Source organism: Diabrotica undecimpunctata, chromosome 3 (assembly GCF_040954645.1).
Source record: "Diabrotica undecimpunctata isolate CICGRU chromosome 3, icDiaUnde3, whole genome shotgun sequence".
Taxonomy (NCBI): domain Eukaryota; kingdom Metazoa; phylum Arthropoda; class Insecta; order Coleoptera; family Chrysomelidae; genus Diabrotica; species Diabrotica undecimpunctata.
Window position 1 is genome coordinate 14,853,154 of NC_092805.1, and position 72,089 is coordinate 14,925,242.

General features: G+C 33.1%; 2 protein-coding genes and 1 long non-coding RNA gene across 3 annotated transcripts; 1 reads left to right on the forward strand and 2 right to left on the reverse strand.

Moving 5' to 3' along the window:
• The first annotated feature begins 1,997 nt into the window (after positions 1–1,997).
• On the forward strand, positions 1,998–6,625 carry LOC140436476 (uncharacterized). Its single transcript, XM_072525328.1, has 2 exons — positions 1,998–2,410; positions 3,663–6,625. The coding sequence occupies exons 1-2, from the start codon at positions 2,182–2,184 to the stop codon at positions 5,576–5,578; spliced, it is 2,145 nt and encodes a 714-aa protein (XP_072381429.1). The 5' UTR covers positions 1,998–2,181; the 3' UTR covers positions 5,579–6,625.
• Positions 6,626–10,315: 3,690 nt separating this feature from the next.
• Positions 10,316–13,311, reverse strand: LOC140436478 (uncharacterized). The gene is made up of 2 exons (XR_011950286.1): positions 12,689–13,311; positions 10,316–12,309 (listed from the first exon to the last, which is right to left on the reverse strand). It is a non-coding gene; the product is annotated as an uncharacterized lncRNA (long non-coding RNA).
• Positions 13,312–20,318: 7,007 nt separating this feature from the next.
• On the reverse strand, positions 20,319–57,619 carry LOC140436480 (rab-like protein 6). Its single transcript, XM_072525333.1, has 8 exons — positions 57,239–57,619; positions 55,027–55,322; positions 44,743–44,915; positions 40,880–41,229; positions 40,444–40,717; positions 34,128–34,435; positions 32,050–32,264; positions 20,319–31,559 (listed from the first exon to the last, which is right to left on the reverse strand). The coding sequence occupies exons 1-8, from the start codon at positions 57,372–57,374 to the stop codon at positions 31,383–31,385; spliced, it is 1,929 nt and encodes a 642-aa protein (XP_072381434.1). The 5' UTR covers positions 57,375–57,619; the 3' UTR covers positions 20,319–31,382.
• Positions 57,620–72,089: the final 14,470 nt, after the last annotated feature.

Genomic DNA, 72,089 nt, shown 5'->3' on the forward strand with positions numbered 1-72,089 from the left:
ATTTCACTTGCTTTCATTTGCAAATAAATAAGTTTGTATAGGTGTGAACAAAGAGATTTCAACTAGAAGGTTCTTGATATTTTGTATAAAGTACTAGTTAATAATTAATCACTAAAATGAAGTTTCAGTCAGGTTATAAAAAAATTTTGGTGTATGTTGAACCGAAAAATAAATTTAGTGGAACTGCTTTCCTTTAGAAGATTTAAATATTTTAAAATGCAATCCCACCGATCACATTAATATCACTTCCAGAGAATATAAATTGAGTAATAGTTGTGATACTGATGTGTCAGTAGATATAATTTATCATGATCACAGCTATATCAATCCTTTCTCTCAATACTCTAAAAGCATAACTACATACATTGCTGGTTATGTTGTGTTTTACTTACAAAAAAGATTAGTCTGTAGTGAATGTTTAAGCGCCTTAGTAAGTGTCACTCGGAACAACTTTTTATTTTCATTTATTGATAAAAAAAAATAAAAAAGGATTGCAATATCCATCTGAAAGTGTAATTGATATATGCTTTATGGCTGAGACAATTTTAAAAGAAATCCATTCTTTAACTTGTATGAGTACCAACGATTTAGTTACAAAAGTTTTACGGAGGTACATAAACAAAGACATCTTTTTAAATTTACTTAGTCATAGCATTGATCAACAATTCTCAGATAATCACAGAATACTCCTAATAAAGGCTGTAGCAAGCCGGTATATTGATATTATGATGTTCTATATGTGCAAGAGTAAGACTGACAAATCTCTCAGTATGAGACCTCTTATTAATAAAGTGGTATTATTTAGTGGACACTTTAGTGGAATTCAAATTGTTTAAAAAAAAATAAAATAAAAATATTGTTTAAAAATTCTTGTAAACATTGTTAACATCAATATAATAAAGCTCTTTCATTTTTCTAATTTTTATTCGAGGGCTCGATATACCATCATATTGTGAGCTAGTTTTTGTACCAGCTTTATACATAGGATGAGTGTCTCAAACTTTATATGTTACGGAAAATAAACGAAAAGCCGGTGAATATCGACAATCGCCTGTTGAGTCAGTTATTGTTGACAGTTGCAACAGCTAAAAAGTAGTATTTTCAACCGTTTAAAATATCTCGCGACTTTGACACTAGCTATAATATCCCTTACCATAGGCTCGCATTACTGGAAAAGGGATCTTTGTATGCAGATACATATAACAATTCCATAGAAACCACAATAAGTTAAAAAAGGATAAAGAACACGGCATGTCTTTGATACAATTCTTTAACTACCTACCTATACACAATAACTAATTTTTATATTTTTTATATAAATATATAAGATAATTATATATAAATATATAATTTATATTAATAGTACATGGAACTAACATATCTAAATGTATATAAACTTATGTAAGTGCACTTGCTAATTGTTGTTTTTTACTTGTATGTAAATGTTATAATTTTAAAACCATATCATTGACTGGTTTTGTACATTTTTTTAAACTTTATGTATGTAATAAATTTTATAATTATTATTAAAGTGTACCTGAAGAGTACTAAAAATGAAAGTAATTTTATTCCAAATAACTATTGCTAATATCTAATCTGCTAATATCTAATATGCTAGTCTAACTCAATGCTTATTCCCAAACTAAACAGTAAATCGTAAATACAGTTTGAATTAATTTGAATCCGGACCTGCCCGTCGCCATATTGGAGAGTACATCTTGTCAAATTAAGTGGTCCCATTTAGTAGATACAGAAATATCGTTTGTGTCATATCCCCTCTCTTACACATTTACCCAAATAATGATTATAGATTTTTTTAAGATTGTAGCAAATTCTACTAAAATCACAACTTAAATTTACAATAATCTATTTCTATTGAATTTTGAGTATCCACTGAAAAAAAAATGGTGGTAGTCAGCACCATGGTACAATGTGTATTCATTGTACCATGGTCAGCACAATCCAAGTAGTCAGTTAGTGAGTGTGAGTGGCAACATTGTAATCACAGATCACCTAACTATTACCATAGAAAAACCGAACACAGTGTGTTGGGTTGTTCTCTGCTATTACTAAGACCACTTTATTAGTGGTCTGTGATTGTAATCCACGCCTTTGCTTGGGGTTTTTGTTTGTCTTGTGTTTAAAATTATTATTGGGATACATAAAATCAAGTGTAACAAAATGGAAGGAAAGCAAGAAATTAGCGAGGAAACGTGTAAAGTAGAAATAGAGTCTAAAGAATTGGATGAGGCTCTGTTGGATGGCTTTAAATTTGAAATTCAGGAGGAATCAAATAGGCAAAGTACACATGACACATATTTAGACTTAAAGAAATGTCCCATAGATACTGAAATAGAACAACATGGATATAAACCTAACTCATTTGAAGAAAGTCAAAAAACTGAAAAAGGTTAGTAACAATAACCGTTTCATTAAATTTTAATGCTTCTCATAAATGTCTCTTTTGAGTCTGTTCAGTAACAGAAATCTCATGGTAATTTCTAAGTAATGTGATGAATCTGGTCAAGGTGTCAATAGCAACTTTACTATTTCCAATGTCTAACAACTGGCTCAACAATCTGACAATAGAATCATGGCTCCATCAAAAATGTTTTGATTGTTAGAATATCTTTCAAAGTTCGGTCCAGTGCCTGTAATGACAACTTGTGGGCCATGATCTATTGCTGAAAAAACTAAGATTATATGGTATAAATGGAGTAGCTCATAGCTCATAATTGGTTCAAATCATTCTTGTTAAGAAGATCCCAAACGATAATATGAATATTAAATCTGAAATTAAACCTATAAAATTAGGCATTCCTCAAGTCAGCATAATTGGACCCATAATTTTCATTTGATACAGACATGATATGCCATACTCTGTTAATAGTGACAATTGTAGTTTATGATTATGCTGATAATACAAATCTAATAACCGCAAATCATTTGGAGATTCTATTAAATGAAACTATCATATTTATAGAGAAATGTTAAAGTGGTTCTCCAGTAAAGGATTAATTATAAATAAACAAAAGATGAATTGTTTAATGTTTAAAACAACCAGATCAAATATAGAATGTCAAAGTAATGTTTTGTTAGTTGATACAAACAATGAAATTGGCACTAAAATTACATTTTTAGATGTGACAATGGATGTAACATTGACATGGGAAAGTCACATACAGCAACTTAATAAAAGGTTGAATTCAGTATGCTATACTTTAAGAGTGTTATCACAATATTTAGATCAAGACAATTAACCTAAAGACAATTTATTTTTAAAACTTTGAATCATTGGTGCATTATAGGGCAATTTTTTCTAGTGAGAGCAATGAACTTGATAAAATATTTTTCTGTTAGAAACAAGAGGTCAGAATTATAAAAAAATTAAATAAGGGCATCTTGCAGAGTAGTCTTCAAAATTAACAATATCTTAACAGTACCTGCAATATATATTGAGGAATGTCTTCAATTCCTCTTTAGAAACAAACATCGGTTTGTGAATCTACCTACACATAGTTATAATAACAGGGAGATTAAGAATATTTAGTAAATGATTGACTTTTTCTGCTGTCTTAAATTTTATTATGCTGTAATTTGGTTATTGAATTCATTTTCGCTTATACTCAAATATTTATGTTATAGTTGATTTGTATTTTTAGGTTATTTCCTGGACCTAAATGAACACAAACTGGAAATTATGGAGAAACTAACTGATGATTCATCTTATGAAGAAAATTATACTAGTCAACATTGTGAAGGAAAAACATTAAATAAAAATGTGGAAGTTGTGACTGAACAAAAATCTTACAAGTGTGAAGTTTGTTTTAAACAATTTAGTCTTGCAAGTAATTTGACAACACATTTGAGAGTTCACCCTGGAGAAAAATTTTATAAGTGTGAAATTTGTTTTAAGAAGTTTAGTTATGCAAGAAGTTTGAAAGTACATTCGAGGGTGCATACTGAAGAGAAATCTTACAAGTGTGAAATTTGTCTTAAGCTATTTAGTAGTGCATGTTATTTGAAAGAACATCTGAAAGTGCACACTGGAGAAAAATCTTACAAGTGTGAAATTTGTTTTAAGGAATTTAGTCAGGCAAGTAATTTGAAAACACATTTGAGAGTGCACACTGGCGAAAAACCTTACAAGTGTGAAATTTGTTTCAAGCAATTTAGTCATGCATATTATTTGAAAATACATTTCAGAGTGCACACTGGAGAAAAATCTTATAAGTGTGAAATTTGTTTTAAGAAGTTTAGCCATCCAAGTAATTTGAAAACACATTTGAGAGTGCATACTGGAGAGAAATCTTACAAGTGTGAAATTTGTTTTAAGCAATTTACTCATGAATGTTATTTGAAAGCACATTTGAGAGTCCACACTGGAGAAAAATCTTACAAGTGTGAAATTTGTTTTAAGAAGTTTAGTTATGCAAGAAGTTTGAAAGTACATTCGAGGGTGCATACTGAAGAGAAATCTTACAAGTGTGAAATTTGTCTTAAGCTATTTAGTCGTGCATGTTATTTGAAACAACATCTGAAAGTGCACACTGGAGAAAAATCTTACAAGTGTGAAATTTGTTTTAAGGAATTTAGTCAGGCAAGTAATTTGAAAACACATTTGAGAGTGCACACTGGCGAAAAACCTTACAAGTGTGAAATTTGTTTTAAGGAGTTTAGTTATGCAAGAAGTTTGAAAGCACATTCGACGGTGCATACTGGAGAGAAATCTTACAAGTGTGAAATTTGTCTTAAGCAATTTAGTGTGGCAAAGTATTTGAAACAACATTTGACAGTTCACACTGGAGAAAAATCTTACAAGTGTGAAATTTGTTTTAAGCAATTTAGTCATGCATATTATTTGAAAAAACATTTCAGAGTGCACACTAGAGAAAAATCTTACAAGTGTGAAATTTGTTTTAAGGAATTTAGTCAGGCAGGTAATTTGAAAACACATTTGAGAGTGCATACTGGAGAGAAATCTTACAAGTGTGAAATTTGTTTTAAGCAATTTACTCATGAATGTTATTTGAAAGCACATTTCAGAGTGCACACTGGAGAAAAATCTTACAAGTGTGAAATTTGTTTTAAGGAATTTAGTCAGGCAGGTAATTTGAAAACACATTCGACGGTGCATACTGGAGAGAAATCTTACAAGTGTGAAATTTGTCTTAAGCAATTTAGTGCGGCAAAGTATTTGAAACAACATTTGAGAGTTCACACTGGAGAAAAATCTTACAAGTGTGAAATTTGTTTTAAGCAATTTAGTCATGCATTTTATTTGAAAATACATTTCAGAGTGCACACTGGAGAAAAACCTTACAAGTGTGACATTTGTTTTAAGAAGTTTAGCCATCCAAGTAATTTGAAAACACATTTGAGAGTGCACACTGGAGAAAAATCTTACAAGTGTGAAATTTGTTTTAAGGAATTTAGTCAGGCAGGTAATTTGAAAACACATTCGACGGTGCATACTGGAGAGAAATCTTACAAGTGTGAAATTTGTCTTAAGCAATTTAGTGCGGCAAAGTATTTGAAACAACATTTGAGAGTTCACACTGGAGAAAAATCTTACTAGTGTGAAATTTGTTTTAAGCAATTTAGTCATGCATTTTATTTGAAAATACATTTCAGAGTGCACACTGGAGAAAAACCTTACAAGTGTGACATTTGTTTTAAGAAGTTTAGCCATCCAAGTAATTTGAAAACACATTTGAGAGTACATATTGGAGAAAAATCTTGAAAGTGTGAAATTTGTTTTAAGCAATTTAGTCAAGTTTTAATAAAAAAAACCAGTGTGGCAGTCCAGTGGGACTGCCGGTAGAAGTTACACTTCTATACACGCGTTCGCCGTTAAAAATTTATATAGGAGTTAATCTGCACAATCATTACATATGTAATGCTATAGGTAACAGAGAGCAGAAAGAAAAAAGAATTAGTTATATAGGTATATGGTGCATCGTTTGCTGTATATAAACATTTGACCTGTAATAGGCGTATAGTAAATGAAAGATTGTATCAATACTTTAATGAAAATACATATTTTAATTTTTATATTTTTATATATGTATAAAAGGAGTTGAATGCAAAAAAAATTAAACATACTCTGCAGTAAAATTCATTGTTTATTTTGTTATTAATATAAAAATTACAATACAATAAATACACTGCAACATAATTCAATATAATAATACAATATAAAAATTAAAATGTAATACTCATAAGTATTTTAAACATATAACTTACTTTACGAAGATAAAAATGAAAAACCAACAACTCTGAATATGTTGTAAATTTTCAGTTTATTTTAAAATTTATGTTTTTTGCGCATATTGCATATATTTAATAAGATTAACGTGAAGTTTTTAAATATTTCAAAAATAGAAAAGGAAATTCATAATTGGGATTCGAACTCACAACCACCAGCGTATGAACCAAACACGTAAAGGATTTACCAATTAGACATGACACTAACGTATTTCAAAATTGACAGTTTTCGGTAAAACAGTGATTATTTTGAAATACAAAAGCCTAAAATAATTATAAACGTTTAATTTTAAATAATACAAAACATATCACATAAATAATAATATTAATACATATTATATTATATATATTATATATATATATATATATATATATATATATATATATATATATATATATATATATATATATATATATATATATACAATATTATATAATATTAAATATATATACAAAAGGAATATTTTTATTCTCGAGAGAGGAAGAGAGAGAAAATATATCTTCTGTCTCTCTCTTACTCATTATCTTACATATGTAATGGTTTCACAGATTCACTCTCATACAAATTTCCAACGCCGACCGTGCGTATAGAAGTATAACTTCAAAAACAACCCAATGTATGAAACAACATAATAAAATTAAGAATGAAGTATATATATAGCTAATATATATTATATCAACCTAATATATTATGTATCTTAGAATAGTTTGATAATTTTTCAATATTTTTACTTGTTGAACTGTTCTCATTGAAATAAACTTTTTTTAATGTGCAATGTACATTGCTTTTGACTCATACATAAAATTCCCACACTTTCACCTATCATATGATATCTATACATGCATTTGTTGTTACGATAAATATGACTCATACCCTAAGCTGTAAACATATTTTTCTAACTATTTTATTATTTCTAAGTATTTTTTAGTAGGGTCTCCTCCACTAAAACCTGTGTGGCGTCCATGGCATTCGAGAAGATTCAGCAACTTTTTTATTGTAAAGAGAGAGACTTTTTTATTGTAAACACTCTAAAAAGAATAATTGTATCGGGTTGAGCTTGAATTGGAACGCGAAAAATACGTGTAGTAAATAAATTATATAAATTAGAATAGTGTCAGTGGAAAATAAATTAGTGTAAGATTATATATAAATTAAGTAAATAAAGACTAATAAACTAAGTGTTAGAACATTTTATAATAAATAAAGTTAATAAATTAGATTTATAAAAATAGGTCAGTGGTGTCAGAGTGGAATATAATTTAAATAAATTGTGAAAATGACTACGATTTATGAGCTCACAGTTACGAATTTAAGAATACATCTCGAGGACAGAGAATTAGCTTCTACCGGAAAAAAGGCTGATTTAGTCCAACGACTAAAGAACGCTTTGGAGGGAGAGGGTTTGGACCCGGAAACATATATTTGAAAATAAACATGCTGCTGTCATCTCGTAGATTTCTAAATTAGAGAACAAAGTTTCCGGCGACATCGCTTCTTTAGAAAACAAAGTTTTTAACGAGATTTCTTCTCTGGAGACAAAGTTTCTGCTAACATCTTTAAAGTCACTTCTGAGATGTCTGCCCTCGACGATAGAATATCTTCGTTAAAAACCCAAGTTGCTGCCGATATGTTGGCCTTCGAAGTAAAGATGAAAGAGATGAAAAGGAAGATAGAGAGAGGAAACAATCCAATTACAGTAGGGACAAAAGAAGACGAGGCGAAATGTAAGTTGGAAACACGGCCGAAATTTGAAGGAAGTGGAGGTTCTGTTCATGTTAAAGTCCCAACTTTCGACGGAAAATCGTCATGGACTAACTGCATGAAACAGTTCGAATCAGCTGCAAGAGCGAATGGATGGTCTGAAAAAGAAAAGGCTGTAAACCTGACTATCGCTATTCGAGGCGATGCCTTAGATGTGCTTCAGATCATAGCCGTAGAGGAGACGGATGATTTCAAACAACTTAAATATGCGATTTTGGCACGAACATTTGGAGCATGTATATCAGTCACAGCTTAAAAATCGAAAACAAAAGAGCTTAAGAGATGCCTTAAATGGCATTCAATCATCAAATGGCATCAAAAATTTAAAATAAAATTTGCTTGTCACCTAAAATATGCAAACACAATATCACTTCGTAAAAAATCGTGAACTTTGATCAACTTCCTATCATAACAATAACATAAATAGAGGAATTCATGTTTAGGACACTTTTCAAAACCTTCACTGAGTCTTTGGCCTGTACCATAATACTCCCTGTCTGATATTTTGGTGTATACTACATTTTTGGACAAAGTGAATATATTTTTCGGCATAGAATAAGTTTTCATTTCTTAGTTTATGACTATATTTTCTATTAAAAGCATACTTTTTGAATTTTGCCGCCTAAAATTCAGAGCATATTTTTTGAATTTGTCGCCTAAAATTCAGAACCTACGTTTTAAATTATTTAATTTCTCATTTACCGCCAAATGAGATTAGTTTCGGTCCGTCCACATTTGACACTAAACGTCTTTCCCAAACCTTTCTATGAGACTTACCTTACTAGAGGGCTATGTACTCACTAATGTCTAGAACAGTGTTGTTAACTCCGCAACTGAATATTTCCGTAGAGGGCGCTTCAAAAATCCGTAGAAATCCGTAGAACAGAAACATAGCAATTTGTGCGACTTTATCTGACTCCTCTCCCTCTTGGTACAGTGTTGCCAGATGGATATTTTCAACAATAGGAGAAAAGGGCAATACAAAACAGGAGATTTCCTTTCAAAAACAGTAGATTTATTTTTATTTTATATATTATATAATACATACATAAAATTTAACGTATATCTAATTCAACGTATACAGCGAGGATGTTTACAGTGATTACTGGCATGGCAATCACTGTTCAAAAGTTAAAGACCGTAAATAATTAATTTGAAGCTATTATTCCAATCCGTAATTCAAATTTTATGGGACCAAAGACTCACATCAGAATTTAGGACATAATATTTACCATATTTACATTAAAATTTAAGAGTGGATGAATGATTTATTGTTACCAATACGTGCCGATACCGAATTATGTTAATTGTTATGGTTTAGGTATCAAATTACAATTACGAATTTCCGGGATTTCCCATTCTTTGCATGTAATTTTTAAACAATACAGGGAATTATCAAATAAATTTTAATACAAACGTATTAAAAATACTAACAATGTTTTTTTGATGATAACACATTTAAACTGTATATTTCCGAATAGCTCGTATTTATAATGTTAGGGCGGGGAGTCCCCAAGGTAAATCTTAGCATTCCATCTGAGATCACTGTTATTCCCCTAAGCGCCGGTAATTCATCTGTTACGAAAATTGAAATTCAGAGAACTAGATGTCAATTAATTATTTGAAAAATATTTCTATTTCTATAAAAAGCTAAGTCTAAGAGTAAAAATTCTATTTTTATAAAAAGCTAAGGGTAAAAATCCCAATTTTATTCTTGATTGCTGCAGCTGAAAAATCCGTAGAAATGTGATCGATATCCGAAAATCCTAAATAATTTCGAAAATCCGTAGATCTACAGATAAATCCGTAGAGTTAACAACACTGGTCTAGAACCATAGTATATACCCCCCCTAGTAAGGTAAGTGTCTGAGAAAAAGTGGGGAGAGAGTTTCTAGCGCCAAATAAGTTCGGAATCGGGAACTAAAAATTTAGCGGCAAATTCAAAATGTAGGTTCTGAATTTAAGGCGGGAAATTCAAAAAGGATATACTGAATTTTAGGCGGGAAATTCAAAAAATAAATTTCTGAATTTTAGGCGGGAAATTCAAAATGTTCCGAATATTATATAGAAAACAAATATAGTCATAAAATAATAAATAAAAACTTATTCTATGCCAAAATATATTCTCTGTCCAAAAATGTAGTATACACTTATGCAATTTTGTATACCATAAATGTATAACATATCAGATAGAGACATATGTTTTGGCACAGGAAAAGTTTTTATTTATTATTTTGTGACTATATCTGTTTTCCATTACATTAAAACATCAACATAAAAAACAGATATTCTTAAAAATTTATTTATTTCTGTAATTTATAAAATTTGAGGAATCACAGAGATATAATAAATTATAAAGATCGTCATCACTGCCATTGTGGTGGTCTTCACCTGTATCCACGAAACTAGGCTCCATTCTGAACTTAACCATCTATTCACTGCAACCTGCAAAATGATATATGGAATTACACACAAGCAGCAACCGAAATAAGTAAGCCCTACCTGCGGAGACTTGCATACCCATATGGACATTCAGGCATACAATTCATTGAGGTGAGAAAGATTGGTCCTAGTAAATTAGGGACCACTCCTTCGAGCCCCAATGCTTCCCAGGCTTTCCTCGCCCTCCCCCCCATACCACGCTGATGTGCTATGGGAGGCTAGTTTCATCTATATATTTACTGAATAGTGCAGAGCAGCATGAGGCTCTTTAGTCTTGCTATGCTATTTGTATGTTTGTATATATATATATATATATATATATATATATATATATATATACACATATATATATATATATATATATATATATATATATATATATATATATATGTGTGTGTGTGTGTGTGTGTGTGTATATGTTAGAGATTTATTATGTATCTAATGTATTTTACACACAAACATATATAAATAAAAAATAAACTATGTTTATGAGTAAAATATGTGCCCATGTATAATTAAAGTAAAATATGTACCTATGTACTACAATGGCGAGTGAAATATCTCATTCATTTACAATTAAAATGTTTTGAAAACCTTTGTAAACAAAGAGTAAGTAACATTCTTTCCAGAACTTACATCAAAGGAGAATTTTTAAATACACAGTGTTCACAAATTATATGCAATTTCTTTGAATTTCATGAATTTGTAACTAAGTATAATTAAAGTAAAATATGTAACTATGTATAATAAAAGGAAAATATGTGATTATGTATAATTAAAGTAAAATATGTAACTATGTACTACAATGGGGAGCGAGACAAGGACATAGCATTTCTCCCAAACTGTTCACCCTTGTTCTATAAGACAAGGTAGATACAGATGAAAGCAATTGTGAAAGACCTAGATTCAGGAGCAGATGGAAAATGTTTGATGATGAAGATATATGTAAAACAATAAAAAGAATTTTAAAGATTCCATATGAGTCCAGTAAATAGAAAACACAATTTTATTTGTTTACAACAAAATGGAAATATGAAACTGTAAACAAGAATGAATAACATACAAATTGTACAGTTTTATACTGGAAATAATTTAATTACACTTATGACCTGTACTTACAAAATTGTTTTCTCCTACTTTCATATTTTCTGTGAGCTACTAATTTCATAGGATCTATCATAGTGTAGTCTGGTTTATTTTTAAGTAAGTTAATAAACTTCTGGTCTCTGCCATTTACAATTGCATTTACACTTTTACACCACGTATACAGAGAAAGTCTAACAATAAATTTACATATATTTATACCTGTATTTGAATGGATTTTACAGTTGAATGGTGAAAAATTTAAACAATTCAATTTCAATGAAATCTGTATCCTCTTTCTTTACTCTAAATAACATATTATATTTACATTGCTCACAGGAAACCTTCAATACTTTCTTTGCTACATATCCTGCAACATAGGTTACAGTACACCTTCCCACCTGAGTTCTCATAACATTTGAAACTGAAAGAGGAAGTGAAACATTCACTTCAGGTGCCAAAGGTTTACAACCTGGTAATACCTCACCTGTTAAAAAAAACCTAATGCATCTAATGCTCCCTCACTAACATCATTTTCACAATTGCTTTCAGGTGAATGAAAAGATATAAAATTATTTATAAGCAAAGCTTTGAAAGTGGTTATAGCATCTGGCACACTTACTGAATGAAAAATGTAAAGACATATTTTTATAATATATTACCAAAGAATATAGAATATTTGATATTACCATGTACGTCAATAAACCTTATAGTTTGAGTTTCTTCTTCTTCAATATCTGCTGCATTCTGAGAGCCTGAAATTTAAATACAATATTTTAACAGAACATAACCAATAAATAAATCTGTTGGACTAATAAATAAACAAGTACTAGATATCTTGATCTTTATCATCATCAGAAATGAACCCAAATAATATGTTGCCCAGAAGGCCCATCAAAATTTATAATAATTAACTACAATTAATATTCATAATACTTATATTAAAAATCAAAGTCATATTTGCGGAATACAATTAAGTACAATTAGATTTATAAGTTTTGATGATTTTAAAATATATAAGTAAGATTCATATGATAGGATTAACATTAATTTAAACAATAACAGTTTAAACATACAAAATATTATTTAATTTAAGTTTGCTAACAAACATTTGCTATGAGGTACAGTGCTTACCTATTGCTGGTAAAAATCCACTTTATCTTCGTCTGTAAAATGTCTAGAGCAAACACGAAATTTATTGTAAACAGTAAGAGGTGTATAATTGTTTAATACTCCTCTCTTAATTACTTTCAACCATTCCAACGTGTCCATTTCATTTTTCGGATTTGGAAAACGAAATCTACTGCTTGTGTGGTCCTTACAACCAGGAACACAACATGGTTGGCTTTTTCTTTTCTTTTATTTTGTTCCATTTTAACGATCAACAATCATCAACAATCAATAAGATGATTACAACAAAGACAAAACAAAACAAAATTCAACTTGCAATATTTCAATGGCGTACAATACAAATAATACAATACCAACAGACCAATACAACACCACCCTTCATTCTTCAACTTCAATTCTTCCACGGCAGTACGGCACATGCGTCTCATACCCCCACCTAGAGTGACTGTAGCGCCGCCGCCATTACGTACGACTGGAATCGTCCAAACAAACTTCCCCGCTGCCCTATCTCTCTTGCACTACTATTTCTTTTTATGTACTATGGTCTAGAACCTGACCCAATGACGTATAATATATTATACGTCATTGGCCTGACCCACGGTTCGTAGATACTACGAACCGTGAGACTGACCCACTACCACTACTCTGAACCGCGTAATGTAGGTGTCTATTATGAATTTGACTCGGGGAAATTACTGACAGACTTACACATGACGTCCGACATCGGAAGATCATTTTTTACTAAAATAGATGTTATAATTATTTTTCTTGCAAAAACGAATTGTCATTAGAACAGGCAATTTTAGTTCTATCATATAATGATGTAATGACTCCCTTTTTAACATTTATGTAATATAATATATAAAAGCCAGATCTCTCTAGGAACTAACCATCTTTTAATAAACTGTGCTGAATAGTGTATTTCGAAACGGGGAAATTATTCATTTATAGATATTACAAAGAAAAGGTCTCTAAAACGTTTTTGAGCAAGCCAAAAAAAATCACATTACAAGTTATGAATGAATCAAATACACAATATGTAGATGATGTGTTGGACACATTTCTGATTAATATAACTAAAAGGTAAAAGGAGGAGTCAATAAAACTTACAATGGAAAAGAAATAAAATAAATCGTTGCCTTTTCTGGATTTTTTAATCTTAAAGGAAAATAGTGGATATGGGACTCATGTGTATACAAAAAACCAACACATATGAACATATATCTAAATTATCTACAAATCACAACATAAATGTTAAAAACTAAAATTGCCTGTTCTAATGACAATTAGTTTTGGAAGAAAAATAATTATTAACATCTACATAGTTTAATCAAAAAGGATTATCCGATGTCGGACGTCATCTGTCAGTAATTTCCTCGATTCAAATTCATAATAGGCAACCCACATTACGCGGCTCAGGCTCTAGACATTAGTTATGTATTCTGGTTGCATCGAGGACCCATAGAGATACTTTCTCTTGGGATATGTTCTTTAACATTGGTCAACATTTCATATGTTTGCTTTAATTAACCCTTAAGTGGTGACCATGCGTCTCACAGACTCCGCACGTTTATTAACGCGTCTGCGTTTCTCGTCACAAATACGTAGCAACCTGTAATTCGGTGTACCTTCTTAGCTTTTAGAGTATATTCGAACGTGTTAATGAGAGGTACCTCGCTCGTCCCGTTTTCGAAATATTTACGTCGCGGAGTCTACTAGACGCAAGGTCACCAATAGTGTTATTTTAATATGGATAGTTCTTGTAAAGTTGTAAGAGTATTAGACGATGATTTCGAAGAAGTGTGCACGTACTCCCATTGTTGTACTCCCATCAATCCGTTCAAAAGTAGAAAAGTCAACGAGTCCCGTTTATTATTTTAATAAATTGTTTTCACCAGATATGTATAGTCTTGTTGTCAAGAGAACTAACGAAAAAATCACCACTTTTCGGCCAAAATATCAACAATATAAAAAATAAAAATCCGAGTTGGCTGATACTGATGAAATAGAATTGAGAGCTTTTTTGGAACTGCTTCTTTATAAAAATTTTTATGTAAAAATCCTTTATAAAAGGTATATAAATTAAAAAAACCCAAACGGGCTATGTCATTAAGACAAAACGTTTTCGGAATCCATGTTCCATCATCAGTGTCCTAAAAAGTATATAACCACTTTAATTAAAAAGAACATGAAGTTAAAATATTGACCAAGGTTAATACTTACTAGGTGTACATGTTTTGAGCCACTAAATATCAGGGTAAAACCCGTTAAAAGTTATATGTTGTGTGTGTGTGTGTGTAGAGGGAAGGGATGGCCTTAGGCATAGTCTATTAGCCACAGGATACATTTTTATTCATACACATAAAGATACATATTAGGTGCTTATAAGGTTTAATATCGATTTTAGCTTCTTTATACGATGCTAGAATATGCTTTTAAGAATTTGGATTGGATGACAAAGGGAATAAAAATAGATGGAGAATATCTAAACAACTTACGTTTCGCCGATGATATACTTATAATAGCTGAAGATCTAGGTATGGCAAGAGAGATGGTACAGGAACTCGTTGTGGCTACAGAAAATGTAGGTTTAAATATAAATATCTCGAAAACAAAAATCATGACCAATTTGGTACCCAACCAGAACATCAGTATTGGTGAGAAAGAGAAAGGTATTTGATCAGTGCGTCCTCCCAGTCTTGACGTACGGAGCAGAAACACTTACCTTAACAAAAGCAGCAACTACCAAACTGAGAGTCACGCAGAGAAGAATGGAGCGGTCCATGTTAGGAATAACTCTGCGAGACAGAATAACCAACGAAGACATCAGGAGAAGAACCGGAGTGTCTGACATCATCGAGAAGATAGCCAGACTAAAATGGAGATGGGCAGGACACCTAGCCAGAATGACAGATGGGCGTGGACAAAGAGGTTATTGGAATGGAGGCCAAGGGAAGCGTCGGTCGACCACCGACAAGATGGACTGACGATTTAAGAAGACTCAATAAAAACTGGATAAGACTCAATAAAAACTGGATTAATAGCTTTTTTAAGGTTATTAAGTCGGTATAGGGCATTATAAGGAACCAAATAGATTATGTGACAATTAATAAAAGGTACAGGAATGCTATTACTAAGGTATCTGCATTACCTGGAGCAGACATAGGATCCGACCACAATCACTTAGTAGCAAATATCAAACTGAGGCTCGCTACAGCTAAAAGAAAACACCAGAAGGCATCAGTAAACATTAGAAAACTCAAAAACAATGAAACAAATGAAGCGTACACAGAGGAAATAAACAATAGGTTCTCTAATATGGCAACTGAGAATGATGTTGAAAAGTCATGGACCACCATAAAAGAATCATTTGATGAGTTGAACAACACTTTTCTACTCGAGAGTAAAACAACTACCAAGAATGAGTGGATGACAGAAGAAATATTAGAGATGATGGAACAACGCAGGCAGTGTAAGATCAGGCAGGACGAAGTAGGGTACCGAAATATACACAGTCAAATTCGTAAAGAAATTATAGCGGCGAAGGAGATCTGGATGACTACACTTTGCGCCGAGGCTGAAAGCCTATATAAACTCGGCGACAGCTTCAATCTTCACAAGAAAATTAAGGAAATTGCTGGTGTCTTCAAGAAAAAACAAGTCACTGGTATACATAATGACCAAAATGAATTAATAACGGACCCTAGCGATATACTTAATACTTGGAAAATGTACACAGCCAATTTGTTCAATGATGACAGAACACAAAAACCACCACAACTGGGAGACCATTTGTATGGCCCAAGTATTTTGAAAGCTGAAATTGTACACGCTATCAAACTATTAAAAAGTAACAAAACCCCAGGACCAGATTATATGTACGCAGAAACAATCAAGTTACTTAATGAAGAAAACCTAGACATTATTGTCAAGCTCTTTAACGACATCTACGATACGGGCCAGATTCCAAAAGATTGGCTTCGATCTACATTTATCGCCCTACCAAAAACACCACGTGCGAACTTCTGCAAGGACCACCGACTAATAAGCCTAATGAGTCACTTTTTGAAACTTTTCCTGAGAATACTTCACACTAGATTGTTTAAGAAATGTGAAGAGGTCAGTGGATGGAGTCAGTTTGGTTTCAAAAATGGACTTGGCACGAGAGAGGCGATCTTTAGTATGCAAACATTGATACAGAATTGTTTAGATCAAAGAAAGGATGTTTTTATCTGTTTCATCGATTACGAGAAAGCATTCGATAATGTAAAACATGAATTGATGATAAAATACCTACAAGAGTTGGGATTGGATGCAAAGGATATAAGAATCATTGCCAATCTGTATTGGAATCAGACAGCAACAGTACGTCTTCAAAATTCCAACGAAACAGAAGATTTCTCCATTAAAAAAGGAGTAAGGCAAGGTTGTATACTGTCTCCAATGCTGTTCAATTTATACGTAGAAAAAGCCTTCGCAGAAGCAGTGGAAGACTCTAAAAAGGGTATTAAAGTTAACGGCATATTTATTAATAACATCAGGTATGCCGATGATACAGCCATAGTGGCAGATAACATCGAAGATCTTCAGTGCCTTTTGAATGATCTAACTCTTGCAAGTGAAGCTCGGGGTTTGAAAATAAATATCAAGAAGACAAAATCAATGATTATAAGTAGAAATGATTACCCCAACGCAAAGATATATGTCTCTGGAGAAGAAATCGAACAAGTCAGGCAATTCAAATACTTGGGATGTTTGCTGAATGAGGGTTGGGACCCCGAGAATGAAATAAAGAGCAGAGTTGAACAAGCCAGAAATGCTTTTTTGAGGCTTCGTAAGTTTCTGACTGATCGCAAATTGGACTTCAACCTCCGATACAAGATGCTTAAGTGTTACGTGTGGCCTGTTCTCCTGTACGGAATGGAAGCATGGACGTTAAAGGCCAGTTCCATTAACAAACTTGAAGTGTTCGAAATGTGGTGCCTGCGTCGAATGCTCAGAATATCATGGACGGACAGGGTCAGAAATGAGGAAGTACTCAGAAGAGCGGGCTTACAGGATAGGGAACTTTTTAATTATGTAAAAAGTAAGAAGACTGCATACTTGGGGCACATTATACGAGGAGAACGATACACTTTTCAGCAACTGATACTCGAAGGGAAAATAGAGGGTAGGAGAGGTCTCGGACGTAAAAAAATGTCATGGCTGCGCAATATTCGACAATGGACAGGAATCCACAGCTATGAAATGCTTCGCAATGCTGCTAAAAACAGAATTATTTAATCCAGAATATTTAACATCTCACCTGACAAGACGATGTACGGTGGACGCCTACGCAGAAATGCATGGCACCTTAAGAAGAAGAAGAAGTCGGTATAAGAAAAATTTTCTACAAATTTATCTGATTTACAAGCTACTTTTGCTTCACAATCTACCCTTTCACAAATTAATGTTTGATTATAAATATTTATTGGGGATCCTTCAATTGCTTGCAGAACTAACTTTGAATCTGACATAATAAAAACCGTATGAACTGGATATAGTGTGCACCATAGTAGGCTTTTTTTATCGCGATAGACTCAGCACTGTAAATAGAGAGTGTATCTGTTACAATTTAGTTTACATTATTTGGTATTATATTTTAGGATGTTAAAGTTACCAGTGGATATGATAACATGGCAACGTATGACTCCACATGAAGTTGCTGGTCCTGAGACGAAGTGTCTACGAGGAGTTGCATATTTTTAAACATACATATATTATATTTGTTTGTATGTTTAATTTTTTTGGAATAGGACTTTAAAAATTTTGTGTTATAATTAGGTAAATGTTACCATTTTTTCTGTTTTTGTTATAAGTCCTACAGTTTGATTTTTTTCTTTTTCATTAAATAAAAATGACATTACAATATTTTTTTATTATTAAAAACTGTTTTATTGCATTTTTAGTTGCCAGCTTAACAAAAACCGCTTTTTTAGCCAGGAGTCTGTCAGCCTCATGGTCACCATTTATGTAATTAAAAATAGGGTCACCAGTTAAGGGTTAAAGTGTTGACATTTATTTTAGATAACTGCACTGATGATTTGTTATCTCCATATGTTATAGTTCTTAATACACAAGCGTTGGTCAACGTTGTTGGGACATTTTACATATCTGCTATTATAATCTCTAGTATATCAAGGGACAATAATTATCTATAGTTTTTTTTCTCCCATTTGTATTATTCTCTCCTTTCTATATAAGTTAAAACCTGGGTTTCTGATTGAATTTTTTTCCCTCCTGACTTTCCTCCTGTTTTTTCATATTAGCTTGTCATATTTGTGTTTCCTTAGAGTTTTTTATTTTCCCGCTGTCCTATTTTCACACTGAAGTGATTTTCTCTTACGAAACAAAATTTTTTATGTACCTTCATTTTTCGATTGTCTTGATTTAAAATATTAATTTGTTCCATTTTTGTATTCCTTCTACAATCTTTTATGTGAAGTTTTATCAATAAATTGGAAGCTTAAGGTAACCTTGAGTATAATAAAGTTTCACTTATATTGGTATTTAAAAAATAAACAAAAAGTAAAACTGTTCACGATTATATTTTAACGACACATCATATGTATAAAATATAAAAACATAAATAGTTAACTTTGACAAATAACCAACTAAGAGTAAGTAAGTAGTACCAACTACATACATCTTCAGTAAATCCCACATATATTTCTATCTTTATAAGCACATATCCAACATTTCATCGAATGGTAACACGTAAGAAGCACCTATCGCTAATCTTTACATCGTATGCACGTAGCTGGCCAAAGCTAACATATTAACAGTCAAAAACCAATAGCACGGTTTCTTATCTAATTACCTAAATTAAAATTAATCTCCAACTAAATATAATTGTCATTAAACATTTCCAGCCTTATTAACAAGGATTTAGATACAATTAACTACCAATGTACAACGTGACAAACAGTAAAAGATTTGTTGGACGTGTAAATTGTCGACAAAGTTCTTGTTCTTGATGCTAAGTGATAAATTCGATTGGAAGAGTCAGTTGTCGACAATGTTCTTGCTTTTTACATATATTTACATATATATATATATATATATATATATATATATATATATATATATATATATATATATATATATATATATATATATATATATATATATATATATATATTCAAGGAGTCTACAGTATTCACTGCCTTCCCTCGCTCAACCGTTTCCATCTCTCTCTGTTGTCCCATTCTCCATCGTCTACTTCGTTCCTCCAGGATTTTCGGGGTAGTCCTCTTTTCCTCCTTCCTATGGGGCTCCATTCGGTTATTCTCTTTATCCATTGTCATTAAACATTTCCAGCCTTATTAACAAGGATTTAGATACAATTAACTATCAATGTACAACGTGACAAACAGTAAAAGATTTGTTGGACGTGTACATTGTCGACAAAGTTCTTGTTCTTGATGCTGAGTGATAAATTCGACTGGAAGAGTCAGTTGTCGACAATGTTCTTGCTTTTTACATATATTTACATATATATATATATATATATATATATATATATATATATATATATATATATATATATATATATAAGAATATATATATATATATATATATCTGTATATATATATATACAGAGCTTTTTAGCTTCTATGAGTTCCGTCTGTATTTCTAATTTGTACATTGCCTCCCATAGTTCCAACCCTGGTACAGAGTCATACACCTTTCTCAGGTCCACAAATGCCAAATGTATATCTCTATTTTTTGCTTTTTTCTTTTTGCAATAGTTGTTCCAGTGTGTATATGTGGTCTATGCATGATCTTCCTGCCGTGAAGCCTGCCTGATCCTCCCCGTTTTTGCCTTTTATCGCTTGCTCTATCTTTTCTCGCAGTATCTTCCCATATAATCTTCCTATTGATGATATTACGCTTATTCCTCTGTAGTTTTCGAATCGTTTTCTATCTCCTTTCTTAAATATAGATGTCATATATGCCTCCGTCCATTCCTTTGGGAGCTGTTCTCCATTTATGACTTTCTGAAATGTCTATTGTATCAATCGGGTGTAATTTTTTTAATCCGTATTTTATGAGCTCAGGTGAGATGCCTCCAGGTACCAGTGCTTTCTTATTTTTGATTGCTTTTATGGCCGTTCTCATTTCCCTATCTGTTATTTCTATTTCTTGTTGTGGGGATCTGCTTCGTCTTCGCCCGTTTTCTTTTCCAATGGATTGCGGACTTTGTTCTGTTAACAGTTCCTTGTAATAGTCCTTCCATTCTTTGTCCTGTATATTTCCCAATTTAATTTTTTCTTTTGAGTTTTGTTTCAATCCTCTCAGTACTTTCCATGACTCAGAAGTTCTTGTACCTCCTATGTATGTTTCAATATTCTTAAGCTATTTAAGGTTCTTTCCCATTCTTCATTCTGTTGTTGTGTTTTTTGTTTTTTCACTTCTCTATCTTTTTCTCTATATTCTTTATAAACTTCATCGTTGTTTGTAGTCAGCCATTTTCTGTATAGTTGCTTTTTTTCTTCAATTATTCTTTTTTTTGGTTCATTTATTTCATAATAGTGCTGTTTATTTGTTATATGTTCTTTTTCTCCAAGGGCTTCGAATGCTGCTTGTTTTATACTCGCCTTTATATGCTCGTATATTTCTTCGATGTTGCCGTATCTAAATTGGTCTAGACGTTGTTGGTATAGTTCTCTTATTGATTATTCTTGGAGTAGTTCTATATTGTATTGTTTTTCTCTTATAATGTTCAACGGTTCTTCTGTAGAGGGGTCTTGTTATGTTTCCAATTAATGCCCATTTTTGCTGTCAGTAGTTTATGGTCCTGGTACCTGCAATATCCGATTTTATTGATTCTTCACAAATAATATTATCATCAATATCTTCTACACCAGAAACTTTCTAATCTAATCTCGGCGGCAAATAAACCACATTAAGTGAGTCAGCATTTTCACAATCTGAGTCTTCTTCTAACAAAGCTATTAAATCTTTAGTAGTTAGTGCCATCTTAATTTCATATTGCGAGGATTTACTGAAATAAGCAAATGCACTACTATATAAACGCATTCACATGATTATTGTTTAGCCTACTTCATTTTAATTTATATGAACTTCATAATATATTTTTATATTTATATAAACAAATAAACACAAGGAAACTTTCAAATTAAATAAAAAAAAACAAATATAACGTTTACAGCACATAGCAATTCTATAAATAGAGAATGATGTGTAATAACGAGATTGTATGTTCAAGTTTCAGATTGTTTAGTCTAATGAAAAAAATAAGTATTTTCCAAAGTTTTCTGTTTTTTGAAGTTCTGTATTAGGTACTCTCTAATAAGAATACAATTTTACTTTATTTTGTTAGACAACTATAAGATACCTGTTAAAAGACACATGATAATTTAATAATTATATCGGTCTTAGATTTAATTTTTACGTAATTACTTATGTATTTAAATAAATAATTAAAATTTTTTTTGGTACACCTCTGCAAAATTGATAAGTGGAATATGATTTCGTTGAAAAGTTATCGTTAAGGGGTTCGTTAAGTGCGATGTTGCCAAGTTTTCACCTTCAATTAAAAATTGTTTTAGTATAGTTAATTTGTATAAATAAGTACAGTACATTAGCAGTAATTTCACGTAAAGCTATGTTTCATTTGTGTTCAAAATTGTAAGACAAGCTCACTCTAGTATAACCAGCTTTGACTGCATTTGGTTCTACAAATCTTTTACTGTTTGCTCCAACTGTCATTTTATGATCTTACACAACTTTTGCAAAATGAAACATACAGATCTTTTCTTTCCTAAATTATATAATCATTCTCGTGTTTAAAATAAAACTACCAGTCTTAATAGTCCAAATATTAAAAGCAATTTGTTTCATTTTTCGAAAAGTTTCCAATACTTAAAGTTATGCTTTTAAGCATAATAAATTCGCAAAACTATAATAGAATATCACAATTTTGGATATATATTTTTGAATGATATTAAACAATTAATTTGTAAAGGATAATTATATAATGTGTATAATGGTTTCATTACATAAAATGTAATGCAAAAAAATAACTAAAAATGGAATTTTCACTACCTAAAAAAGTCAATGCTCGCGATTGCAATGATATCAGATTAATAAGCCTATAAATAATATAAGACTTACAAATATTGTTGAAAAAATGCCACGGTCCAAGAAAATATGTTTATGTTTTGTTGATTTGAAGAAAGCCTTTGATAAAGTAAACCAAGGCAAACTTTTACAACGACTAAAGGGTATGGGATTAGACAATAAAGGTTAATTAAAAACCTGTACTGGCAGCAAACAGCAAAAATCAGAATTGATAACAAACTGCAAAAAAAAAATACCTATTAATAGAGGATTACGACGGAGTATGTGTTGCCTATATTATTAAATTTGTACTCTGAAGCTATCTTCAGCATAGCATTTGAAAACATACAGGGCAGTATAAAAATTAATGGAATTAAAATATCAGCTATACAGACGAAACAAATTTGAAAGCAGATTCAGACATAGAACTTCAAAGGCTTATTGACACTAAAAATTACTATAATAAATTTCAATAAGCTATACAGAGCGTGTAAACAACGATAAAATTGTATTTTAATTCTTAAAGATGTTCAAAATTTATCTACTCGGTCCGATAGTAACAGTATATTATTACGATCACTTTATCAATCTTTCTCTTTTCTCGATTATTAGTTTTTATTGCATAGTATATAAATTATTGTAATCGCTGCATACCTTTTGATTTGATTCCAATCCCAGGTTGATTTTTATTCCTTCTTCAATATTTTCGAGGGCATTTTATTTTGAAACATCTTTTCGGAATATATATTAAATAACAGTGGAGAAAGTACACAGCCCTGACGAACTCCTCTTTTTATTGGCAATTCTGCTGTCAGACGATTGTCTATTTTGATCGACGCCATTTGATACCAATATAGTTTTTTAATAAGTGCTACAGTGTTATGGTCTATATCATGTTGTGTTAGGGTTTCTATGAGTTCTGTGTTTGACTCGATCAAACGCTTTTTCGTAGTCGATAAAACAGAGAAACAAGTCTTTTCGCAGATGTGGGCATTTTTGTAGTAATATCTGGAGGCAAAATAATGCCTCCCTTGTACCAAGCCCCCATACGAAATCCAAATTGATTGTCGCTCAAGTTTCTTTCGCATTCTCTGTATATTCGTTGATGTACAATTTTGAGTCAAATTTTCAGAAAATGGCTCATTAGGCTAATTAATCTGAACTGTGAGCATGTATTTGCTTTATTTTTCTTGGGTATAGGTATAAATGTCGATCTAAGGCAGTCTTCTGGGAAGATTCCAGTGGTATACATTTTGTTAAATAATAGTGTTAACATCTGAAGATTTTCTTCATTGATAAGCTTTATCACGACCTGAGGCTTTTCGTAGCTTTGCCGTATTGATTGTTTTTGTAACTTCCGATGTTAATATATTAAGTATTGTTTCTTGTACTATATTCATTTGTGATTCTGTTCTCTCGTCATCAAACAGATCTTTGATGTATTTTCCCACATATCAGACACATTTTCTAGACTAGATACTATTTGGTTGTTATCATCTACTAAAGTTGTAGTGATTTTTTTCTTCATATTTGTGACTTCCTTAATCTTTTTGTATGCATTAAAGTAGTCATGCTTTTTTAGTAAATCTCCCAGTTCCTCACAGTTGCTGCTCATCCATTCTTCTTTGGCTTTCCTGGTGTTGTTTCGGATGATTCTCTGGGTTTTTTTATATTTTTCTTCATTGCGATTTTTGTATGATCTCCTTATGTCCATCAGTTCTAGGACTTCTTCTGTCATCCATGTATTTTTTGTTTTCTGATGTTGTCTTGTAGTTGTGATTGTTGTTTTGAAAGTGTGCCAAATTTCTTCTACTTCCGCGGGTGCTTCACTGAACTTCTCTTTGAGTGTATCATTGAGTGCTTTCTCTATTTCTGCCTGTACTATTGGATCTTTAAGTTTTTCGAGGTTAGGTTTTATCTTCTCTCTGTATTTGATTTTCTTTAGTTTAATTAAAATTTTACCAACAACAGGATTGTGGTTGGAACCGATGTCCGCCCCGGGATATGTTATAACTCCCCTGATTCCATTTCTATAACGTTTGTCAATTAATATATAATCAATCGGGTTTCTTATTATGCGGTTTTGATTATCGCCAGGTGCTGTCCATGTATATAATTTTCTTTTTGGTTGTTTAAACCAGGTGTTTGCGATCATTAGATTTTATTATTGGCAACATTGGATAAGTATTTCTCCTCTATCATTTCTTTGACACAAACCAAAGTTTCCTACTACGTCTTCGGTCCGCCCTTCACCTACTTTGGCATTAAGATCTCCCATAATGTTTACAGCATTTTTCTTTGTGATCTTCATTAGCTGTTTGATCTCTTGGTAGAATTCTCGTACTTCTCTTTCTGGTTTTTCTGCTGTAGGAGCATATACTTGAATACAGTTAATATTACAAGGAGTGGTATTAATTTGCAGCATAGCTACTCTATCAGATATACGTATAAAGTTCTTTATACATTTACTGCTTTTCTGGTCAACTATAAATGCCACTCCGTTATAATGATGAGGATCGTCATTACCAGCATAGTATAGTTTGTCTGTCCAGATCCAGACCATCTGACTTCACTGACTCCGAGAATGTTGACTCCCATTCTTTTCAGTTCTCTCACGGTGTTATGAGATTTTCCTGGCATAAAGAGAGATTTTGCATTCCAGGTTCCAATTTTTAACTTGTAATTTTTGTTTTCCAATTTCGAGTGGTTCCTAGCATTTGTCGTGGGGATTTTCAGCACTCCTTGTCCATCTAAGGTCTGACACAGACTAGGGGCATTTTGTTTTCCGTAACTTGCCATAGTTATAGTATCTTGAGAATATTTAGTGTGTTGGTTTCTCCTTGCCTTACACACACACACCGCAGTATTATAACCGATTAAACCAATATCTGATTGATGACAATCATTTTTTATTTTTATTCTAAAAAAGTAAGCGTTTTGCAATATTTAAAATTTGTGGAATCGTACAAACAACTACTATAACAAAAATTATAAATAAAGCTTATATTTACAGGGTGTTTGAAAACACTCTGTACCTATAAATATAAAATTTTTTGGCCTTGAGATAAAAAATAATTTCTTGGATTTTTTCGTCCTGTACAAATGGTTCCTATTTTCGGATATCAAATAAAAACAGATAAAAACTTTTAAGATAAAAAATAATTTCTTTGTTTTATTTGTCCTGTATAAATGGTTCCTATTGTCGGATATCAACTAAAAACAATCAGGTTCTTTGTCTCGCATTTTTGCAACATTGAAATATGCATCTATTAAGGAATCAGAAATATTTCCACCCCAATTCGAAATAACAGGCAAAATTAAAGGAAACAAATGAGATCTTATCTTATCTTCTAATCTAAAAACCTAATAAGAACAGCAGAAATAGAGAAAAAATTGTGGCACTAATCGCAAACATTCATTAAAATTGAATAGGACACCAAAAGAATAATTGGGAAAAATCTGGGGAGGCATATATCCAACAATAGATTACTTGAGATAAAGAAAGTAAAAAAAGAGTCTTTTTTATGTTGCAAATAACGTCCTGATACGCTCCTAGCATGTTGAAGTTTAAAAAATGAATCTTTCATATACAGTGTGACCCATTTAGATTGGAAACACCTCTATAAAATTTGAAGTTGTTAACCGATGTTAACCAAATTTTTTTTTTAATGTCATGTAATACAAGGTCTATTGCGGGACAAAATATGAAATATTTAGTTAAATTTTCAGGGCATTCTACGATACTTTTTCTTCGTCGAAAATCTAGAATTTGTATTAGCGATTTTTTTATTAAAAAAATTTCTACGCCACTGGATTTAGAGTGGCTCCAAATAACTATGACAAAAATTTCATTAAGATATATTTATTAATAACATACTTATGACAACTTAAAATTTTAAAACTCACTAAGAAAAAAACACTCTGTATTAACGTTAAAAAAACACTCTGTATTAACAGAAACATGAAAACATAATTTTAGTTTAATCCTAGTTGCTTCTACCAATCCACCATCTAATTGGATACATTTGTCGTAGTGTTTATGAATATTTCTAATTACATTTCTTAGTTGTTTGGGAGTAATTTCTGCACATGCCTGTCGAATACTTGCACGAAGTTCGTTTTCGTCTCTTGCACGGGTTTGGCAAACTTTTTGTTTGATAACTCCCCAGAGAAAGAAGTCTAAAATTGTGAGATCTGGAGATCTGGGTGGCCAATCTATCAACGGACTACCCCGGCCTAATATCAAACAGTAATATCGTTGTCATGGCAACTGAGATTTAAGTTGTAGCATGTAAAGTTAATAATAATGTAAGTGCGTTACTTGCATTAAATTTTTATGCTATTTTAAACATTTTTTTGTCTAGTAGTGGTTTATTATTAAAATTATTTGAAAAATAATTAGTTTTATGGTTATCTGTTGATACAGGGTGTTCTTTTTTGACTCGCAGCTTAGTGAGTTTTAAAATTTTAAGTTGTCATAACTTCGTTATTAATAAATATATTTTAATGAAATTTTTGTCATAGCTATTTGAAGTTACTGTAAATCCAGTGGCGTAGAAATTTTTTTAATAAAAAAATCGCTAATACAAATTCTCCATTTTCGACGAAGAAAAAGTATCGTAGACTGCCCTGAAAATTTAACTAAATATTTCATATTTTGTCCCGCAATAGACCTTTTATTACATGACATTAAAAAAAAATTTGGTTAAAATCGGTTAACAACTTCAAATTTTATAGAGGTGTTTCCAATCTAAATGGGTCACACTGTATAAAAAAAAGCAAATAATTTCGAATACAAGACAGTATCAGATTATCTAGTAAAACTTTTTTCTATAATGAATACAACATTAAAACACAATATAAAATAAAACGATAAAATAATACACATAATACACATTAAAATAGTCATTTACAAGTAGAATTTTGTTAGATAGCATATACAGTCAGCCTGTTGGATCTTTGCTCAGGTGTGGCATTATATTTTATATTACGTTCGTTTTCTTTTAGCATATCCTAAACCATGAAATTAAGTCGCTTATCATTTTAAAACAGAATAGATCAAACAAAGATGTCAATATGACAAGGACGATGATTGATTCATTCACTGGGAATTTCACTTAGGTTCTGTATCTGACAGTGCGTTTGTCTACAACTGATTTCCATATATTTAAATTACAAAAAGAATTGTTAGACTATTCGTTTATTATTTAATTTTTTTATTAAGAAGTACATAATGTGAAATAATATCTCTAACCTCCAAATTGACATTTTCTAATTTTTATATTGACCATTATTTGACTTATATTTCTATTTAAATTGTATAAACATGACGGTGACATTTGAGCAAAGATCCAGTGGATCTGCTGTGTGCAAGATCGGTTATATTAAGTTCATAAGTGATTTTTCGCGATAGATTCGTTCCCCGAATTTTTGCTTTCTGTTTTGAATTTATTATAGTAGTCTGAAATCGGTATTTTATTACTTCTAAAAAATTTTCAATACGAGCCCCTTCCCATATCAGTTGGCTCACCTATGGAATTTGCAGTTGTCGATTACCATCAACAAATTATACTCTGCATGTTTTTATAAGTTCCCATATTAATTAATATGGCATTTTTCTTAATATTTATTAAAAACATGAACCTTGTCATATGAGTATTATTACTACCCTTATGGTTTTTCATTTATTTTCAACAATAAAAAAATTCACTAAACCCTGGCTATGCATTCACTTATGTCAACATACTTTGACATAAGTGTTGAAATGACATCAAACCAATAATATTGTCAGTTAATGTCAAATGTATTTTGTAGTATTGTAAAGCTTTTTGTCGTTTGTGAATTGTATACTGGGTCGAGGTAAAGTTATCAGGAGTCAGTGTTGCTGCTGGACAACTGCCCTGGTCATCCATCCGGTCATGAACTTCGTAGTGAAGATGGTAACATTTTTGCCATGTTCTTACCACCCAATACGACAGCTATGATTCAACCAATGGACCAGAATGTCATCCAGAACACAAAACTGCGCTATTGAAAAGCTTTACTCTCCAACATTCTTGCTGACGAGCAAAGTGGAACGGATCTGGTAGTAGCTTTGAAGAAAGTTAATCTCAAGGACGTCGTTTTCAATTTGGCAAATTGTTGGTCATCCATTTTACAACTTTCGATTCAACTTTCTTGGAAAAACTTGAGCCCAAACTTAGTGGCTGTTGACGACTCTTAATCCAACTAAAAAGACATCATTTTAAGCCCCCTTGTCGCTCAGCTGGCTCAAGACAACACGACAATAATTACTGAATCTGAGATTTGAGAATGGGCATCCGGTGACTGTGACAAAGACATTGACACCCAAGAAATGCTCACGGATGAAGAAATTGTAAGGGCCATTCAAAATGAAGAAACGGAAGAGAAGGATGTCGGTGATGAACCACATGCTTCAAAAATTTCTGCTGCTAAAGCTGTTAAAACACGGCCAACAGACCATAATGCTGAGGCATATAAGAGCTGGAGGGTTTGATCAGCACGTCGAGACTGATGTCAAGAAAAAAAAAACAGATTTTTTACTGCTTCCCATTGAAATTTATATAGATAATATGCATTTATTAACTATACTGTATATATATATATATATATATATATATATATATATATATATATATATATATATATATATTGTATAATATAATATTTTATTAATATACATAAAGCATTTTCAGAAATTTTCATTGGGGTTTTGCAGTTTTTCTTCTCCCAATAAAAAAGTCATAGGTAATCCGAACGATGCGATCATCCGAACAACCCGTTTCCCCGATTCCGTTCGGATTAACGCGACCATACTGTATTTGAAATATATCATCACTATCAGGGTATAAGGAGAAAGCGTTAAAAAGTGACCGGTTTAGAACGACTTTTTATCTCTTTAAACACTTCTAAAATGCTTTTCAAATTTTTTTCAAGGGCTGTTCAATGGCATTAAACGATTTTAAATATTATTTACGTTTTTCCAGCGCTTTTAATAGTCTTTCGATATATTTTTAACACTTTTTAATTACATTTCATAGTTTATAAGCACTATTCAGTATTAGAGAAAAAGTTCAGAACTGTGAAGCATTTAAAACGATCTATTTGATCTGGTTTAAGGCTTTCATAAAGTTTATTAAATGGTTTCCAGTGGTTTTCGTCCGTTTTAATGCTCTTTTGTTCCTTTTTAAAACTTTTCAATTATTTTTCATGCTTTCTCATAGCTATTCAGTACGAAAGAAACCGCGCTAAAAAGTGTCGACATGTGATTGAAAACGTGCAGTATTTACGACGCGTTTTATCGCTTCCATAAAACGTTTCAATGTTTTTCGCAGATTTTAAGACTTTTTCTTATTTGCAGGTTTTATAACGTTTTACTTGATCCCTTTCAACGCTTTTGCAACGTTTTTCAATAGTTTACAACGGTTTTAGTCCTTTTTGATACTTTTTCGTTACTTTTCAATCTTACTTCACGGTTTCTCATCACTATTGAGTACGAAAGAAAAACGCGCTAAAAATATACAGCCTTTAAAACGCATTTTGACGCGTTTCAACGCCTCCCAAAACGTTTTTAATGTTTTTCGCAGAATTTTAAGACATCTCATTTATTTTTAACGTTTTTCAAGGTTTTTGATAGCTATTTACTGGTACGAAAAGGCGTTAACAAATTTGACGCTTTTACAACACCTTTTGCTCCTTTTTATTAATTTTACAAAGCTTCTTGGGTTTTCGACGCATTTTAAAAACACTTTTCAATCCTTTTCTATGGTTACTAATCACTATTCAGTACTAAAGAAAGCATTATAAAACATGTAAGTGTTTAAAACGATTTTTTGATCGGCTTCAAATCTTCTATACCGATTTTCAATGGTTTTTGGCTATTTTTGTCCCTTTTACGGTTTTTTTAAACTTTTCAATCCTTCTTTGTCAAATTCTTTATACTGAATGTAGATGAAGTTCCTTATCTCTATTCAGAACTAAACAAACACTGAAAAGCTTAAAACAGTGACTCTTTTACAACGCTTCTACAAAGCTTTTTTAACGTTTTTCCCGTTGGTGCCACCTTATTTTACACGCGTGGTCTGTGGTTGGCCTTTATAGTTGAAAAATCAGTGTACTCAACTAGCTATCTGATAGTTACTGAACGTACTGAAGTTCCAGCTCTTATATCTGGCAGAGATCTAATTCAAACACCATTAAATCGACAAATACAATTTTTTATGTGAAATACATTCATCCAATAGACAGAATGTACATAGGAATATTTAAAAGAACGAACAGCAAAACTTTGTTTTGCTGTTCGTTCTTTTAAATATAATAAATAAATAAACGAAGTTTTGCCATTTTCTGTGCTGGTTAATATTCGCCTCATTGTAAATAAAACTTTTAAAAGAAAAATCACTTTAGACCTTAATGCAACCTCTTGCAATTTTCTTTTTAAGACGACATTATCCGAAAGCTTTAAAAATGCAATACTTTATAACAGAGCAATTGATTAAACATCTTTTTAAACATCCATTGCGTATCTGAATTTCATCCAGATTGACATATGCTAGATGGCTTCGTAGTCGGCTTCCAGGGGTGGACTCGTAGTACCGTTGAGGAATTCTTCTAGTTCGTCTCTGTGCGAATGGGAAGCTTCGTCGCGAGAGCGCCTTTTGTTTTTCTTATCGGGATCTTTGTGCTTTTCTTTATCCTTGTCTTTTTTCTTTTTGTGTTTTCTTTCAGTCTGAAAAAAATAATGTAATAATTATTTATTGATTAAGATAAAGATGATAAAATGCCACAATTGTGCCAAATTAAAACGATTAGTGGGAGTGGCTGGAGGGTCATGTTTGGTGTCATTCGATAGATTTTTCAGTTTTTTGATCCAATGTAAATTTTGCAAAATATTCGACCGTCCCGCTTCTTTTAACACACCCTATATAAGAGATATATCATTGGAATTATTCACCACACCTGATCACCATCTTGTAACAGGGGGTTTAGATATAGGTGAATTATATTGGCACATCTGACAATTTTTTGAAAGAAAAATTTCAGAAAAGGTGACATTAATTATCTGACACATCTGATGCAATTTTATGGTATGTCAACAATATAAAAGATTAAAAGGTATAGAGCCAAAAATGCGGAAAGATAGTTCAAAGAAAGTCCAAAGAACAAGGCAGATAAGACGCTTATTTAAAAGGTTATACGGCAATAATTATTAATATTACCTTAGATTTATCTTTTTCTTTTTTCTCTTTCCTTAACGATCCAGACGACATTGCATCATCTCCATCGCTATGTCCACTGGGATTTGAAGGATAGCTGGTCTTTGAACTGAGCAGTTCCATGTGTACATTGGAAGAATTCATACTATTACTATCATCGTAGACTGTGCTGTTGCTATAATCTAACGTTTGGCTAACTACCGAATTGTCTTCACCACCTGAAATTTGTTTAAAGCAAAATTTGTATAACTTATATTAGCTCACCTGAACTACCTTATAATGTAAAATTGAAAGTAAATCAAATGTTTAGTCTGCAACCACATCCGAGAATATTTCAACTTAGAACTAAGACAAATAGTGAGAAAGTGCTATGTTTGAAGTGTTATATAGAGTGAAGCATAGGCGCTAAAAGTACCAACAATAAACCAAATTGAACATGTAGATACGCAGACGCATGTAAAAGATTCTTTGAACTGCTCACATAATTAACGATCAAGTACTGAGATGGGTAAAAAAGAATAGAGAACTAATATACTCCACTAGAAAATTATACACAGCACAGTTTTTATGAAATAGCTGGTAATCCATAAAGTATTGCTAGAAAGGAAGGAAGAATAATAAACACTAATTCATATTCTGTATAATAGACAAGTTCCACTAAAGATTATAAGAACTATTGAAAACATCTAGAAAAACAACAAAATGAAAAAAAAAATAGTCAGCGGAATACGACAAGGGGATTCATTGAGCACCATGCTCTTTAATTTGATCATGGATGAAGTATGGATCTTCCCTATCTTCCTGGATATATACAGTGTAGGTAAAAGTTTATGGTCGGTATTGTAGAATTTAACAGGATATCTAACACAGATATAAAATCATATTTTCAGCGAATAGACAAAGACAACAATCATATTTCCCCTTGGTCTCCCCTCGGACAGTTCCAATCTCCGTTCGAATTTTTTCTGGGTAATATATCATCAGACAAATACATGTCGACTTCTTTTATAGCTCTCGATACAGGTGTGCGTTTAGATGAGTCATGTCCAATTAATTCATCAAAAATATACCACTCAAAGCGTCCTTACTTTGACACCGCGACGTTGCCAAATAATTTTGTATGAAGCTTTTTTATTGTGGCGTCATAATGCAGTTTATTATTTTTATTGGGAATAAGGCACAATGTGACTTTAAAAGAGGCTTATTTTGATGTTTAGATTTTCAATTCGGAAATCGTACTTAAAATACGAAACATGAATAAATTTTATTTATATAAAACGATTTCCTCAGTGGAAATCAAAATGTTAATTACACTTATTGTAAAGTAAAATTGTGGCATATTTCCAATAAAAAACAGTAAGCTGTCATTTAAATCAATGCGCCCAAATTTGATTATCTTAGAACATTGTTCAAATGCTAAAAAGACAACAGGTCAAATAAAACCAATAAGTTTGGCAACGTTGAACTTCCCCTCTTTTATTATTATTTCCACTTTTTTTTTTATTATTTCCACTAATGCATTTTCGACGATATAAAGGGCGGACCTAATATACCTCTCTCTTTTTAAACAGGTGTTTCGCACTCCATCTCACGTAAGGTCCATACCGACCACAAACTTTTACTTATACTGTATGAAGTTTCCCATGCTGTATCCCATGGATACAGCATGGGAAACAAAGAAATAAAAATACTCTTGTTACACGGACTATGCAATATTGATAGCCCAAGATGAAGATAGTCTGCAAAGACTGGTCCACAGATTTAACATCAGCAAAATAATTTAATATGACAATCTCATCTCAGAAAACTAAAACAATAGTCAGCAAAGAACCAACCAGATATAAAATAGAAATTGAACTAAAACGAAACTTGGCTGATCAGGTAATACGATTAAATGATGGTAGGTGGATAAGATATTGGTACGAAACCGAGGAAAAAAACACACAAACTGAAAAAAAACAGCAAACTGGATCCGTTTAGAACAAAATAGATTTGATACTGATAAAGGAAGCCTGTACTCAAAAGTGCCAAATAAGAATTAAAAGTCACATGTTAAATTGGTAATACAATGATTGTCTTACCTTCCGGTGATCTCCTCCATTTAGTATCAACCCCCATCCAAGCATCGTATGCGTCTGAAGTTAATTCGGATATTTCTGAGTTAATCGTGGAATCAAACTCGTCTGTGGTCTGTTTCATATCATAATCCTCTGGAATGCTTTTGTCTACTTCATTCTCTTTGCTTTCGTCTGATTTCATGAGAGGTTTTGATGGCGCTGTGAAGGGAGATTCGACTTTCTTGACGTGCTTTATGGGTTTTGAAAATGCTAGATCTTCTTCGAAATCTTCCTGCAATTCGGATACTAGAGGATTTCCCGTATCGGTGTCGCTGAAAACAAATATTTTTTAGTAGGTATTAACAAAAACACGGAATGGACAAAAATACTTAAATTGTAATACAAAAAGCTGTTGTTCATACAGTATGTTAAGTTTTAAATGAGATATAAATGGCAACACTGCGCACCGTCTACTTTCCACGAACTTCCATTGAGGCATCGTCAAAAATTTGTAATTATACAGTGGTTGTTTAAAGCAATATCAGCGTAGATTTTTAATTTATGTTTATAAACAACATATCTGTTTATACGCCCGTACAAAAGGTTCAAATACAGTAGAACTCCAATTATTCGGATCGCCAATTATCCGGATCAGATTGAGAAAAAGAAAAAATCAGTTTGTATAGGCGTCACGTCCTGAGAGAAATAAATATGTATGCAGGAACACTGCGCAGTAGTTGACCCTTCTAACTGCGAACACACTGTAGTGTAGCGATAGCAACGGGCTATAGGGAGGGGGAGCGATGACCCACGTTCGCGGCACCTGCTACTGCTACATACTACATAGTCAGTCGTTCAGTGCTTCTTCAACCTGCACTAGAGTGAATTGATGTGTTGACTTGTTCGTGTTCCTTAGTGTTTTGATTATTGTGTTTAGTGAACTACGATGAGTTCTAAGAGGAACCGTGTGGTATTATCGTTGGCCGATAAAACTAAAATTATCGAACAGTTGGACAAAGGTATGTCGGATAAACATTTAGCCGAGGTTTACAAAGTGGGAACGACAACAGTATCTGACATTAAAAAAAATAAATTCTCTATTGTAAACGTTGTATTTATTCTCGAGAATGACGCCAGAAGTTCATCGAGAAAGAATATGAAAACAGCTGAAAATAAAGAACTGAAAGAAGTGGAGTTTAAGTGGTTCTTGCAGCAGCGAACATTGGGGAACCCTCTTTCAGGCCCTATTATTTGTGAAAAAGCTATGCTTTTTGTCGAGAAAATGGAGAGTGTGGGTTCATTTAAAGCGAATAATAGGTGGCTACGAAATTTTAAAGCCAGGCACGGAATCCGCGAGTTGGACTTAAGTGGGGAGAAGCTTTCAGCTGACCCTAAAGCTGCTGAAAACTTCATTGAAACTTTTAAAGTTAAATCAGATTGTTATGACCCTGAGTTTGTATACAATGCTGATGAAACGAGCCTAAACTGGAAAGCCTTGCCAATAACTACATTGGCTTGCAATAGAGAATCAAGTGCTCCTGGTCACAAAGTAAGCAAAGAGCGCGCGACTACCCTTAATTGTGCTAACGCAACCGGAAATCGTAGATTACCACTACTCATGATGGGAAAATCCGAAAATCCCAGGGCATTCAAGAATGTAAAAAAATTTCTTGTGGTCTATAAAAACCAAAAAAAGGCTTGTATGGCTGCTACTTTATTTACATAGTGGTTTGATGAAGTGTTTATACCTGAAGTCAAAAAACACAAAAGACATTGGGAAAAGAAGGCAGCAAGGTACTGTTACTTCTTGATAATGCACCCACCCACCCCCTGGGAACCTGCATGAAAATGAAGAAGGCATTGTCGCTCATCACAAAAAAGTCAATTTAAACCAGAGTGTGACCACCTGCAACTCCTCATCGTCAAAAGAATGCGAGACTTGGCGGCGCGGAAACGATTCAAGTCAGCAAAACAACTGACTCTGCCTGATAGGTTAAAAGAATAATTCATTTTACTGTGATTCAGTTATGTGTGTCAATATTACGTAATGTAAACTTTGTCATGTACATATTGTTGTGTATACTGTATTGTTTTCATAATAAATACCGTATATGTTCTCCATTGTGTTTTGCTGTAATTACGTTTATTTCCTAGAAAATGCTTTTTTCGAGAAAAATCCAGTTATCCGGATTTTTGATTATCAGGATCGGGTCCGGTACCAATTAATCCGGATAATTGGAGTTCTACTGTAATAAAATGGTTTCATGGTGGTAATTCTGGACAACAGTGTGTAGATTTATTTTCTGTGTTTTTTGAGGGGAGACCAATTCCTTGTGTACAGTCGATTCGTAATATTGTTAAAAATTTTGAGAGTTGTTATTGCCTCAAAAATTGCAGAAAATGTCAGGCTCAAGAAGTATCACCAGAAAAAGTTGAGGAAAGAGAATATCAGGCGGTTTCTGAAGATCTCTCATTGGCTTATGCGAAAAAGATCGCTTTAAATTGTAACCAATCCATTTGTATATTGAATAAAAAAAGAAAATCAGTTCCTCTCTGGATGATTAGGGTAGCAGTTGAATCAAGTTAATAAATGATTAAACAAAACCTTGGTTTTAATTAGAGTTAAACCCAATTTATATTCAGTATTCAGTAAAGGAATCTCGGTAAGCTACATGAATTTTACTTATTACTTATCATTGTTCAGGATTGATTCTACTTGGGAGTACGGCATTCAAAAATTTGGAGAAATGGGAATGGTGATAACTCTATTCAATATTTACAAGTGCAGATTTTCAGGTGCGAAGGTCCGATTGTAAAGGTGCTCAATATCTTGCAGGTCTTAATTATGATTCGTTGCAGAGATCGAGAATCTTGAGCATCGAGTATTCGTGAACCTTGAAGCCGTTGGCTGGCTTTTTTCTCTGTTTATTTTGAGGTTTCGTAGGGTACTACAGAGAGTGAATTTAGTGGTTATCGTTTCCGTAGTAATGGTTACTTCTTCTTCTTAAAGTGCCCTCTCCTCAATGGAGGTTGGCTACTACAATTTTAAACTCTTCTCTATCTTCAGCTGTTCTTATTCTTCTTCTACGGCACTACAGCCCAAAATGATCCTTGGCCTCCTTTATTTTTTGCCTCCACCCTTGTCTGTCTGTGGCTGCTCTTCTCCATACACGGACTCCTAAAAGTGCTTGTGCGTCGCTGCTTACTGTGTCTTCCCAGCGCTTTCTTGGCTTTCCAACTGGTCTCTTTCCCTGCATTCTGGCGTTCAGTGCTCGTTTTGGTAGCCTATCCTCTCCCATTCGTATCACATGTCCGGCCCATTGCAATCTTTGTATTCTAATGAAGTCTGACAGGGGTGTTTCCTTATACAGTTGATAGAGCTCGTTGTTATATCGAATTCTGAAGATTCCGTTTTCCCTCACAGGTCCTAGTATTCTCCTCAGTACTTTTCTTTCGAATGTGTCGAGTTTGTTTTTGGATGTTTCTTTCAGGACCCATGCTTCGCTGCCATAACATGCTATTGGCCGAATTAAAGTTTTATAGATTCTCATCTTTGTATTTCGGTGGACACTTTTAGACAGCTGTTCTTATTAGCTGTTCAAAATTTAGCACTGTCCATTGTCGGATATTTCTGAGCCACGATAGTCTTTTCCTTCCTAGGCATCTCTTTAAATTTTCGATCTCTCGATTTTTCCTTTCACTATAAGTTGGGCATATTGGTACTTATTATTTCTCAGTATGTGGCCTAGGTATGATGTTTTTCTAACTTTTACTGTGTTAAAAAGTTCTCTTTCCTTGCCTATTCTATGCAGCACTTCTTCGTTTGAGGTATGCGATGTCCATGAAATTTTGAGTATTCTCCGGTAGATCCACATTTCGAAGGCCTCCAATTTATTTACGGTTGATGTTTTAAGGTTCCACGTTTCAACTGCATATAGAAGAGTCGACCAGACGTAGCATTTTGATAAACGTAGTCGAATTTCGAGTTTTATTCGAGAATCACAAAGCAGTTTTTTTTATTTTTTCGAAAGATTTTCTGGTCTGTTATATTCTCGATCTTATTTCTAGATCAGGATTTAGGCTGCTATCGATCCAACATCCCAGGTACTTAAATCTATTGACCTGTTCTAAAATGTGTCCATTTATTGTGCAAGGTTGAGGTACGTTTTGTTTTTTTAGGATTGACATCACTTTGGTTTTTTTAATGTTTATTTTCATACCAAATTGCTCACAGGTCGAGTTGGTTTTGTCGATGAGTCGTTGTAGACCTAAGTCGGAATCCGCAATTAACACTGTATCATCGGCGTATCTGATACTGTTGATATTTACGCCATTCACCTTGACTCCATCCTTGGAATCCTCCAATGCTTCCTTAAATAGAAACTCGGAGTAAAGATTAAACAGCAGAGGCGACAGAACACATCCTTGTCTAACTCCCCTCCTAATTTCTACTTCTGCGGATGTGGAACCTTCGATCCTAACTCTGGCGTTTTGGTTCCAGTACAAGTTTTTTAAGAATTTGATGTCTTTTCCATCTAAACCGACTTCTTGCAAACGTTCCAATAGTAGGTCGTGTCTTACTCTATCAAATGCTTTTTCGAAGTCTATAAAGCATATAAATATATCTTTCTGTTGGTCGTAGCATTTTTGGGCGAGAACTAGTAAACTGAACAGGGCTTCTCTCGTTCCCATGCCGGCTCTGAATCCAAACTGATCGTCTCCGATGATTGTTTCGCACTTTCTATAGATACGATTATGTACGATTTTTAGTAGGACTTTTACTGCATGACTCATAAGGCTTATCAGACGGAACTCATTGCAGTGTTGTGGGTTTGGCTTTTTTGGTAGTGGGATAAATATTGACTTCGGCCAATCTTGGGGTGATAATGGGGTCCGTAATGGTTACAGTCTGTCCCAAACCCTTCTTTCAGTGCGTCACTAATTTTGACGTCATATAGGATTTTAAGAATGTCGAGAATTATTGCATGACATTTTAGTTAAATCTTACAGTTGCAGGATCGTAATCGGCTAAATGTGAAAAGGTTATTTTTTTTGAAATATGGAATAAAAACTTTAACAATTCAAAAGTTTTTTTAATATACATATTAGAGGTCCCATCCTGTATATAAATTTTTATTGCACATTATATTGGAACGGCAGTTTGTCATAATTCCTATTCAATACATTCCAAGGAAAGTGCTTAATTAGCTAAGATTTATTTATGGATTTATTATTATTTATTACAAACACTATGGAATTGGAATGTTTGTTTATTTAAAATAACGCTTTCTCCTAGAATATTTTAAGAGTCGACTGCGAGACAAAAAATTTTACTGGCAATTGCAAGGCACCAACCAAAGCAAAACATTCCTCTGATAAAATAGCATCGATTGAATTCAATCATATTCGGATAAGTAATATTCCGATAAGTTTCTGTGGCAGCCAATAGTTTAATTTTGTGAAGATTTATCATTAAATAGTGGAAATAGTTTAAATAGTTCTAATATACACGAGTTCTAATAACATGTTGAGATTTATTGGTTAATGAAGGTCCTAGATTATCACATACTGAAGTACTCATTGCCACAGAATACAATTGAAGTACAATTGTCATCTGTTTGAATGCCTTTATTTGCCAATCGCCTTACTATTGGTAACGAAACTCCTAACGCCTCGGCAACACGCTAAAATGTATAGTATTTAAAATACTATTAATATTTTTTAGAATAATTTAAAACTTACTTCACGAACGGCAGAAACTGGTAATAAAGTTGTCACAGCCTCTTTTTCTAATTGAAAATAATTTAATAAGTTTAATATTAGTTTTTGTTCTTTCTCGGCATATTTAAAATATTTTTATGACAATAAATACAAAATTAAATTTTCACTGTAAAATGTCTGAAAATACTAACCTGGAATGATATCACTTTATCAGATGGCATTGTGAAAGTACTGTCACGATCGAGACCATCTGCGTCAAATTATATTTATGCGCATCATTGATTGGATATCTATTTAGCGTATTCTAGACTCCAACCAATTATACATCCGTAAGTAGAATTCGCTTTAATATGCAAATACCCGTGAACGATACATAATTTTCTAAGTTCTTTGTATAATAATCACAGACTCACGTTTTTTTCTGTTACTTCTAGCTTAATGCATTAGAGAGCATTCGATCAACTATGGCGCATTGAAAGAAGGGTTTGGGACGGATTTTAGCTTGAACATTACTATATTTTCCTCTGTTTAATTCCCTAAATTTATGTCAGAAATATCTAGTTTAATTTAAAAGCGTAGAAAAACAATTAGTAATTAAGTTGTCTAAATTGTTACTTACGTTCCTGAGTCTCCCTCTTCTTTAGCCTCAACCTGCGCATTGATCTGCACATCATCTAGAAAACCGCCCAGTTGTCCGTTATCCGGACAGAATTCTTCAACTGACTTTATTGGACTAATTTCTAAGCCTTTTATATCTGGAATGCCGTCCACAACGCGATTTTCCGGTCCCCATTTAGAAACAAAACCGGAACTCATGCTGGAACTTTTGGATATCTGAGGCGTTGGCTGTTTTGGAACTGTCAGTGCTGTATTGCCATAAGGAATTGGTTTACCTACGAAGGATATAAAAATTTATAAGACCATTTTTTAAATTTCTGTACTTTCATCAGTGTATTAGTCCTACGCAGCGTGCTGGACCCATATGAGTCTGTACTCTTTACCCAGCGAATCAGTTAAACTAGCATAGAATGCTGTATATCTTTAAAAAATCTTACCTGCTCCAATAACTATAGAAGCACTTTGTGACCTCTTCATGTCAGTTCCTCCAACGTTAATTGGCGGTTTGACCTGCGGCTGAGGAATATTCGCGTTGGAATCAGCAACTTCCCTTCGTTTTTTCACCAAGTTCTCCAAAAACTTTCCGTAATTTGCCTCGTCCGAGCTGCAATACATATCTAATTCTTGAATTGTGACTGTCGTTTCCATTTCGTTTCTTTCCAATTGTTTTAGTAAGGTTTCTCTTTGAAGTTGCAGGAAAGGTAGGTTGAAAAATTTGTGGAGGATTTTCAGTCCGAAGCCGTTACGCATAGACGATTCTGAGTGGCGTACTTGGGCAGAGCGCGTACTAAAAGAAAAAGTGGTAAGTTTAGAAGATATCTCTAATAACATTTTTTTTATTTTATTTATTTAATACACGGAATAACCCCATTAACAGTTTAAATTACAATATAGAATATAACAGTTAGGATTCAAAACTTGAAATTACTTATAATATAAAATCAATATTAAAAAGTTTAAAAAATTAGACTAAAAATCTTACATACTAAAAAAAACCAACAAAATATAACAAGAACAAAATTCAACAATCCCAATATACATATCACGAAGCAAAAGATCTTTTTAACTGAGAAGTTATATTGAAAATATCAGAATCGAGAACATTTAATAGCCCCATGTATCTATCCAATGGGTTGTGAATACCATAGGTTGTTCTGTGGAAAGGAATATTGAAAACCTTGTGGTAACACATATGATCTTATATATAAACATAGCTCCTGACATATCACGACGGTTCTTGGGTGAGGGTAAAGGTAATTGTTGTTCGATACGGGAATAATCATGATTTTCAATAGTGGCGTGGACATGGTAAGCTTCTTCTTCTTCTCGTGCCACTCCTAGCGGAGATTGGAAATCATCATGGCCACTACGACTTTGTTAGCAGCGCGCCTAAAAAGTTCAATCGAACTACACCCGAACCATTCACGTAGATTACGAAGCCACGATATTTTTCTTCTTCCCACACTTCTTTTGCCCTTACATGGTAAGCACAATATCTCAAAAATGTATGCTTGACTCTTTCTATGATATCAATATTGTTCTGAAAATAGGCTGACCAAAATACTGAACAGTATTCCACAATACTTCTAACTAAGCAACAATATAGTATAGGAAACAGGAAGTGATGTCGTTAACGAATATATTAAAAAGAAGTGGAGAAGTGTGGCCTCCTTGAGGAACTCCTGATGTTACTTTGATACTGGCAGACAGATGACAACCCATCTTGACTTTCTGACTTCTCCCAGATGTAGAGTTTTTAATCTATTCAACACTAAATCAGACATTGTCTAATGTTCGATTAGATTTCTCATTGGCTAGGATTCAAAATTCCCCAGAAGGACCCATCCTACCTTCTCTCCGAGATGTTCCTCACGTAAATACTTTTTAACTACAGAAAATAAGTCGAAAAAGCAGAACTGGCATTCTTTAAGATGAAGAACTTATATGCAAGAGACCGGGAATTTTCATCGTTATAAGGGGAGATCGTTATACAGAGAGAGACAAAATTCGGTACTGTAATATTAATAATACTAAATAACCTATTTTAATTTAAAAAATTTATCAAAACGAATATAAATGAATTATACTGTATTGTACACCACATGTTACTGTAAAATATATTTAGCCTATATTACCAAAATTTCTGTCACCTTGGTCTGTTTCCTTTTCTCTTTCCACAGAACTGACCTGATCTTGTCCTGAAGGCACAATAGAATCTTCCACAGCACTCATATCGTCTTCCTGGCGGATGAAGAATCGATGCAGTACTTTTGCCGCATCCAATGCCTGCTGAGGAGTCGGACCTGGTTCTGGCTCTGCTTCCACTTCCGAGTCACTGTTTTCTTCTTCTTCTACACGAACTCTTTGTATGATGTCCTCGTCAGAAAGTCCAGATGTTGTAGCTATATATTCATCAACTTCTTCAAAATCTGTTTGCTCTTCCGGTCTGTAGGTGATAGTAAGTTCAAACTGTCTGACCCAAACATCTAATGGCAAGTTATCTTCATCATCAGTCAATCCTTGATATTCCAGCCATCCTGCGTGTTTGAAAGAATGTTTTATTGTGTTGCTCGTCACCTCGTCTCAGAATTTACTAATCATTAGGATGGCGTCAAGAATGTATAGTTTAAAATCGCCATTGTTCTCAATCAATTCCATCAAAAGTCTTCTCCTGTAATGGCTTTTCAAACTCTTGATGACACTTTGGTCCATGGACTGAAGGACACTCGTTGTGTTTGCTGGCAGAAAACAAAGTTCAATGTTTTGAAGGTCGCACAGTATAGGATGAGCAGGACAATTGTCTACAAGCAGAATTTTTTTCCCTTTAAGCTCGATTTCCCACTTTCTTATCGCTTTTTCAAAAATTTCCGAAGTCATCCACGCACTCTTGTTTGCTTTATAGGTCACCGGTTTTTCGAATTCCCTATCACTTTTGCTTCACCGAACCTGTCATGCTGGCTGCCACTAAAACTGTAATGCGTTCCTTAGACAGCTTTCCATCAACGCACTTTTCCGATTTAAATTTTAAAGTTCTGTTTGGTGTCATTTTAAAAAACAATCCAGTCTTATCAGCATTGAAAATGTCGTCTGACGCATATCGTGCCTTCAGTCCAAGCCACACGTTTTCTAGCCAATCATTCGTTACGTTTTTGTTAACATCGCGAGCGTCTCCGCTGATTTGCCCGTAGTTGATCTTGTGCCGCAGCTTCCACTTGCTCAGCCAACCCTCAGATGCCTTGAAATTCTCAATTCCAAGCTCAGTTGCAAAAAACTCAGCTTTTGTCCTGACCACTGGCCCAGAAAGTGGAATATGGTTCATACGCTGCTGCTGGAACCGCTGAAGCTTAGCGCGATCTAAATCTTCCATCTCTGCTACCGCCCTCCACCTCTGATTCAAGCCACTTTTTTCTGTCCTTCCATATCGTAGCCACAGTTGACTAAGACATCCCCGTACGGTGAACTACATCCGATTGGTTTTCAGCTTTCTCTATTGCTCGAGTTGTCGATAACTTTTCCTCTACCGAGAGCACTTTATGCTTTTTCGAAAACATGTTGACTGTTGACACACTGAGACACAACTCAAACTGGAAATGAAAAGTCGTCAATGATGACAACATCAGTGTGATAACAGTTAGGCACGTCGCCCGAAGAATAAAAGCGAGTCACTTAATCCTCTGATAAGAATAAGTAGAATGGGTGGCCGTATTCCTTAAGCGCAAAACAAAACAACCGCTGGACAATGACCTTGCCACTCGTGACTCGGGTAGTCTGAACTTTAAACACAATAACACATTTGTTATCGACTATTGAACGCTGAAAAATCATCGCTATAAAGAGAGAAAGAAAATACGATATCGGTATAGACAAAGAATTAATACATTGTCCTTATGACGAACCAACTAATGTTTACTATTTTCATGAATACAATGAAAGACTTATGAGAGAAGAGGTCCTGGAGAAAAAAATGTCCTGGCATGCTAACTACCGAAAGTGGTCTGGAAGAACATCAACCAAATTATTTCGCAGTGCAATGACCAAGTGTTGGATACTCACAAGAAGAATATGGATATCATAAATGAAGTTATTCAATTTGTGCATTGGAGAGTGTGTTTATGGTTAAGTAAGGGAATAAGTGTGGCATTATGAGAACAAATTGGCTTACATTTATGAAGAACATATATATCAAAATTCGGGATTAAATTTTACTGAAATTTGAACAATTCCCATAATATGTGCATTCAAAATTTATGAATAAAATTACATTGATGTTAAAAACAGTAAAAACAAAAGGTATACTTACTCAGCAATTGATTCTATATAATAATTTACATGTTCTGCAGTAACTGATCTATGGTGTGACATATCACAATGATTTGATAATATTATCACTGGTATGTGGCCTGGAACTTTTGGCAACTCTCTTTGGACATAATCAAAAGTCCAATTTTTGGTCAAATCTAACATCATTATCACCTAAAAAATAAACATTTAAGATGAAGTTACATAAAAGGAACAATGAAGTTTTACAGTTTCATAATTTTACAGTTTCATAATTTTACAGTTTCATAATTTTACAGTTTTTTCCTACATTATCCATTTCTTTCCCTTTTTAAAGAGATTCTTTGATCCTTATCTCTTAAATGGAGCGAAAGGGTGCTTTATCTCTTACATTTAAGCAACTAAGCAACAACAATAATATTATCCGTTGTCCTCTGGAAACTGGCTTTCTCAGATCACTACAACTATTATCATTTCAATTGTATTCTTTTAAGCAATCCGAATGCAAGGATGTCTCGGTTGAGTTTACCGAAGGTACAAGTTGAATATAGCCGCAAATGTCAAAAATATTTGGGTTTGGCAGTGTTGGAATGTTTTTATAATGCATATGTCGTATGCTTCAAATATATAGAGAGAAAGCTTTTGAAAAGTACATTTTGATTATACTATTTTATGAACTCTGCAATTTTTAATTTATATGAAGCAATAACGAGTAAATATTTGTCTCTTTCGAGATTAATTGCAAAAATCTATTGCAATCTGGCAACTGCTGATTTGATGATTGCCAAATCTATCCCCTAATATATCAAAGGGTAATTGCCAAAAAAAAATTCTAATAATTAACTGCAATTTATCTCCAAAGAAACAAATACTTACTCATTCTTGTTTTATAAAAATCAAAAATTGCAGAATTTATAACAAAATATAAACAAAATGTACTTTTCTAAAGCTTTATCTTTTTTTTAGTTAAGTTTCTACGATGTCAGTTGGACAAGTATAAAAACAAAATTCGACACTCAAGTGTCGGCGCCTTCTGTAAAACATAGGCGGCGCAATAGAAATTAACTAATAAACTTTTGTTTTTAAATTAAGGTCTAATATTTTGTTAAACAGTAATAATATTGTTAATTATTCACATTTCTTTATGAACTTGACACCAAAGATGATTAAAAGTTAATACACATAGTTCATTCACTAACGGTAAAATATTGTAATATTGTATTCACACAATTAAACACTATCACTATCCGTGTGTCCAGAACTTGAGTCGTCGTTTGTGTTTATAACTACCGGTTCAATTGGTGGTAAAGTAGGATATTCTTTTTCTTTTACTTGAACATGAGCTACACAATTTTTCCAAATGTCAGTTTTGTTAAGTTCTTCGATCACTGTTCTTATATTTTGGACAACAACGTCACTTAATTGGCGAGATTGATTCATTTTCCGCAATTCCTTTTTTACATCGGCCCATATCATTTCAATTGGGTTGAAAACACAATGATATGGAGGGAGCCGTAAAACCGTATGCCCGTGGCGTTTAAAGAGTTACATATTCTATTACATATTCTTCTTGAAAATTTTGTTGCTTAATTAATTGCAACAATTCCTTTTGTTCTCCATACATTCTATGATATCTCCCTTCTTGGAGCTAGTATTTGTAATTTTGGTGTAGAGTCTAGAATGGTATGACGCATTGTCCATTACTATCACGGAATTTGTTTTAATATTCGGTAAAAGCTGTTCCGTTGCCCATATTTCGAAAAGTCATATCCTCATGATAATCAGCTGATGACTGTTTAATGTTTTTGGCCGATAATAACAAGGCATTAGGTACAAACCCGCTCTTAGTTCCAGCATGTAGAATTATAATTCTTTTTCCTCTCGAACAAGGAGTACTCAAGCAGCACTTTTTGCTATCATTCATCCAGCCATATTGAACTACATCATGGGTGTCAAACCACGTTTCATCAAGATACACAATGTCTCTATTGTCATCTCAATATTCCTTTATTTTACGTAAATAATGTTGCCTCTGTATCACAATCCTTGTAGATTCCATAATTACCATTCTCTTGTCTAATTTTTTATAACTAAATCCGCATTCTATTATAACACGCCTCAATGTATCAAGGGATTTATATGCATAATCGGGATATATTTTCAAATTGTCCTGAAGCATTTCCAACGTTGGAACTTTGTTGTCCTAATAAAATTCGTAGACATAGCGACAAATAACGTCTTTAGTGGCCTTATCAATCTTTTTAAGGTTTTCTCCAACTCTTTGACGTTTAACAGAATGATCACTTACATCCCCAGCTGCAATAACACGTAAAACTGTCGTACGCGCAAGTTTGGTAAGTTCACATATCCTTAACATAATATTATTTTCCGAAAGTGTACTATTTTCGCCTCTTAAACAGGAATATATATTTAGAATAATCCTTTGCGCTTGAATATGTAAGTCCTTATTTACAAATTCCCAATTCATTGGTGTTGGATCTATAATTGTTAAAAAAAGTAGATTAAGGGTGAATATTATGACCGAGCATCCCTATACAACTAATTATTAAACTTGTTTTAAATAAGAATTTACATACCTAAATCGTCCGTTAATGTATTTACTGTCTTAACTCAAACTTAACTAAAACACAACACTACTGTTTGCACAAAAATATTAAAAATATAAGTGAACTTGCTGTCGTACACGACGATACTGAATATATCGTTTAGTATGAGAAACCTGAGAAGGCATTTTTGACCATGTAACGATAAAGTTTGAGCGTAATAACTTCCGAAGAATTTGACTAATTACACTTCAGTAGTGCCCGATAAGATACGTAGAAAGTAATAAGCCACAGCTGCAATGTGGACAATACCGTTAGTGATCAGTTACAAATAATGTTTATATTTCTGAATTATTCGGGACTGGAGCCGAAAAATTCCTTAACTTTTATTGAAATTTAAAATTGATGATTAAAAGTATATACATACATAATGCAAATGAAATGTAATGTGCTTTTTAATTTGAGAACTAAAAAATGAGACTAAAATTTTACTATAAAAATAAAATAATTATAAGTTTATCACGACGACACTGTTATTGTGTTTATTATATGCTTGCCGCCTTTGAAACATGAGAAGCAGTTTTTGCCAGATAACGGCAAAGCCAGATTTGGTTAATATCCATGTGGACTAATACCAGGATTAATCAATAATTACAGAATTACAAAGATTTATTTTTATTTCTATGTTCGCCGTAGAATTACTGACCGGACCCCAAAAATTGTTCTTTCCCAATTCATATCGGTTCTACTTTACCTACATTATAAAAACATGCCAACACTGCTATACCGAAAATTTTTTGTTCCATGTTTGACATTTGCGGCTATAATCAGTTTATACTTTCGGTAAACACAACCAATGTCTCATATGTAAAAACAATCGCTCGGTTTTCCCTGCAAAACTGTTTAATTACCAGTCTTAACGATAAATATATTGCCTTTCTATTAAGATGTGTCTATTATTTTTGTTTTCTCTGGTTCCCGTGTAACCCATTTCTTCTACAAACTTTTTATATAATTATTAAACTGTCGGAAGCATTTTTTCTTCAAGATAGAAACTTTTAATATAGTGATATAACAAGCATTCATCCATTTGATTCATTTTGTTCAATTAGTTAGGATCCCTCCTGTATAATGTAGCCTACAATTTCTAATATAATGTTTTTATTAAAACAAAATAGGTTATTAGAATTTGGTTTGAAATATGTTCATCAAACATTCAGTTATGATAAATGTGATAAATTTTGTGTATGACAAAATAATAAATGAAGCGTGCATTTCCATAACGTTGTAAGTGCCAATATGTAGAGTGGCGCATCAGTTACTAAATTATTTTTGTTTGGACGTGTTGGGTTGGGTTTAAACCTAAGTATTTGGAACGAATATGGATGAAACTACAGAAAAACGGTCCAAAAAGAAAAGAAGAGTTGTTGATAGTTGGAAAAAAAATAAAACCAAGAAAATGAGAAACTCTGGCGAAGAATATGTTTCTCTAGTCAATAAAAAGACCGTTACAAAGAAAATGCCACCAGCTGATGTAAGTATGGTTTAAAGAGATACCTATCTAAATAGACGTTAAAACATAAATAATTTTTTTTTGTTTAAATCTATCTAAATAATCCAAAATTGTTTTAGGTAAAATGCAAGTGTCCACTAGCATGTAGATCCATAAGACTGGAATACCTTGTTGAGTTGTACAATCATTTTTATGAAATGGCTCATTATAGTAAGCAGCAAAGTTACCTACAAAGGTTTATTCATCCCCAATTAATCAAAAGGAGACGTCATGGTCAGTACGAACATCCCAGTGAAAGTAGGAGAAAGCACTCTTTCACCTACCATTTACTTTTGCCTGGAGGATCTGAAATAAGGGTTTGCCTCAAAAGATTTTGTAGTACGTTTGCCGTAACTCCAAGAAGAGTGCAACTTTTGGAAGAAAAAATTCTTGATGGTAAAATGGATATGTCAGAAAAACGAGGAGGGGCTCGACAAAATATTTTCAAGACTGTCTGGACTAACAAGATTATAGAGCATATCGAAAGTTTTCCAAAAATTGAGAGCCACTACGCAAGGGCGAAAACCCCTGATAAGCTCTTCTTGTCACCGGATTTAAACGTAAGTAGAATGTACCGTGCATTTTTAGAGAAATATTGTGCGGATTATCAGCCGCCTAACAAACCACCAGTGACTAGACAATGGTATAATGAAATTTTTATATCAAAATGTAACTTATCTTTTGCAAGGCCTAAAGTAGATACATGCTCTACATGTGATAGTTTGGCTGTTCAAATAAAATCAGGAGATAAAGCTGCTGTAACAGAACAGGAGCTTCACCATCGGAGAGCACAGGCTGCTACAAAAGCAATGTCAACTGAGACCAAAAATGCATGTACAAGTAATTGCTATGTTCTTTCCTTCGATATGCAGCAGCAAATGTACATTCCCCAATTAACTCACTCCGAAATGTACTATTCACAACAGCTTGCAGTGTGTAACTTAGGAATTCACGATTCCATCACAGGAAAAGGATTCATGTGTTTATGGACTGAGGACTTTGGGGGAAGGGGTGCCTTGGAAATTAGCTCCTGTTTATATACTTACCTTACTAAGGAAATTGGCAATCACGGAAAGAAAAAGCTTATTTTGTGGTCGGATAATTGTGGGGGTCAAAATAAAAATCAGTTCATGATCGCCATGTATTTGACCATACTAGCAAATAACGTTTTTGAGGAAATTATTCATAAATTTCCTGTAAAAGGACACACTTTCCTTAATTGCGACAGAGATTTCGCAATCATAGAAAAACGTAAAAAAGTGTGTAAGGCTTATACATTGATGAATGTTGTTAACATCATTACTAGTGCGGCCCAGAAAAATCCATTCTCGTGCATGGTGGTTAAGGACTTTTATGATTTCAAAACCGTTGCCTGTGATAAACTGAACACAAAGAAGTTAGGAATTTCAACAGCTACGCAGCTTCGTCTTACAAGAGAGAAATTTGGTACGGTGATGGTGGCTAAAGGACATAGTGAGCTCGCTGGATGGAGTGAGACCAATGTACTCAAATCTGGAGTTACATTAGAAGACTTTAAAATCATAGACCTTCAAAAAACTAGAACTCACTTAGGTATCCCAGAGAAAAAAAGAACAGATATTGAAAAAATGCTCCCTTATCTTCACGATGATGCCAAGAAGTATTTTAAAGAAAAATTAGGTCAACCAGGGCAAGTTTCTACTGTAGCAAACAACGGTTAAAAATCTGGCATTTAAAACGTTTTGACTTGCAAACCTGATGGCACTTACAACGTTTTGATCTTAGACAGATTTTTGAATTTTTTTTTAAGTATGCTTTGTTTATTGTTTTTTTGCGGTATGTTTGTATTATATAATACCTTTAAACTAATCCTTTTTCAGTATGTTACATTATAAGAAATAAACATGTTCGATAAAAAACTGTTTTTTACTCCTCCTGAAAAATTTATAATTTGGCACTTACTACGTTATGGCAATGCACGCTTCAAATGTACTTAAATAGTTTAAATAGTTTAACCATGTAAACTGAAAATATTTTGTTAAACAATTTAGTTTGTTTCTTAACGATTTACAAATACACAAGATATGCATTTAAAAACATCTATAAATAATCTCCTAAATACCTTTTAACATAACTTAAACATTATGACATAACTTTTATTGAATGTGATAATTTGTAAAACATGTGAGGCATTTTTGATAAAAGTATATTTTGATTTAAATTATATTTAATGCCTAAGGCAATTAGGCGTATGGGGTTTGTGTGTTTATAAAATTTACAAAACATTTTTAACTTAATTTGTTGCAAATTTAAATGCAAATTGACAATGGGGAAGAAAATATAATTGTAATGGGAGATCTAAACGGTAGAGTCGGAAATAATAACAATGGAATTGAGGAATGCATGGTAAAAGAAGGAGAAGAGATACTAAACAAAAATGGTGAAAGAATAATAGAAATATGTATGGAGAATAAACTTGTTATAACAAATACAAAATTTAAACATAAAAAAGTACACAAATACACGAGAGTACAAGAAAGCAGAAATGAAAAATCATTCATAGATTACTTTTTGGTAAGTAGCAACAAAGGGAAAAGAGTACAAGACACGAAAGTGAAAAGAGGCTCAGAGATTGGCAGTGATTATCATCTAGTAATAATGAGAATGAGAACAGCCAAAGAAAAGGAAGAAACGAGGAGAAAGGTAATAAATGAAAAAGTAAAAAGCTACAAATTAAAAGAAGAAAGATATAAGAAGATATTCCAAGAAAAATTAGACAATATTTTTAAAGGTAGGGCAAAAACTGCAAGTATAGAAGAAAAGTGGGAAAATCTCAAGACCAACTTAATCATAGCTGCTGAGGAAACTTGCGGGAAGACTTCTTCTTAAAGTGCCTATCCGTTCCGGATGTTGGCGATCATCACGGCTATCTTTACTTTGTTTATTGCAGCGCGGAACAGTTCAGTGGTAGTCGTGTTATACCACTTTCGTAAATTTTGAAGCCAGGAAATGTGTCTTCTTCCCGGTCCTCTCTTACCATTTACCTTCCCTTGGAGAAAAAAAATAGCAAATAATAGCATGAGGAGAACTGAATGGTGGACGGACGAAATACGAAGGAAAGTAAAGAATAAAAAAGAAAAATGGAAGAGGTATCTAAGTACAAAGCGCCCTGAAGATTATGAGGCATATAAAGAAAAAAGAAAAGAGGTTAAAATAGCTGTGAAAGCAGAAAAAGAAAGGTCATGGGAAAAGTTTGGACTAAAAATGAGAAATAATTATAGAGAAAATCAAAAACTCTTCTATGCCGCATTAAAACAGCTCAGACAAATGAAAGAACACATGATGCTGAATATAAAAGACAAGAATGGAAAGGTAATAACAGAAGAAAACCAAATAATGAAAAGATGGAGAGAACATTTCAAAGAGCTAACTCATACAGACGTAGACAACATAGTGGAGATACAAGAAATAAATGAAAAACAAAAAGTAGAACCCATAACAACAGAGGAACTAGAAAAGGCAATTGAAAGAGTTAAATTAGGCAAAGCACCAGGCAAATATCATATCACCCCGGAAATGATAAAATTCATGGGAATAGAGGGGGTGGACAGCATGAAACAACTAATGAATGATATCATAAAGAGAGCTGAAATACCACAGGAGTGGAAGAAAGACATTATACTACCAATAAACAAAAAGGGTGATAAGAGAAACCGTAATAATTACCGAGGTATTACTATATCAAGTATTCCTGGGAAGGTATTCGCAAGAATAATAGAAACAAAAATAAAAACCCAAATAGAACCAACTATGGAAGATACACAATGTGGATTCAGGAAGGACAGAAGCACGCAAGACCACATATTCACAATAAGACAAGTAAGTGAGAAAGTAATCAATAAAAATAGAGAAATACATATATGCCCGGACCCCAAAAATTGTTCTTTCCCAATTCATATCGGTTCTACTTTACCTACATTATAAAAACATGCCAACACTGCTATACCGAAAATTTTTTGTTCCATGTTTGACATTTGCGGCTATAATCAGTTTATACTTTCGGTAAACACAACCAATGTCTCATATGTAAAAACAATCGCTCGGTTTTCCCTGCAAAACTGTTTAATTACCAGTCTTAACGATAAATATATTGCCTTTCTATTAAGATGTGTCTATTATTTTTGTTTTCTCTGGTTCCCGTGTAACCCATTTCTTCTACAAACTTTTTATATAATTATTAAACTGTCGGAAGCATTTTTTCTTCAAGATAGAAACTTTTAATATAGTGATATAACAAGCATTCATCCATTTGATTCATTTTGTTCAATTAGTTAGGATCCCTCCCTTGGAGAAAAAAAAATAGCAAATAATAGCATGAGGAGAACTGAATGGTGGACGGACGAAATACGAAGGAAAGTAAAGAATAAAAAAGAAAAATGGAAGAGGTATCTAAGTACAAAGCGCCCTGAAGATTATGAGGCATATAAAGAAAAAAGAAAAGAGGTTAAAATAGCTGTGAAAGCAGAAAAAGAAAGGTCATGGGAAAAGTTTGGACTAAAAATGAGAAATAATTATAGAGAAAATCAAAAACTCTTCTATGCCGCATTAAAACAGCTCAGACAAATGAAAGAACACATGATGCTGAATATAAAAGACAAGAATGGAAAGGTAATAACAGAAGAAAACCAAATAATGAAAAGATGGAGAGAACATTTCAAAGAGCTAACTCATACAGACGTAGACAACATAGTGGAGATACAAGAAATAAATGAAAAACAAAAAGTAGAACCCATAACAACAGAGGAACTAGAAAAGGCAATTGAAAGAGTTAAATTAGGCAAAGCACCAGGCAAATATCATATCACCCCGGAAATGATAAAATTCATGGGAATAGAGGGGGTGGACAGCATGAAACAACTAATGAATGATATCATAAAGAGAGCTGAAATACCACAGGAGTGGAAGAAAGACATTATACTACCAATAAACAAAAAGGGTGATAAGAGAAACACTGTAATAATTACCGAGGTATTACTATATCAAGTATTCCTGGGAAGGTATTCGCAAGAATAATAGAAACAAAAATAAAAACCCAAATAGAACCAACTATGGAAGATACACAATGTGGATTCAGGAAGGACAGAAGCACGCAAGACCACATATTCACAATAAGACAAGTAAGTGAGAAAGTAATCAATAAAAATAGAGAAATACATATATGCTTTATTGATCTGGAAAAGGCGTTTGACAGAATCCAAAGAAAGGATGTATGGAGGACATTAAATGAAAGGGGAGTTGAGTATAACAATTGATGTAATAAAGGATATGTACAATAATAATACAAATACGGTGAGAAACAACAACGAGAAATTCGAAGAATTTACTACAAGTCAAGGCGTCAAACAGGGATGCGTGTTGAGCCCACTGCTGTTCTCAGTGGTACTGGATGAGGCAATAAAGAAAGCCAAGAGAAGAACGAGAAAACTAACATTAGAATACTGGCAAATGAAACAGACTCAACTATCAGATTCACGTAATTACTTAATAATTAGTGATTATTACCATAAAGTATATACTGAAAACAACTTTTCCTAAATTAAAAAAAAAAAAGATAAATGAGGTTTTTTTAAATATTCCGAATTTTTCTTGATAGGCTAATTTTAACACCGGAATCATATTCAGCTGAAAATTTTACATTGAATACGCATTTTTGGATATTTTGTTGAGCAGATAGCTATGCCAGAAAAAGTGATAAAAAACGGGAAAAAAATTTTTCTTGGAAAAAATTGAATTACCCATATAGGCCTATTTGGGTGTATATGGGTAATTCTAGAGTCTAAATGGCTAGAATATTTTAGACCCAGAAGGTTTAAATTTGGCAAATCATCATATTTTGTAGTATAGTATATGCTTGTAAGATTTAAGCCAAATCGAGAGAGGTTGGCTGACCAACTTTGCATAGTTAATGTGGAATTACCCTTTAACCCTATCTGTCAAATTATTATGAATAAAATGAAACTTTACACCTTGGTGGTGTAGTGGTAAGAACATCAACTCACTGAGCCTAAAAACATTGCATGGTTGATGCAGATAATTACAAATAAAATAAATGAAACTTTATAGATTGACAGAAAAATCATAACATCTATTTAATTAGAGTTTGACAATATTTAAAACATAATACAGATTTAAATTACAATAAACCACTTACCCCATTAGTGCCTTTATAGACATCTAAAAACTCTGCATCTAATGCATGTTCCTCTTCTACTTCCAACTGGGTATTTTCCAATTTCAGCCCTTCAAAATGTTTCTTCTTTTTTCCTTTATCTACAACATCCCACACTTCTACTTTCACTATATCATCGGTAGCTTTGTAGTTCCACTGGATAGAAGTCACTTGGATTTCGTCTGTAGGAATGTACTCTTCAACAAACTTTTTCCCTTGAAGTCTGTGGAATAGACAGGTTTTTCCAACATTTCTGTCACCTTTTATCACTATTTTCACTGAAAATAACCATCAAATTTGTAAATACAAGTAAATATAGCACAATAAATCATTATTGTACATAATGGCAATGTTTTTATTATTTGAGATTTTATTATAGCTTACTACATGTTAAGCATATGTGATAAATGCTTGAAGTTGAATCTGTTAAGTATTTGTAAAAGTGATACTTCCTTTGTTCAAGAAGGTGATATTATCCTTTCCTTAACTTGACCGGCCAGCTTAAAGCTACCAGTAGCAATAAAAATAATAGTTCATCCTTCACATATAATAAAAAACTATTATATTGAAGCTTCTAGTTTTTGGTCATTTGTAAAATCAAAAAGTAGTTATGTGAGTTTGTCAAAAATTAAGTTTGGGAACCATATTTACACAAATTCTGACAGCCTTGATATACAAATGGTTTTGTATATCTATAGGGAATCTGTTAACCAACTGTAGCACCTCTGCAAATCATTTTTATAACTTAAGATTTAAAAACGAATACATTTCCTACTAAGTTCTCCTTCTTCTTCGTCTTTTTATGTAGACATTTTTCTGTTTTGCAATGTGCCTCCAGTAAGTTGTCCTTCCATTGTTTTCGTGGTCTTCCTACTGATCATCTTCTTATTGCAGAACCGTCTCTTGTAATCTTTACTACTGCATTTCTTGTCATTCAGCTTATATGATCGTTCCATTCTACTCTTCTATTTCTTACCCAGTTCTTGATGTTCTCCACCTTGCATCTATGTAGTATACCTGTACTTCTAGCTCTGCCCATAGTGTCTTACCATCAATTTTTCTTAGTGTTTTCATCTCTACTGTTTCTAACATCCTTTTCGTCCTCTCTATATCAGATTGTGTTTCTGCTGCATATGTCATTATTAGTCTGATGTTTTGCATATTCTGCTTTTCATGTCTTTCCCAATATTTTATTTCTCATTATTGTTTCATTCAGTCAACCTGCGGCTTTGTTTGCTCTATTTACTTGATCTTCCACTTCAGTTTCGAGCTTTCCGTAGCTAGATAATGTGATGCTTAGATATTTAAACTCCATCACTTGTTCTATTATCTGACCTTCCAGCTCCAATTTACATCTTAGTAAATTTGCTGTTATGCATTATGCATTTGCTTAACCATGCATTTTCTCTTTTTTGGAGAAATTAACATGTTAAATTTTCTGGTGGTTATATGAAATTGGTGCATAATAAAGGTATTATTACTGTCTCCATTATTAAGTAGGGTGAAATAAAAGGCCAATCAAACAAAAATATTCACAATCAAGTAGATCCACATAAGTTTGTTGATAGCTGCTCTGAATAAATCCAAAATAAAAATACTACATTATTGCATGACCCTACATTATTGTGCTCATTCATTCAGACCCATATAAATAATTTTTAAAGTAGTTTTTTAAAAATATTTTAAAAGTTCTACAGAAAACCTGTAAATTGTATTGTTGCAAAACAGCATTATAACTTTTTGTTTATCTACTTGCATAAACAATGAATCTGACTATTGTTTACTTAAAGAAGATAAAACTGGTATTCAACTATAATAAAAATATTTACTTAATGGAAAAATACAACTATTAAAATATTCCACTTGAGGAATGAGGCCAAAACAAAATAATAACAAGCTATGATAGTTAGCATATCTATAATAACTATCATATAATCTATTTTTTTGTTAATTAAACTAGATAATTAATTTATATGCTATTTTTAGAGGAATATAAGTAACCCCTGTGTAACTGACTATAATATCCAGAATAAGTTTGTACTTATTTTTCTTATTTGTTCATATGGAATTACGTGACTAGAAGCAGTTCTCATTAGTATTATTTTGGTATTATGTAAGTGAAAGCTAGAATACATAACTAAATAAACAATCGAAACTTTGGCTGAAACAAATCTTTAACTGCAAAAATACCTACTGTTGTATTGTACACCTCTTGCAAATTTTTTCTGTAAAGATGATGACATAGCCTGATGGCTGGAGGGTCGAGATGTTGGCACATTGTTGGCGGAGTTTTCACCCTTACTAGTAAGCCTTTTTATTGCGGAAAACATTTTTCTTCAAATAACTGTTAATTATTCACTGTTATAACACATTCCATATGGTTTACAGTTATATTATTGATTTACTAACAACAGGACCAAGATGATCTTACTAATTGTCAAAAGACAAAACCAACTGTAGCTTAAGACATTATTTAACAATAATAATAAATAGCAAATTGAGTTAAAAATTCTCTAAAACGATCACTGATAATAGGAATGAACAGGTTATACTATTTTCTATTTTGACTTTTAGTGACAGGTTGACAGGTGACTTTAACAATTCGTAAATATAGTAGATGGCGCGTTCAACTTATATCTTATTCAATTTATAATATTAAAATTCTGTGTTATTGATTCCAAATATTTATTAATATTGTAATAAACCTCCTAATACGATCAACGGATATAGAGCGTCTATATTTGTTGGTATAATAATGAATATTTTGTTTTAATTTCTTTCTTATTATTAGGATTTAATATAGCAAACTGCAGTAATTGTAAAATAAAGAATCCTAGTTCAGACTATCTCCAATAGAGGTCAAAGGTAGTATTAAAATTAGGTTGGTTATATAAAAAATCGGATCCCATATTCGGCTTTTTGTTTTTTCTGCTTCATTTTTTATTTCAAAAATATAGTGACTATTTGTTTTGTTTTTTATATATTATATAAACAATTCGGTGAACTTTTATGTTATGTTGTGTTGATGTGTCTGAAATTAAATACTCGGTAATATCAGTGTTTTATTATTAATCCAAGCCGTACAGACAAAAATATAATAAATAAATAATGCAGAATATTGAATGAAAGTACATCAAACAAGCTTTAATATGAGCTGTACTACCTACATTAAATTTGACCTATTAGTTTACGCAAAATTAATAACTTTTTTTTAAGCATATAAGCATTATATTGTAGCTCTTTTAATTACAAATCGAATGAGACTTCTTAAGATCCGATCGGTCAATTTTTTTCGAGATACGTTTAATTGTTTATAAAATTCTTAAATTTTTATAAATTTTACATTACCAGAACTTTTTTTAAAAAAGGTAGAGATCTAACTTTATACGGATTCTCTTGTTGGTCAATTATATTTGTATGTAGAAATAAAGATAATCCCTTATTTATTGCTTTGAAGCAGGGGCGACTTTTGTTTAAAAAACTAATTACTTAAGCTACAGTGCCCCATATAGAGTATTAATTATTTGGAGTTACACGGACTTGGAGGTTACTTCAGACATTGCTCTTAATAGTGCTGTGTTGCTTTCAAAAATTCACTAATTAATGCTCCAAATCATTCATTTGGTTTCTACAGCTTGGACTATAATGAGTGTAGAAACGCCCGCCTTTGCTCTCTGATCTTTTTTTTTACACAACTGTATAGATACTCATCTTTCAGTTCACTTCCCCTGCCTTTCTTTTTCGTTTCAGTAAGAACTGTTACGTCACGTCCATTTGGAAGCGTGTTATCTCACCTAGGAGAGGGAGACTCTGAACCCAAACCCCTGGTCCTCCAGAAGGCATTGGGCTAACTCCCCAGTACTTTAAACCCAATCACACGCCTCGGAATAGGACGGCACAACAAAGACGACATAAGCTTCGAATAAGGTCACGATTTTTTGTTACATAGAAAGTTCAAGGTATATCAAAAAAACTCAATGAAGTCTTATATGAATTAATAGAACTAAAAATAGACAGCAGTCATTACCGAAACAAGAAAGAAGGGAACCGGCTCTGAAAATCTAGGAAAATATGACCATTTCTATAGTGGAGTACCAAAAGAATGTAGAGCTCAATAGGTAATTTCTTTCATATAATTCTTCAATAAATGAAAGACTAATTAAAGTAAATAGTAGTCTTCATGGATAGAAGCTAACAATTATGGGTGTAGACACAGTAAATAACGACGCACTAGCCAACGTAAAAGACGCATTTTTTGAACAGCTTTACGAAAAAATATCGAAAATAAGTCAATCGCAGGAAATAATATTAATGGGGGATATTAACAGTAGAGTAGGAAGAAAAGATGAGGATGAAATAGTAGGAAAATACGGAGAAGACACCACGAACAACAATGGCGAAATATTCATAGATTTATGCAACCAGAATTAACTCAGAATCTTGAATGGATACTTTCCACATAAACTGATACACAGCTATACATGGATTCAGGAAACATGAAACATAAAATCAATAATCGATTATATTGTAACAAAACAAAAAACCCGACTGAGAGTACAAGATGTAAGAGTTCAGAAAAGCGCAACATGCGGTAGCGATCACTATTTATTACGTTCAAAAATACAGTTCCCAATCCGAAGACAACAGAGAGAAACACATATAGACATAAACAAGACAGAAAAGATGCAGGAACGAAGATACAACATCAGAAGTCTGGATGAAGAAAGTACCCAAGACTTATTCAAAAATAGATTGGATGAGAAGCTACAAATTCCCGCCCCTAAGAATATCGAACAGTTATATGAACATATAAAAAACTGCTTATGAAATAGAGGAAGAAATAAAATGTAAAAGACAACTATACCAACAATATTTAAGCTCCAACTTATTACAAGACAAAATAAAATATAAAGAAAAACAAGCAGAAGTACGAAGGAAAATCTCTAAGGAGAAGAACGAATCTTGGGAAAGAAACTGCCATCGAATAAATACTTATCTAGGAGGAACCGAAGCACAGAAAGCTGGAAACTGATAAAAAAATTGAGAAAAGAAAAGAATAAAGAAGTAATACAGAGCTTAAAGCCGAAAGACTGGGAAAAGTATTTAAAAGAACTTTTGGTAGAGAATAGAGTCGAATTTCAAGAACATAGAAATCAAAACCAAGGAATTTCAATAGTCGGCTCGCCAATAAGATTAACAACAGAGGAAATTAAAAATGTATGTAAACAGCTAGAGTAAACAGTAAGAGGAACAAAGCATCCGGACCAGGGGAAATACCCGGAGAATTGTTTAAGTACGGAACGAACAAATTGTACGAATGTCTTCGACAACTATTTCAAGAATGCATAAACACAAGCGAAATCCCTACGAAATGGAAGATATCATACCTCAGTACTATACATAAAAAGGGTGATAAAAATAATTGTGAAAATTACCGAGGAATAGCTGTAACTGGATCTATGAGTCGAACATATGGAAAGGTTTTAAAGAACCGAATCGAGAGAGAATACTTAGATTATGAAGCAGAACAAGCAGGATTTCGTACGGGCCGATCCACTATTGACCACATTTTCTCCTTAACCCAGATAATAGAAAAAAAAAAGATGGCACGGAATCAAGAGATTCATATGTTGTTCGTCGACCTACGGAAAGCCTACGACAGCGTTCCACTGAAGAAGCTGTGGCAATCAATGGAAAGCACGAATATTAATATAGAATTAATAAAAGCCGTCAAAGTGCTTCACAACCAACCAATAACAAAAATAAAAACAGGGACACAAATAACAACAGGATTTATAACATCAAAAGAACTAAAGCAAGGATGTTGTTCATCTCCCACTTTATTTAAAATATACCTCGAAAGTGCTTTAAAAATATGGAAACAAAAATGCAGGACAATGGGGATACCGCTCACCAACACTATATACGCTCAACTTTGCAGACGATTAAGTAATAATGGCTCAAGATTATGACGATTTAAACTATATGGCACGAAAATTAATTGAAGAGTATGGTAAATGGGGCCTAGAAGTAAATAAAAACAAAACTGAATACCTGAGCATTGGAGTAGAACAAAAAGATCTCATATTGGACGATAACACCACAATAAAGCACTGCTGTGACTACAAATATCTAGGTATCACTATTTCACAAGATGGAACATTAGACAAAGCCATACGAGAGAGAAATACGTCAGGGAGAAAAACCATCACAATGTTAAATAGCCTTTTATGGGGCCAATCCATTAGCAAAGAAAATAAAAAGAGGATATATGAGACTGTAGTAAAAAGTATCACTTTGTACAGCTGTGAGGTATGGCCACTGAAAGAAAGATCACTGGCAACGCTGAAAGCGACGGAAATGGATTTTTGGAGAAGAGCCACAGGAAGATCTAGAAGAGAAAGGATTACCAATGAACGCATTAGAGAAATAATGGGAATCAAACGAACAATCACAGATGACCTAACAACAAAACAACTTATCTGGTTCGGACACATACAAAGAATGGATGAACAACGAATACCAAAAGAAATATTAAAATGACAACCAGAAGGAAAGAGAAAACGAGGTAGACCGAGAAAAAACACACAACCTCGACGAATCTCAATTTCTTCGGTTAACTCATTATCAACTTTGATTTTTGCTGTTTGTCCCCAGTACAACCTGGATATGATGTTAATGTCGCGACTGTCGATGTTTTTTCTTCTTAGGATTTCATACAGCTTTTGGTGTCTGACTTTATCGAAGGCCTCCTCAAAATCTATGAAACCTACGTAGAGGTCTTGGTTTACATCCAAACATCTTTGCATTAACACACTCAGACCAAACAAAGCTTCCCATGTTCCCAGTCCACCTCTGAATCCAAACTGTGTGGCGCTTATGTCCTCTTCTAATTTATTAAATATTCTTTTGTGAATTATATTTAAAAATACTTTTAGTGTGTGGCTCATCAATGCTATAGTTCTGTGGTCTAAACACTCTCTGGTGTTATTCGTCTTCGGGATTGTGACAAAAGTAGAGGAGAGCCATTTCTTTGGTATGGTGCCTGTTCTATAAATTGTGTTAAAGAGGTTCACCATTATTTCAAGTGCGTCGTCGTCTATTAGTTTCAACAATTCTACAGGAATTTCATCTGGTCCTGCAGCTTTACCCCCTTTTGTGTTCCTTATAGCATATTCTACTTCGCTTTTTAGGATTTCAGGCCCTGTTGTGTCGTTTGTAGGTTCTGTCACTGCTATTTCTGGTCTTTCGTCTGCAAAAAGTTCTTCAATGTATTCTGTCCATCTTGCCAATTTTTTATTTAAATCTGTAATTATTTTACCTTTTTTGTCCTTTACTATGGATGCTTGTTTCACTTTTTTACCTGTTATTTCCTTGATCTTTTTATGCATGTTAAAGCTATCGTACTTTCTATCATATTCTTCTATTTCCTTGCAGTTGTCCAGAACCCAGTTCTCTTTGGCTTCTCTAATTTTTCTCTTAATTTCACGGTTCACTTCTTTGTATTTTGTCTTGTTGGTTTTATTTCTTCTCCTTTCCTCCATGAGATGCAAAATTTCATTTGTCATCCATTTCTTTTTCTTAATTTTGCTTGGAGCTAAAGAGCCTTCACCAGCTGTCATAAGGGCCTTTTCTATCTCCATCCATTTATTCTCTACATTGCCTGTGTTCCTATTTTTTGCAGCGATGTTTCTAAGATTGTTGTTTACCTGTTCTCTTGTCTTTTCCAGTATAATTTATTATATTTCAGTAATTAATGATTTATTTATTATTCAGTAATTAATGATTTACTGAAACACTATTCGATCTACTAAAACATATGTAATGATAAAATCATGTTCAAAATGTGATTATTATGTCAGTGTTCAATTATAAATTAAAAAAAAAATCTATTTATTGATATTATATCCATTATTCTCAGTCTACTGAAGGAATAAAATATGACCTGGCAACCTTTCTGGTGCCGGTTTGGCTTCAGTCAATTCCATACGATTACGCGTCCCCAAGGGCGTATCTGTCGCCATTTAATACATCACTGCTGCCTTCCACTAAATGACACGTGAACTTATTTTTCCATCTATTAAGTGACAGCCGAACTAATCTCTCACTACCAAAATGACAACTTGTTACGGTAATATTAACAAAATCCCTAGTTTGCAGATTTTAATTGTAATTTTATCTTTAGGTACAGTTAATTTAAAAATTAAGGCAGTACTAATCCCTAAATAAGGTTGTCAGTGTCGGAGTGATGGAAGTTAACAGGTACTAATGAATTTGCAAGAAATGTAAGATGTTTATTTTATTGGTTATATATAACCAATAAAAGTTTAATAAGTACCTACCTATTTGCAAAATAAAGTTTAATTCTTTAGATAAAATAAAACGTTTTATTTTATCTATTTGCAAAATAAAGTTTAATTCTTTGCCTATTTGCAAAATAAAGTTTAATTCTTTAGATAAAATAAAACGTTTTATTTTATCTGAAATGAGTGCATTCCACGAAGTAAGGGGTTTCAACAATCAAACATTTAATTCTTTAATTCCAGGAATCTACGACAGTAATTGACTAGATAATTACCTTCTAAACTTATTCCACAGAAAATGTGATAGTGGGTTTTTCCATTTTGTATATAGGAAGGTACAAGTGGCGTATTCAAAATTCTTAACAGTTTACTAAAAGTAGGTACTTCAGTTGCAAGGTGCAGTTTATTGTGTATACTAGTGTTATGGAAAATTTGGAAGTGCCGTGTAAACGCCGAAAAATTGGTCCTCTAACAGTTAATGAAAAAACATTAATATTTAATTGTTTTAAATCATTTACAGACAAACGTTTATGTGAAAGTGTTGATGAGACCGTTGAGTTAGTCAGCAGTACACTTGGTGTTGGGAAATCTACGATTTACAGAGTTATTAAAGAAGAGAAATGTTTTAGTTTTCAAATGCCACGTAAAGCTCCAGGGAAACCAAAATTTCAAATAGAATATCATTTTAAAGAAGGACTTCGACGGAAAGTGCATGAATTCTTCTTTAGACAAGAATTTCCAACATTGGATAAAGTTCTTGTCTCAGTTCGAGATGATAAGGATTACCCAGAAACGAGTCGAAGTACGTTATGGAAACTTTTAAAAGAAATAGGCTTCCGCTGGAAAAAGAATCCCAGAAAGTCTATTTTATTAGAAAGAAGCAATATTGTCATATGGAGAAGACATTTTCTAAGAACCATAAAGGAAATGAGAAACCAAAAAAGAAAAATATTTTATCTTGATGAAACATGGATCAACGAGGGTCATACACCAAATAAATTTTGGCAGGATGAAACTGTTACAAGTCAAAGGCACGCTTTTGTAAATAACTTATCTACTGGTTTAAACCCACCATCAGGAAAGGGACGCAGGCTGATAATAGTACACATTGGCAGTTCAGACGGTTTTGTTGAAGGTGGTTTATTAACTTTTGAATCAACTCGTACCGGTGACTACCATGAAGACATGAACGCTGATGTCTTTCAAGAATGGTTCGAACAAATGATAGATCTTCTTCCTAAGAACTGTGTAATAGTAATGGATAATGCAAGTTATCACTCCAGACTTATAGAAGGACTGCCCACAACCAAGTGGTTAAAAAAAGACTTGCAGAATTTTCTGAGTTCAAAAAATATTACGTACCATCCCGGATCTCTAAGAAAGGAACTTTATTCGTTGTGTGCCCTTCATAAAGAAAAATTTAAAAAATACGAAATTGATGAAATTGCCAAAAATCGTGGAATGACAGTACTTAGATCCCCACCATATCATTGTGAATTAAACCCGATTGAACTGGTATGGGCACAGATAAAGAGTGAAGTTTCAAGAAAAATTACCACTTTTAAAATTCATGATGTTAAACAGTTGTTTTTGGAGGCCGTAAATAATGTAAAACCTGAAAACTGGGAAAAGGCAGTAAATCACACTATTAAAGAAGAGGAAAAAATGTGGAAGCTGGACAATATTACTGATAAAATGATCGAGCCAGTTATTATAAATCTTGGTTCTGAAAGTTCATCTTCTGAATCTGATTTGGATTTGTAACAAGTAGCTGTAAGTTTTATATTAATATTTTTATTCATCTATTTAACATACCTTAGACGGTTTTAAAAACTCTTTTTCTCTTTTGTAATTTTTAAAAATTAAAAAAAATGTGAATTTTTTAAAACTCTTTTTAATGTAGGCCAGTCAGTTCTAATATAGTGTGTTATAAAAGAGGTCACTTTTGTTTACATACACATAACACTTTATAACACTGAAATAATTCATTTATTTTTTACAATTATTCAAAGTAATTTTTCAATTAATCTTGAGCACGCCCATGGAGTGGTCGGAGCTACCAGTTAAAATTATGCTAATTACTCTCTCGTTCATAAAAATAAACTATAGATATAATTATTAAAGTCAAAAGTTTACAGTTTTTTGTACATAATCATAAGTTAAAGATTTGTTTTGAAATAGTGACGATAACTGTACCTAAAAAGTATATAAATTTTAAAATTGTGACATACCACCTCATAATCATTTTTGGTTGCCAGGTCGTCATATGTTAAGTCCATCCGGTACCTTTTCTTTACTAGGAATTTTAGCATATATAAATACGAAATATTCTTTATTAGAAATAATAATTAATAATTTTAAATGTAAACTAAGCAAACATAATGAAATAATGATACCTTTAAAGCATACTCATACAAGAATTCATTCGTTTCTATGTAATTATTACGATCACTAAGAAATTTTTAAAGATTTCCAATCAATTTACATCTTACATTGGCAATATTGTGTTCTGGTCTTTATCTTAATTACAAATTACGCATTTATCCGATTACGGCAATCCAAAACTGCGCAACATCCTGTAGAAGCCTTCCATTAACCATCTTGAACAAAAATTTCACTTTCTCGGAAAAATCCGTGATCGAATTAAATGAAGAAATCGATCAATTAAATTTACTGCCAATGCAATTTTCTGACATACAATACAGGATTGGTTTGGTTCTCTATCTATACTATCTATTGGATATATTTATGTGAATTTAACAGAATGACAAAAGTATCATGGACTGGGTGTACAAAATCCCATGGCTTTTTTTGAAGTAGGTAAATAATAGCATTTTATAATATTTTTTAACATTAAATTGTATATACTTTATTTGAGGAGCTCTTATATTTGGAACTATACTGCGTTTGAAACTTACTGATAGCATATATTATATGGTACAGCTTATTTGCATTTTATGTTGTATCGATAATTATTATACTTTTTGTAATGTAAACTGTCCTGTTTAAAGACCGCAATCTTCTGCCATTACAACTGTGCACATACAATTAATTTTATTAACCCGGCATGCGACACGTCTTCTCCTTCATGTGCCGAGCTCGATTATCGAGCGTTGGCTATCAAATTGGCTATAGTAATTTTGTTGACGGCAGCTCGGAAAAGAGATGCAGAGGATCTGTTAAACCAATCTCTCAGGTTTCTAAGCCATGACGTTCTTCTTCGACCTGGCCCTCTTCTTCCGTCTACCTTGCCTTGTATTATTAAATGGAGTATATTATATCTCTCTGGGTGGCGCATAACATGGCCAAAATATTCAAGTTTGCGATTTTTAACTGTTCTGACGACTTCCGTAACTTTTCCCATCCGATGCAAAACAACTTCGTTACGAACTCTATCCACCCAACTTATTCGTAGGATTCTCCGATACACCCAGATTTCAAAGGCTTCCAGTTTCTTGAGAAGTGTATCCGTCAAAGTCCAACCTTCGACACCATACAAAAGTGTAGAGAACACATAACATCTCACTAATCTAATTTTCAGACTTAAAGTAATATTGTTTCCACATAATAGTTTCTTCATCTTAAAGAATGCAGCTCTGGCCTTCTCTATCCGTATTCTAGTTTCTTTGCTCATGTCCCAGTTCTCATTTAGATTACAACCAAGGTAAGTGATACTGTTAGTTCTCTCCAGTTGTTCACCATAAGCTGTTACTACTTCCGGTTGTATTGGCGTTTTACTGACGACCATCACCTTTGTCTTTGCGGTGTTTAGCTTAAGGCCATATTCATCACACGTTGTGGTAATCCTATTAATTAGATGTTGAATTGCTGTCGTAATTGTCGTATTGTCGAATTAGTGTCGTAATTGCTTGCAAATATAACACTGTGTCATCCGCATATCTCAAATTATTAATATTGACGCCATTCATTTTTATACCACATTGAACATTATCCACTGCTTTATTGAAAACGAACTCAGAATAAATGTTAAATAGTAGCGGGGACAAAATGCAGCCATGCCTTACTCCTCTCCGTATTTGAAGCTCTTTAGAAGTGTCCCGGCCAATCCTGATGTTTGCGCGTTGATGCCAGTAAAGATTTTTAATAATGCGTAGGTCTTTATCATTAATACCTACCTGCTGAAGAATGGTGACACGTGGGGTGTGAGAAACCCCAGAGTTCAGAGAGTAACCGTTATAAGTTAAACTTTTACTCCAAACGCCAACAGCTCTTCAGTAGCTTTCGCATACATATTTGTCTACAATCTGATGATGTCAGGTCAATCGGCAACTAGATATACCTTGAGTGGTGTCGCTTTCAAGTTGTCTGGGGTTTGTCACACCCTACGAGTCGGAACTCGCAACTTTATTTTTTCCTTTTTTATTTCGTACTTTGACGTAATTTTCAGAGGTAAGCCATCTTATACACACTATTTATATTGACTTATTCATAATTTCACTCTCGTAGATTTGGAAATATTGGGCGACTATGAAAAAGAGCAGGCTCATCTCATGCGAATGTGGGAAGAGTGTAAAAATGAAGACGAATTTATTGATCAAGATGATTCAGAGACAGAAGGCAATATTGACAATTAAAGTATCAACAGCGATTATCCCGATATGGAACAAAAACCCGAAGAAGAGAATAGAAATCAGCAAGCTCTTGTAGAAAGTATCAGATAAGGTTGTTATTATTCTGGAAAGAATGGAATTAAATGGAGTAAAGAACATAATAACAGAAATATTCGAAGAGCAGAAAACTTAATTACACATTTACCGGTAGTCAAAAATCACGAAAAGCATGCCAAGACACCATTGAGTGCTTCTTGATATTTATTGATGGACAAATGATTGCTAACTTGGTTAAGCATACAAACCAACGAATTGCAGAAAAATATCTGGAAGTTGGAAGAACTCTTCACATTATGGAAATACATCTGTGGTAGAAATCAAGGCTGTGTTGGGGCTCCTTTACCTGCCTGGGGCATTCAGAAATAACCATCGTTATTTATATGAATTGTGGAACACTGAAGGAACAGGAGTGGACATTTTTCGTTGCACAATAAGCCAACGTGGATTCGAATTTTTAATTTCATGTCTAAGATTCGATAACAAACAAAACCGTGAAGAAAGAGTTAAGTTGTATAAACTAGCTCATATCAGAGCTTTCTTCGACAGGTTTGTGAAAAATTGCAAATCTGCATATTCTCCCTCTGAATTTTTGACAATTGACGAGAAGCTTGAATCGTTCAGAGGGAGATGTGTTTTCAGGCAATATACGCCAAATAAGCCATTGAAATATGGAATCAAGGTACATGAATTAGTTGACGTAGGTACGAACTACGTACTTAATATGGATGTGTATGTGGGACAACAGCCGGAAGGTCCATTCCGAGTTAGCAATTCACCGAAAGACATTGTAGAAAGATTGGTTGCTCCCGTGTCTGGGACCAAACGCAATATAACGTTTGATAACTGGTACGCTAGTCGTGATCTCTTGGTGAAGTTGCGTGAGACTCACAATTTAACTGCAGCAGGTACTATCAGGAAAAATAAGCCTAATTTGCCCATAGAATTCTTGCAAGTGAAAAGTTTTTTCCAGTATATTTGGATTTTATGGTGAAGACACTATTCATTCGTATGTACCAAAGAAACGAAAGGTTGTTTTACTTATATCTTCTCTCCACCACGATACAACAGTAACAGATACTCATAATAAGCTGCCTTAAATTATTTCCTTTTATAATTCGACCAAAGGCAGAGTTGACGTAGTAGACGAGTTATCTGTAACGTATAATGTAGCATGCAACAGTCATCGTTGGCCTTTGACAATTTTTTTTATCTAATGAACACTGCAGGAATCAATAGCCAGATCATTCAGAGACAAAACAATGATAGTCCTAACATTATTAGAAGGCTTTTCCTGAAGAAACTGGGTTTCCAATTGATCGAAGAACATAAAAAAAAATGAGTAACCCTAGATTATCTAGAGAATTGAGAAGCAGTATCCGAAAGATTTTAGGTAAAAATTCCGAACCGCCTGCAAAGAAGAGGAAACCTAATCAGCACAATCGGCATGTGAAGTTTTTTGGTGTTTAGAACACTGTGTAACATACTGCGAAAATTGCTCCAACTTTAATAATTTGATTCTGCTTTTTTCTTTGTTTTTTATTAATTTTGATAGAAATGTATTGATTCCTCGGTCATAATACGCATTTTTTTTCTTTTGTTATTTTATATATTATTATTAGCAAATGTTCTTCTGGAATTTATTACCGTAATATATCCTGAAGCGATAGTGTTACATATTATTATGAACTTCTACGAGATATATAGAATAAATACCAAAGTGAATTAATGTAATTATGAAATATATTGACATAAAATGTATATACAATTATTTTTAATCAATAAATAACCAACACAAAATATAAAGTATAATATACACTGAATGAAACAGTTAATGTGATATTAAGGAAATAAGTTCAAAATAAATGTTTAAAATAACCATCTTCAATATCTGAATAAGTTTGTAACCGATATTAAATCTCTTATTCTATTTTTCATATCATCTGGCGTTAGAGACGCCTGCAAGCAATTTGATTAAACCCAACCTATGAGACTTGTTCAGCCCTTAGAATACAGTTTGGGTGTAACAATTCATTGGAGCGAGGTGTATTAACTCGTGTTTAAAACAGGAATCACTCCACCGCGTTCCAGTGCTCCAGACCATCCCTTTCCCCCTACAGCACTCTAATGCGCGATAGGGGCACACTATCAGCCAAATGCTCTTCATGTGAGAGTCCTGGATAATAGAACTCCAACATCTTTTCGTAACTTTGTTATCCTCTATTGTTGGAGACTTTTGATACACAAGGTTTTTTTTGTATAGCCCCACATGAAAAAATCAATTTTTTACAATTCCTATGATCGAGATGGCCAAACATGGTCCTTCTCTGCCTATCCACATCGCAGGAAACTTGCAGAACAGTGTGATGAACAAGAAAACCGTCGTGTAAAAGCCATATTAGTTGTCGAATATTAAGTGGAACATTTTGAAGTAGTAATAACAAATGATTATTCAGATAATTCAGATATATAGCTCCATTCACAGGGCCGTCAAAAAATGTGGGCCAATCACACAGTCCCCAATAGTCCAACTCCAAATATTTATAGATCATAAACAATAAGCTAATCTGCGATGGTAATCATTAACTGTCCATCCTTGATGTGGCTGTATGCGGTAGGGATGCATTTTATGTTTACGGAGGATTTTTGGCGCCGAAGTTTGACCGATGTCATGTTGACGTGAAATTTCACGAGTGGGGATCCTTAAGCTGGATTTATAGTTTAACGTAAACGTAAACGCATGACGGAACGTAAGTGAAACGCACTGCAATGGAAGAGTTGGCCAATTTTCATCTTTTACAGTGCGTTACTTGCGTCTGGCCAATCAAAAGGAAGAATTTTGTGCTGTCAACCAAAGTGAACTGTCTGGCCCGCCCACCATTTTGTAAAGTTGTTTATCAACATATTCGAATTTTGATTTTGTTGATTATTTGTTACAATGAACGTTAATAATTTATATAATAATAATTATAAATAATAAAAGGATATTATAGTATCATGGTCACCAACTCTAGCCACTGTTTTTACTCATGTGAAAAAATTCCACTCCGTCGATTTATAAATTGAAATAATATTTACAGTCCGTTTGTTACGTCTGCAGTGCGTCTACTTCTACAGTCCGCCAAACTATAAATCCAGCTTTAGTAGTAGCTAACAGTACATTCTTCCCTTTCCTTCACTTATAACAGTTTTGGTTTTCTCATTTTTTTCATATGCAACTGAATACTGTGAACAAAAGTTAACAACACCGGTCCTATACCCCTTGTTGGTTTGAATAATGTCGTAGCCAATAAGGCTTCGTGTTTATTCACACACTAAAAGTCGTTTGGAATCGTCTTCGAAGCGAAGTCTTCTTAATTGGAAGAAATGTTCAGTCAGGTAATAAAAAGCGCAGAAATAGTTCAAAAGGCACTCGGCCAACAAGGTCTAGCTAGGGTCAAGATGTAGACCGACTTAATCCTGATCTGAAGATGCGCTGCCTTTTTATGCATTTCTTCTTTGCAACTCCGCAGCGATCTTCGGAAGACCAATAATAACGCAGTTAATAAAACCGTTTGCTATTGGCCGGCCAAAGTGACAATCTTTGTTCTGATTGTGACCGGTCAATGGAAGTGATAAATTTTATTGATCTCACGAAAAACGTAAAAAATGTAACAGCTTTATAGAAACCGACTTTATAGAAAGCTGCTCTCTTCGCTTTTAAAACGCATTTTGATTTTTGTGGATAGGACACTCTGATCGATACATATCGAATTTATACCGTCGCGTCGAGGTAATATAAATTTTATTTGAAAAATTGATTTCACGCGCGTAATTGACATTCAAAATCGTCCGTCGCTACAAGCGTTGTTTCTGAGAGAACATTCATTCTACAGAAAAAGTGCTAACAAACATTTTTATTCAAAATTTTCTTAGCTATATTTCTTGTTTGAAACACGTTTTTCTACGGTGTACAGATGTACAGATTAATCGATGTTTTCCTTTTACCCCCTCTGCGAGGAGGTTTTGGGGGAGTAGGAGTGGCATATTATAACTTTTTTGCATATTTTTTGAGGTCCCCAAATTGACAATTTCAGCAAAATTCAGCTTGTTCGTATGATTTTTTGAGATGCAG

Excerpts from the sequence above, each read along its gene's own strand:
- LOC140436476 (XM_072525328.1), top strand. The coding sequence starts at position 2,182 with ATGGAAGGAAAGCAAGAAATTAGCGAGGAAACGTGTAAAGTAGAAATA. Across the intron at positions 2,411-3,662 it reads AAGTCAAAAAACTGAAAAAG|GTTATTTCCTGGACCTAAAT; the intron begins GTTAGTAACAAT and ends TTGTATTTTTAG.
- LOC140436480 (XM_072525333.1), bottom strand. The coding sequence starts at position 57,374 with ATGTTTTCCGCAATAAAAAGGCTTACTAGTAAGGGTGAAAACTCCGCC. Across the intron at positions 55,323-57,238 it reads AAGAGGTGTACAATACAACA|TGAAAATAGTGATAAAAGGT; the intron begins GTAGGTATTTTT and ends GGTTATTTTCAG. Across the intron at positions 32,265-34,127 it reads ATGGAGGAGATCACCGGAAG|GTGGTGAAGACAATTCGGTA; the intron begins GTAAGACAATCA and ends AACAAATTTCAG.